Consider the following 61,789-nt stretch of genomic DNA (forward strand, 5'->3'; position numbering starts at 1 on the left):
GTGATTTCTCAATAATAAAAGAGGTATGAATGCATAGACAATCAAAAAATGTGCAAACATTCTTTCCTACTAACCTCAATGGAGTAGGTGAACAAGCACTAATGCTTGTTGTATTCAAATAGGATGTATTATATGTTAAGTGTTAAAATTGATGATTAAAGATAGTGCCTCCTAAGGGTGGAGCACTAAAATTGGGTAATATTAATTATTATTCTAAGAATAATAATTAAGGTATAATAAATGTATATTATTTTGTTATTGTTAGAAATAATGAAATAAATGGATACAACCCATATTTACTTTAGTTATTAGTCACAAAATACTCTTATTAGTTTGATAAAATATTAAAAAATATAATGTATTTATTTTCAACCAACAAAATTATTTTGTAATTCGGATTTTGATGACGACACGTTATTTTTAGGCAAAGTATAATAATTATATTATTTATAATATTCAAATCTCTTATTATTATTTCATTTTTGATTCAATTTTTCTTTCTAAAGTCGGGGACTTGTTCTGTCTAGAGTTGCAAACGTTTTGAAATTTTTTCAATGAATTTTTACTTACAGAAAAAAATATCATATTTTAAAATATTTTACTAATCAATAAAAAAATATTTAGATGCTAAAAATAAAATATATAAAATAATCTTAAGGAGTGCTCTAAAGATGCTCATTAGCAAAACTCTTGTAAATAAAATAATGCACAATAAATACATATTATCTAATAATATCTTTTAAAAAATAAAATATATTTATTATATTAATTGATAATAATTATATCGTATTTTAAATTATGTAGTTAGGGGTGAGTATTTGATTAGTTCAACTATCAAATTGATTGAATTGCTCAAACTAAATAAATTGAATATTTTCTAAAAATTAAACTGAATTAACTGAATAGTTGCTTAAATCGAAAAAAAAAAATAACAAAATGTAATGAGATAGAAATAATTTAAAGAATAAAATAAATAAACTATTTCTTAATTTGGTTAAAAATGACAATTTTTTATATTTCGATCAGTTCGATTATTTTAGTTATTATTAATAAAAAATAAGTAGAAATGAAATAAATAAATAATTTAAATTTAAAAATTGAATCAAACAAAATTAGTTTACGAATCGAATTGAATTGAACTATTAATTCAGCAAGCTGGATTAAATTATTCGATTAGTTGATTAAATATTAAAAATAAAATATAATAAATACATATTTTTTTAAAATAAAATATTTTAGTATTAGTCAACTATTATCAAACAAAGCTTAGCATTTCTTTTTTCTTAATATTCTATTTCTATTTATTGGTCAAAGGACGAAATTTAATAAAATTATCTAAAAAATTATTAAATAGATAGGCTTGATTGCTGCAAATGTAATCACAAGGCACCGTTTTCAACTGTCTTCACCCAGAAGAGAGAGAGAGAGGAGAGAGAGAACTCAGAAGAGAGAGAGAGAGAGCTTACCCTATCTCCAGGAGAGTATTTCTCGGATTTTCTTTCCTTTTCTCGTGGGTAAGTATTGATTGATTGTTGTTTTCTCCGCCAGTTCAATCGTTGCTCATTTTTGTTAATATTTTGCTGAATCGCAGTTGATCGGCCGAGATATAGTCTTTCTTCGTATCCACACGCAAGCATCTGAGCATGTATTTTAATCGTAGGGTTTTCTGTTTCTCTTTCTTGCCCGTATGTTCGATCCTAAAGTCTCTGTTCCATTGTGAACATATTGCCTTCCTCCGTACTTTTGCTTTTTTGTTTTGGATGATTTCTTCTTCTGAGTTTTATTTTATTGTTGATATGAATTTAGTTTTAGCTGGATTCGGTTCCTTGTGATGTATAAAGAGTTATATTTTGACCTAAAGTTATTTCTAGATGTTGTTTCTTGAATATACTAACTGATTCCTTCCTAAATTTTAGTTATTATTTGTTAGAAAACCAATAATTGCATCGCTTAGGAAGCCCAAATTGCCCCAAATTTAATACTGCTTGCAGGAATAAGCAAAGACATGCCAAGTTGTTACTTAACTAAATTATTGGCTGTTGACTGAGCTTACGGGCCATTTGGGATTTACATAGTTGATTAGTTCAGTTAGGACTTTTCAGAATCGGGTTTGCATCTTTTCAAACCATGCTATCTTAAACTTTTTCTTTTAAAGTAATTCTGCCATGTTAAATGGAATTATTATCTAGAACCTGCATTTTTTCTTGAATAGCGAAATTTAGTGTTGCCACTGACTTTTCCTTCTTCTTTATGCAGCGCCTGAAGTAAGGATGGCAAAAAGCTACTTCAAGCAGGAGCATGACTTTGGTATGTGTAGGTCTTATATTGATCATACTTCTCTCGTGTCTTATTTCTTTTACTATGGCAGTCTAGTTCAGTGCTTAATATTTTGTTTCAATTTCCAGCGAAAAGGTGTGCTGAGGCTGCAAGAATTAGGGACAAATACCCGGATAGAATTCCCGTAAGAAATGAATGCATTACTTGATGTTTTTAGGCAGTTTTTCTCACGAGTGATTGTGATTGACTTATTCTTGTTTGGGATTCCCTTTTAACAGTTTCTGGTAGTATTTTCCTTTCTAATAGATTTTATGAGAATTAGTTGCTGTTACTATTTTGAGCTTTTGATTGTTCTTTCTAGTGCAATTCTTGTTCTAGTGGACCCAGGCTTTGTTCCTTAACATGGCTAGAAGGACAAGTACTGTTACTAGTGTAAACCTTTTGTTCTCCTTTTCAGGATCTGATTAGCAGGTTGAACATTGTACAAGTTACTATTTAGAGACATGTAGTGTAGTTAAAACATTTTAGAATCTGAATAGCTAAATATAGAGAATTTATATGATGTTTAGTTAAAGTGATTTAATTAGGAGTCCTGGAATTTGGCTTGTGTTTGAGAAGTTTGGGACGATTGAATTGGCTTGACCAAAATTCATGTGATAAGGAAATTTGGTTATTGAGTAAAATAAGTATTTGGTTATTCAAGTGTTGTAGCAAATTAGCATTGCTGCATTAATTAATATAGGTGGGCAGTAGTGTATGTGGTGTTCTGTGTTGCAGTCTGTTTTTCACAATCTAGCATCTGAATCACTAATCAAAGGTGAAAGCAGCTTTGTGATCAAGGGACGGCATTGAAAACATGAATGCCCCAATTTGAGAGCTGTCATAAGAACAAGTAAACATGGACCCCAGTGAATGTATGGCGCTCTGGACACTGGAATTGAGCTGTTGCTGCTATGTAGGCTGTATGTTTTTTATTAGGTTTCTGGTTTCTACTTTTCTTTTTTAGTTAGAAAGTGATATTCCCCCTTTCAAAATTTTATCCTTCGGAGATCTTGTTGCACTATCTGAAATCTTATTTTGGAGCTTCATTGCCTTATTCAGCCACTATAATCCTTGCACATTTAGCAATCACAAGTGTGTGGAAAAATGAAAATTTTAATTATATTTTAATGTGGCTGTTGTTTCCATGGACCTTTTGACGCAGCGTGTAGCGCGAGTGTGAAAAAAACACACCAAAATAAACACTTGAAAGAGCAAACTTCAATGGCCGAAACTTGGCTTTCAAGAAAACGCAAAAACAAGACTGTTTTGCTAAAAAAACCCAAATAGGTTACTGAAATTTGATTGAGAAAAACTTAATTACAAACTCTAGATCTTAGGTATATTTATAGTGTTTGGCTAATTCAAATCCATCTAATATTTACAAACAAAATCCAACTAGAATTCTAATAGAAATAAATCCTAAATAAAAGTCAACTAGAATCCTAATAAAAATAAAACCCTAATCAAACATGAACTAGAATCCTAAATCAAGTAGAAACATGAAATAAAATCCTAAATCAAGTAAAAATATGATTTAGAATCTTAAATCAAGTAGAATTCTAAAACTTAAGAAGTATTAAAATAACATTATGGCACTACCATTTTGGTGATACTGTTCCGGTTTGGTTGGGTCGGCCTTGGGCCGAGTCTTGATTGGTGACCGCATCATTCACCTTCACTTGAGAAAAAATTCGACTTCGAATTTTGATCTTGTTTGGACAAATCCATATCCGGTAAGTACGAAGAGAGATTAGCCACATTGAATGTTTGGAAATACCCATCTAATTAGGCAAATCCACAACATAAGCATTATCATTGGTCTTATTTGGCTTGAACTTGTTCTGCTTTCCTGCTGAAATTCGTCCCTTCTTCAAAAAGATCATAACTTCATCTCCAATCTCAAATACCTTGTGCTTCCTATGCTTGTCAGTTGTCGCCTTATATTTCTTATTTGTGCAACTTTTGCTTGACATCTTCCTAAACCATTTGAATTTTTCTACTAAGGGAACATGAGCAAAGACATTCCTCCCCTTCTTAGCCATATCTGCATTGGCATAGGTCCAACCATCACCATGTTTGTTGCCCTCTACCTCCATTGTATTATTACTGTTAGATTGAGGATGTTGAACATTCCATCTTGAGCGCTTCTCTAATTTGGTAGATCTTATCATAGGTCATTCTCCTTTCATTAGCTTTCTTGATTTTGACTTCTCAACAGCTTCCGAATTCATCCATAAATTTTTCTTGCCTAGAGAAGCATTCTTTTGCAACTGTTTCGAATAAAAGCTTATTCCATGACTACTAGCAGTTTCTCCATCACTTAAAATATTGATGCTTGAATCCTCCTTTGGTCTAAGCACTTGATCAGCTATAGCAGCAGTTGAGTTAACTAGCCTAGGAGATCCAACATCCCTATTCACAAAAAGACCCATGTGACCATCTTGCTTTTGCAATTGCGAAGGTGAATATGTTCTTATTGCCTTAGATTCAACCATGCCAGAGCTTGAATAAACTGTAGAAGGATTTGCTACCATGACCTCCATCTCCTTTACAGTCGCAAGTCGATCAGAAGAAACGCCACCATCATTGGGTTGCGAAGCAATGCCTGAGCCCTCGGGACTAGAAAATACCTCAGTATGAGTCAATAACCTTGGAGTTTTTATCATGTTAGCAGCATAAATCAGACCTGAGTTTGCAAACGTTGAGGTTGCTGGGACAACATAATCTTCAAAATCAAGCTCCAAACTCATCGAAAAGCCATTCTTTAGTTTATACTTGTCGTTTCTCCCAATGGTTGTGTTGCTGCGCATTCCTTCTAACCACTTTACCACTAGGGTTGGCTATCATATGACCAAGATCATCCTCATCGTCGCTATCATCAATCATTGGTCTTCTAGGATTAATGAGGATAGGATTAATGACTGGTCTTCTCGGTTTAACATAGCCGGCTTGATTCATGCCATTAGTCCGATTCCTATTATTCTTAACTCATTGTAAAATGCCCAATTGGTTCCGGATTCGCTCCAATTGCTGCTCCATTGTACGAGTTATTTCTCGTTGTTCTTCAATTGCTCTCCAAACCACAGGTAGCCCCCTGATCACCGTTATGAGGCTGGTTGCTACCGTTACCTTCAAGATTGACCATTTGATTGGTTGATGAACCGCCCTGATATCACCTGACGCAACGTGTAGCACGTGTGTGAAAAAACACACTAAAATAAACCCTTGAAAGAGCAAACTTTAATAGCCGAAGCTTGGCTTTCAAGAAGACGCAAAAACAAGACTGTTTTGCTAAGAAAACTCAAATAGGTTGCTGAAATTTGATTGAGAAAAACTTGATTACAAACTCTAGATTCTAGGTATATTTATAGTGTTTGGCTAATCCAAATCCATCTAATATTTATAAACAAAATCCAACTAGAATTCTAATAGAAATAAATCCTAAATAAAAGTCAAATAGAATCCTAATAAAAATAAAATCCTAATCAAACATGAAGTAGAATCCTAAATCAAGTAGAAACATGAAATAGAATCCTAAATCAAGTAGAATTCTAAAACTTAAGAAGTATTAAAATAATATTATGGCACTACTATTTTGGTGATACTGTTCCGGTTTGGTTGGGTCTGCCTTGGGCCGAGTCTTGATTGGTGAACGCATCACCTTTTATTATGTTGCCACTGTCATATTTCTTCTATTTGATAAGGAGATGATAAAACTGAACCTACGAGGAGAATAATACCTTTTAAGTTCACATGCTTAGTTATAAAAAGAATTATTTTGAGTATTGTATGTTATATATTGAAGTCAAGCTTCTTCGATGTTTACTTCGTGTGTTAAAGGTGATTGTGGAAAGAGCTGAGCGAAGTGATATTCCCAGCATCGACAAGAAAAAGTAAGTGAATTTTGGTTAACTTGATACTTAACTCCTGCTAAGCTAGCTCATTATTTCTGAAATATTTAGCCATTCTTTTACCATCCTTCATTCAACCATTGCCACTAGACATGCATGGCAATTCATGCGAGTTATGCATGGAAATTTGCACACCTTATTCGCACCATCACCTAGAAATAAATAACAAAAAAGACTAGTAATTCTTGTCTTGAAGATAATATGTTAGAGGAAGCAATTTTTACTTGTCTCAACATGTATCCAACAAATATTGTACATTTGGGATGAGTATGGACATAAAATTTTCTCCATCGGGATTGATATAGATGTAGAGAAAAATTCCCAAGCAGGTGCGGATAGGGTGACAGGTCTAACACTCCTGATCCATATTCATCTGCACATCTTGTATGTTTTTTATTTTATTTCATACTTATCCTGGCTAAAATAGAAGCCCAGTACTATAATTACATAAAAAGGCCAGGCAACCTATTCTCATTACCATAGCCTTAAATTGCTTCATTGGATTCTGGAAATGTTTATCCAACCTACGGTACATGAAATCTTTGTATTTTGTACTCTAATGTAACTTCTAGTATTGTATGCTCTCAATTTTAGGACTTATTTTCTCTATTTTGCAGATAAAGAAAATATTGCAAACAATTTTTTTCATATGAAAAATAAAATTTTATGATGTCAAGGGTGAAGTGATGGGAATGGGGACAGGGAATTCAGTATATTATACAGTCCATTGTCATTCCTAACTCCTATGCCACAAAAATCTTCTAATGGTTCTACATTCATGTTCTTTGGGATGTAAAGGCTGAAGTGAGATGAAATTAAAACTGAAGAAGTGAGATGAAATTAAAACTGAAGATGATTATCAAGTCAAAAAATTTGCGGTCATATATTAGGTCTTAACCAAAGAAACTGTTTTATGTTCTTTTTCTTTTCCCATTTTGCCTTTTTAAAAAATATATATATATATTTTATGCTTCTTATTAACAGCAGCAGCATGCTGTATACCATGCTGTAGACCCACTAAATGGGGTTAGTAACATGAATTCTAACTCGTTAATCATCTCTATCTATGGCTATGTCTTTTGTAAGTGCATTATAACCATGTCATACCTAAGAATTTTCTACCTGGTTTTTCTTTCTTCCTCCACCTTTTTGGCCAACTTCTTCTTCCATTCAATCCACTCTCCTTAGAGGAGCATTTATTGGCCTTCTTCTCACAAGAGTGGAACATTTTAATCACATCCTATGCATCTTATCCTCAATAGAAGCCACCTTGACCTTATTATATCTCTGTCAGTTACTTGCTCAACTTATTGCCCTATAGGAATCCCTCCAAGGTGAGGCAGGTCTGCATGGTGGGACAGTATTTTTTTAACTGTTTATGTGCTTCAAGCCAATGTGGTTCTTTTAATTGATTTTGAATAAGATTCTTGAGGAAACAATATCCAGGCTGACCTGATGAGAGGACATCCTTTATTAACCCAGATGAGGAGGATTGACCAGCATTTGGTTGCTTAAACATTGCAAATTTTTCACTGACTTGAATGAAATAATTGCAGATACCTTGTTCCAGCTGACCTAACAGTGGGACAGTTTGTTTATGTGATCCGGAAGAGAATTAAACTGAGTGCTGAAAAAGCAATCTTCATATTTGTGGACAATGTTCTTCCACCTACAGGTATCTCCATTGCAGGTTCATGTGATCTATAATCCTTTCTTTTTGGTTGCTCAGTTCAGAATCATAATTGCGTTGGTAGCAACAATAAGTTTGTTCCTTCATGATTGGGAGGTCACGGGTTTGAATTGTGGAAATCATCTATTTGCAACAAAATAAGTGAATGTTGCGCATATAAATACAATTCTCTTGATGTTCGCAAAGTGGGGAGCGTTACACCCTTGTGATTCCCTTATAATCTGGACCAAAGAGCAATAAATTCTACTTTAAATGCATTAGAAATTTTCCCATAAAAAGGAAAACGTTGAAACACTATGAGAAAATAATAAATTCTCACCTGTTCTAAATTTGGATGCATGTATGGAAATTTTAAAGTTTTTCCATATTCATATGTTAGCTACTAGGACACTTGATAAGTATCTTTCTTAATTGACTTGCAATTTGATGCCAACAGGAGCAATAATGTCTACTATATATGACGAGAAGAAAGATGAAGATGGATTTCTCTATGTTACTTACAGCGGTGAAAACACATTTGGTTGCCGAATTCCTCACTAGTTTAAGGTTACCGTCGACATGCTCCTTTCTATTTCTCATGCACGTCCCCACGCCATCTTCATTTCCACGGTGCTGCGTAAAATAATTCTCCAACAAGAACTATCTATAGCCTCACAAGTGATCAGTATACATGGTTGCATACTGTGCACATATATATTTCCTCCAAAAATTTCTACAATGGCATGAACAATGAAATTGTTCAGTATCCTCGTTTTTGCATGTTCTGTCTCAGTAGCTTTATTTTATATATGTTTTCTGTACAATTTCTACAACATTTGTCTTCATAGCTTATGAAAGGCCGTTTCTTGCTTTCAGTAGCGTTATCCTTTTATGGGGAAGTACTCAACCTTGAAAGGCCATGGAAAGTAAGTGGATAGTTCTCTCATGGTCAGTTACCTTGTTTTATTGAATGTTGTAGAAGATTTTAAGTCTGTCAAAAGGATGAAAAAATAGTCTCCAATCTTATTCCTTAAGGCTAAAGCAACAACCGATCTATACACATACACGCCTATCATAATAGGCAACATTCCTAAGTCTAACTAGGAATTTTCCTAATTAGATGATATCTAGATTACATTAGGAAATACATACAACAGGAAAAGAATATACAATTGAACAAAGCAATCAAGCAAATAAGGAAAGAGCACTTAAGGAAATCAATCACACTGATCGTGCATAATATCAATGTGCACTAAATTAGGAAAGAAGAATAAATAGGTAAGAAGAACCAATAGGAAAGAAGTAGCTTTCCACCAACATTCCCCCTCAAACTGGTGAGTGTATGTCATACATTCCTAGCTTGCTCAAAAGTTTGTGAAACACTTGGCTTGATAATCCTTTGGTTAAAATGTCTGCCAGTTGTTCTCCTGTAGGGACAAAGGGAGTACATATCATACCACTTTCAAGCTTTTCTTTGATGAAATGTCTGTCTACTTCCACATGTTTGGTCCGGTCATGTTAAATTGGCTTATGGGCTATATTGATTGCAGACTTATTGTCACAATAAAGTCGCATAGGAATTGTCCACTTAACTTATAGATCGTTCAACACAATTTTTAACCACAATAGCTCACAAACACCTAGAGCCATAGCTCTAAACTTAGCCTCAGTGCTTGATCTTGCAGCCACATTTTGTTTTTTACTTCTCCAAGTGATAAGATTCCCCCTTAAGAATGTGTAATAATCGAAAGTGGATCTTCTATCCATAAGAGACCCAGCATAGTTTGCATTAGTGTAGGCTTCCAAAGTTATTTCCTACTTCTTAAACAAAAGTCCTTTACCTGGTGTGCCCTTTAGATAGTGAATGATCCTTTGTACTGCCTTTAGATGACTCTCCCTAGAATCATGCATGAATTGGCTGCCCACACTTACAACATAGGCAATGTCCGGCCTAGTATGTGACAAATAGATAAGCTTCCCAACTACTCTTTGATAAGAGCCCTTGTCAACTATACCCGTGTCAAGATCAACCCCAATCCTATGGTTTTGTTCAATAGGAGTATTAGCAGTCCTTCCTCCAAGTAAGCCGGTTTCTTTCAATAGGTCAAGTACATATTTGTGTTGAGTAATAAAGATCCCCTCCTTAGATCTTGCTACTTTTATACTTAAGAAGTACTTCAATTTTCCCAGCTCCTTGATTTCAAACTCCTTTGCCAAACACACTCGTAATCGATCCATCCCTTCTAGGTTGTTTCCGGTTACAATAATGTCATCAACATATACAAGAAGCATTGTTATCATACATGTAACTGAGTGATGGATAAACAAGGTGTGGTCACCTTGACTTTGTTTGAAGCCTAACCCTAGCATCACCTTGGTAAATCTCCCAAACTCTAGGCCCTAGGTGACTGCTTCAGTCCATAAAGGGCATTTTTCAATCTGCATACGACATTTTTCCCTTCAATTTGCAGCCCAAACCCCGGGAGAACCTCCATATATATATATCTCTTCCTCTAACTCTCCATGTAGGAAGGTATTTTTTACATCAAGTTGATGTAATAACCAGTCATAGTGAGCTGCTAAGGACAATAGTATCTTGACAGTATTCATTTTTGCTACAGGGGCAAAAGTTTCTAAGTAGTCCACCCCATAGGTTTGAGTATATCCCTTAACCACCAACCTAGCCTTATACCTCTCTAAAGACCCATCATATTTGTACTTGACTGTGAATACCTATTTGCATCTTATCAGTAGCTTTCCGTTTGGCAAATCCACCAACTCCCGAAGTCTGATTTTTCTCAAGAGCTATCATCTCCACTTTCATGGCATCCTTCCAATTCTCACTACTTAAAGCTTCAAACAGATTCTTAGGAATAGGTATGGCATCAAGGCTAGTTAAGAAGGCTTTATGTTTAGGAGATAAATAAGAATAGGTCATAAACAAATGGAGAGGATGCTTGGTACAATTCTAGGTTCCTTTTCTAAAGGAAATAGGGATATCTAGGTCATTAAACTCAATTTCAGATTGAGAGTTAATACCTGAGTTAGAATCTGTCATGGCTGCATTAGAAGGTTGCACTTGTTGAGCTGGTTCATCGTTAGAATTCCAAGATTCAGAACTTGGTTCCAGTGATTCAGCATGTGTAGGTTGAGTATTTGGAGTCTTTCTTCTTGAATAAACTTTTAACGGACAAGGAGGAGATTGATGTTGTTCTCCATGTATCTTTTCTAGTGACCTGTGAGGAATATCTCGAGGGGAAGCAGGATAATGATTTGAAGAAGAGGGAAAAATAGGAAGAGACAAATCCCTATTTTCCTCTTCTAAGAAACCAGTCTCCCCCTGAGGATAAGACTCTCCAGAATAGGATTTTTCTTCCATAAAACTGTCACGACCCAGGCGTGGCAAGGGCGTGATTTCCAATCCGATTAGGATCGGAATAGGCGCTGCTCAGAACAGAGCAGTTGCAGGAATGATTTTGAGAAGAAGGAAGATAGAAAAGAGAGAGAGAGAGAAGAACGGTAGGAAGAAGTAGAATTCGGTAGTTTCTCATTTCATGCTATCCATAGCCATATAACTAACTATATATAGGCTGCCCAAGGGCAGATTCCCAGCCCGGCCATTACAACAAACAACTAGCTGGCCCATGCATGGGAATATTCTATTTGTCCACTCCACTAATAAGGAAATACTGAAATAAAAGTTACAGCAGTATAGCTAATGTAAAGAAAATTAAATTGGCAGTAAAATATATGGTATTAGAGCTGGTGACACGTGACAATTCCCCCCTCGTTAGCTCTTTCTTGTCCTCAAGAAAAGCTGAGGAGGCTCGCTGATTTGGGAAACTGCTGCAGTAGCTGTGGTAGGTACTCCCATGTGCTCTTTTCCTCTCCTGCTCCTTGCCATTTAACCAGCACTTGTATGATAGGTGCCCTCTACTTGTAGATGACTCGGCGATCCAATATCACCTCTGGCTCAACTATTCTCCTGACTTCTTTAGGCAGTTGTGGTAGCATAGGACTCACCAGCTGTGATCCAGCTAATTTCTTCAATAGCGAGACATGGAATACAGGGTGGATGCGAGACTCCTCTGGGAGTTTCAGCCGATAAGCCACTCGGCCAACCTTGGCAATTATAGGGAATGGCCCGAAATACTTTGGGCTAAGCTTTGATACAGGCCTGGACGAAATGGACTTAAGATGGGGATATCGTAGCCTTAGGTAAACTTTCTCACCCACATCGAACTCTCGATCACTTTTTCTGTGGTCAGATATTTGTTTCATCCTATTTTGAGCTGATGCTAACTCCTTTTTTAACTGCTGCAATACCCTTTTCCTTTGCTACAAATAATATTTCACTTTAGCCACTGTTGAGTAATTTCCCACAGCCAATATTAAGGAAGGTAGGTAACCAAAAAGAGCCTCAAATGGTGACATTCTGAGTGATGAATGGTGGTTAGAATTGTACCACCATTGCGCCATTGGCAGCCACTTATGCCACTCTTTAGGGTGCAGAAAACTCATGCATCTTAGATAAGATTCCAAGCTTTGATTCACCCTCTTGGTTTGGCCATCTGTTTGAGGGTGATAGGTTGTGGACATGTTCAATCTCGTTCCCAAGGCCTTCATGAGCTCTTGCCATAAAATACTGGTAAAAACTATGTCCCAATCAGAAATAATAGTCTTTGGGACTCCGTGCGCCTTAACCACCTGATCCAAGAATACTCGAGCCACATCTTGGGCTGTAAAAGGATGTGTCAGCCCTATGAAGTATGCGAACTTTGTGAGCCTATCAACAACTCCAAGATGTTGTCCCTTCCCTCAGATTTCGGCAGCCCTTCAATGAAGTCCATAGAAATGTTTTCCCAAGCTTGGTTTGGAATCGGTAAGGGCTGTAGAAGCCCAGGATAGGCTACCGTCTCACTCTTGCACCGCTTGCACACCTCATGGGCCATGACAAATTTCGTCACCTCTGCTTTAAGACCCTGCCAATAAAACAACTATTTTACCCTTAGGTAGGTGTTCTACACTCCGGAATGCCCTCCTAAGGCTAACTCATGAAGGGATCGCAGTATCCTTTCCTTGAGACCCTCATCATCTCCAACCACTATCCTTCCATGATATCTCAGCACTCCTCCACCCAGAGTCGGCCCAATAGAGTTGGGGGCCTTAGGCGAAAAGGTTTGTTAAGGCCTTTCAGTATTAATTTTTTTATAAAAAAATAAATAATATATTTTTTTACATAAATATTTCATCATTTTATTAAATAAAAAAAATTAAAATTCAATCAATTACAAAATATAATAATCTCTTAACAATAATAAATTTTCAACTAAAATATAATGTCTCAGAAAAAAAAAAAAAAAGCCAAACAACTTACAATAATAAACAAAACAAAAAAAACAAAACTAATTTTTTTTAAAGTCTACGAAGATCAGTGTGAGCAAAAAATTATAAATTCATGATTTTCTTATAGAGAGAAACCAAACATAACATTAAACTGATAGTATTAAAGGATAAAATTCACCAACAATAACTTTTCATTCTACAAATATGTGTTGGACTATGTTCATCTTTATATAAAATCAAATTTTCTTGCCTTTTGAAATGCAAAATTATTGATTAAATCTCCATAATCAAGTTTATCTAATAAATCATGAGTTTTATGGAGAACACCACAGCAACGGTTAAAAAAATGAAAAATGGTAAAGGAAGTTAAAAAAAATTAAAATGTTTTATATTTAATTTTTAATAAAATATTAATTATTAAAAAATAAAGAATATATATAAAATATTAAAAAATTTCTAAAATATGGGGCCTTCTAATTTGGGGGGCCTAATGCCATGGCATAAATGGCTTCAAGGTAGGGCTGGCCTTGCCTCCACCTAAACTGTATCCATCCTCCTCCTTGCTGCCCATAGCAACTCTTTCCAGTATCTGCTTAATTTTTGTATTCCCTTCATAGCTGTCAATAATCTCCTTGCACCACCCAGGGACTACCGTAGTTATAAGGGCCACCTCCCCAACCTCATGACACCTGGACAAAGCATCGGTAGCCATATTTTCTTTCCTTTTTCGATACTGGATCACATAGTCCAACCCCATAAGCTTGGACATCCCCTTCTTTTGCAGTTGGGTATGCAATTTCTGTTGTAATAAAAACTTTAAGCTTTCATGGTCGGTTTTAATTATAAACCTCCCTCCCTCAAAATAATGCTGCCATTTATCAACAGCCATTAACACAACCAGGAACTCCTTCTCGTATATGCTTAACCTTACATGCTTTGGTCCTAGTGCACGGCTAAGAAAGGCCAGCGGCCTCCCTTCTTGCATCAACACTGCCCCAATGCTGGTTGCACAAGCATTGGTCTCCAATACAAAAGGTTTGCCGAAATCAGGTAGCCCCAAAGTGGGTACTCTACTCATTGCCTCCTTTACCCTTTCAAAGGCTATGTTAGCTTCCTCACTCCACTTAAACCCTTCCTTCTTCGAGAGTCCAGTTAATGGCTTACTAATAACCCCATATCATTTGAAAAATCTACAGTAGTAACCTGTAAGGCCCAAGAAACCCCTTAAAGCTCGAACTGATTTAGGTTTTGGCCAATTCAGCATTGCCTCTATCTTGCTTTGGTCGGTGCTGACCCCATTTTCCGATATCACATGCCCTAGGTACTCCACCTGGCTTTGATTAAAAGCACATTAAGATCTCTTGATATAGAGCTGATTGGATTTAAGGATCTCAAATGTGGTTTTAAGGTGTTTTAGGTGAGTTTCAAAAGAGGGACTATAGATAAGTATGTCATCGAAGAAAACCAATATAAACTTTCTTAGGTAAGGCTCAAAGATTTGGTTCATTAGTGATTGAAAAGTGGCAGGGGCATTGGTGAGCCCAAATGGCATCACTAAAAACTCGAAATGCCCATGATGGGTTCTAAAGGCTGGTTTAGGAGTGTTTTCGGGTTTCATCCTAATTTGATGATAACTCTAGCGAAGATCAAGTTTAGAAAAGAATTTGACTTGACTTAGTTCATCCAAGAGATCCTCCACCAAAGGTATAGGGAATCTGTCTTTGATAGTTATGGCGTTAAGTTGGCGATAATCCACACATAGCGCCATGAGCCATCCTTTTTCCTCGCCAATAAAACCGGAGAAGCAAAATGGCTATGACTGGGTTTAATGATGGACTGTTGCAACATTTCCCTAACCATGGTTTCTATAACAAATTTTTGAATGGGTGGGTATTTGTAGGATCTCACATTAACAGGCTCTGAGTTGGTTTTAAGATGAATAACATGGTTAAACTCTTGGTTGGGGGGTAGGCCTTTTGGTTCTTGGAATAGATCATTAAATTCAATCAGCAATTTATCAAGGAGGGTAGTGTTTTGTACTTGTCCTGCAGTGGTGTTCAGTGTCTTGATGCTGAAATAGGCCTCTCCTGGCCTAGCATTGCCTGGCGCCTCCTCTATTGACACAATTGAAAACAATTGTGTTAACCGCCCCCACTTGTTCTTAAACACCTTTTGGAGCCTTTTTCCAGTTATCATCTTGTATACTCCTGCTTCCCTTCCTCCAGACAGAGTCAGTCTTCTCCCTCCTTTCTCAAAGGAAACTTCCATCCTATTAAAATCAAAACTAATAGGACTAACTTCTTTCATCCAATCTACGCCCAAAACGACATCACAACCCCCTAAGCCCAACAGTCTCAAGTCTGCCTCGAATGGTTCTCCCGGCATCTCCCAGCAGAATCCTTGGCATGTTGACTTGCTTATTACTCTGCTTTTGTTGGCCACGGTTACACTCAGTGGTAGTGTACTGGCCAACTTGCACTTAAGCTTCCCCGCCATTCCTTCATCAAGGAAGCTGTGAGTGCTTCTACTATCAATCAAGATCATTAGGCTGCAGTCCTTTACCTTCCCTTCCACCTTAATTATTTTGTTGTTAAGGACCCCTTTGAGTGCATGTATGGAGATCTCTCCATCGTGTTCCCCTTCACACTCTTCTTCAGCAGCTTCTTCTTCGCCTTCGTGCACTCCTTCCTCATCGACTTCTAACAACAAAATTTGTGTCTTACATCAGTGTCCAGGGAAATACTTGTCCCCACACCTATAGCACAACCCAGACAGTCTCCTTTGATCCCCCAATCGGCCACCATAGGATGGGAACCCTCCTCCAGCCACATTCTTTGTCCCAACACTCTCCTTGGCTGCCTCCCTATTGGGGTTCCTACCCCCTGGAGGAAACGACCCCAATCCCATGCTCTTCTGTTGCTGCTTTTGCTTCCTCATTAGAGCTTCAACCACCATCTCTTGTAATCACGCGTTTTCTGACGCCTGGTCGACCGTTATGGGCTTCAACACTTTTACCATTGGTCTTAATTCATCATTCAACCCGCTTAAATAACTAGACACAAAATAAGCTTCAGACAAGTGAGGATTATGGTGGATCATAAGTGACTTAAGCTCCTCAAACCGTTTTTGGTAGGATTCTACACTTCCGACCTGCTTACAACTTATTAAACTCTTCGACCATGTCCACCATGCTTATTTCCCCGAAGCGTTCATTCAATTTTTTTGCAAATTCTTCCCAAGTGTGAATCCTTCCCACTCCCACACATCCTTGATACCATGCGTCCACTACCTCGTTAAAGTAGGCCGAAGCCAAAGTTACCCTCTGCCCTTTCAGGTATATTATACCATTCAAACACTCTCTTACACCTCCTAATCCACTATCTGAGACTGACTCCTTCAAAGGTTGGTATCTCCATTCGGGGCATAGGAAATCCAGGTGGTTGGTGATTAACTTGGTCCTCTCCTCTTCTCCTCACGAATCCTTCTATTTCCTCTTCTGGTTTAATCTCATCTTCCCGGTGGCAACTTCTTGGTTTATTATAGTATCCCTTAGAATGGGTTCAGCTCTTTCTCTGGGAGGAAAGTCAGGTGAGAGCCTTACCGCATGTTGCCCGGTGAACATCAACATAAATCGTTGCATCTGAGCTCCTAACTCCTCCCGCACCCTCGCAATAGAACTATCTAGCCTGCGTTCCATTCGTTCCATAGAGCTCTCGACATTGCTGTCCAATGCTACGATTGCTTCGTGCTCCCTCGTTGCTCCCAACTCCAACTGATCGACTCAGTTGTGGAAATCAACCAGTGACAAGCTGACTTGTTGCAGCTGCGTCTCTAATCCTTTCATCCTAGTTCTGTCCGCCATTGGTTCAGTGTTCTCAGCCGAGAATCGGAGCTCTGATACCAAGTTGTCACGACCCAGGCGTGGCAAGGGCATGATTTCCAATCCGATTAGGATCGGAATAGGTGCTGCTCAGTACAGAGCAATCGCAGGAACGATTTTGAGAAGAAGGAAGAGAGAAAAGAGAGAGAGAGAGAGAGAAGAACGATAGGAAGAAGTATAATTCGGTAGTTTCTCATTTCATGCTATCCATAGCCATATAACTAACTATATATAGGCTGCCGAAGGGCAGATTCCCAGCTTGGCCGTTGCAACAAACAACCAGCTGGCCCATGCACGGGAATATTCTATTTGTCCACTCCACTAATAAGGAAATATTGAAATAAAAGTTATAGCAGTATAGCTAATGCAAAGAAAATTAAATTAGCAGTAAAATATATGGTATTAGAGCTGGTGACGCGTGACAAAAACTTACATCCGCTGAGATAAAAATATTTAGATGGAGGATGAAAACATTTATAGCCCTTTTGAGTAGAGGAATATCTAATAAAAATGCACTTAAAGGCTCTAGGATCTAATTTTCCTCGAGTAGGTGAGTGATTGTGAACAAAACTCGATAAAGACCATTAGAAGTCATGAAATCTGGAAAAACTTTAGAAAGAAGCTGAATTGGGCTATTTGATTCAAGATTTCTAGATGGTAGCCTATTAATTAGATATGTTGCTATTAAGGTTGTTTCTCCCCAATATTGTTTAGGAACATTATTGTGGAATAGCAATGCCCTTATGACAGCAAGAATATGCCCATTTTTCCTCTCAGCAATCCCATTTTGATGAGGAGTATATACACACACAGAGATTTATGAATTATTCCCTTTTGAAAAAAGAAATGAGAAAGGGTATGACTAAAGAACTCCTTAGCATTATCAGTTCTAACCCTCTTAATTTCAACCCCAAATTGAGTTTTAGTCATGTTGCAAAAATTGGGGAAAATGAAACATATTTCAGATTTAGCTTTTAGAAGATAGAGCCAAACTACTCTTGTACAATCATCTACAAATAACACAAACCATCTGGCCTCGAATAGATTAGGGATTGGAGATGGGCCCCATATATCACAGTGAACAAGGTCAAAAGGAAGAGAACTTCTTTTATTAATAAGAGGGAATGAAGCCCTTTTATGTAGCAAGTTCACATACATCACATCTCAAATTTCTAACATCAAATCCCTTGAACAAAGAGGGAAACATACACTGAAGTATTTTAAAAGAAGGATGCCCTAACCGAAGATGATGAGGCCAAATTAGGTCTTTATTAGGTTTAACTAAAAAAGATGCAGGAGAGAACTTTCCTTTTCCAAGTTGTCCACTATAGTCTTCAAGATGATAGAGACCATCCTCAACCCTAGCACGCCCAACCATCTTTCTTTAGTCCTTTTCCTAAAATTCACAAAACAAGGGATAGAAGACAACCCGACAATTAGTATCCTTGGTTAGCTTTTGGATGGAAATTAAATTGGTGAACAACTTAGGAACATGTAAGACATCTCTCAAGATTAGGTAGGGATTGATTAATATATCCCCTTGTCCAGTCACTGTTGTTAAAGATCCATCAACAAGAACAATTTTTCTGGTACTAGGACAGGATGTGTAGGACAAAAAATTGGTTAGTGAGGGTGTCATGTGGTGCGTAGCACCAGAATCAAGAATCTAAGTTTTCCTAAGAAATAAATCTGAAGTATGAAAGTTAGATGAGTTGGAAGTAATACCTGTGAAAGCCAAATTTGAACTACCTATCCCTGGGATTTTTTCAAGAGATCCCAACAAGTTTCTTAATTTTTCAATTTCCTCTTGATTCAGCCCCATTGAATTAGGCTGTTTAGATGCTTTCTCTTCCTCACTCTGATGGCTAATGGCCGTAAAAACTTGGCCGTTGGATTGTCCTCCAGGCTGTCCTCCTTTAGTTGGCTTGCCGTGAAACTTCCAACACTTGTCCACCATGTGCCTGGGCTTCTTGCAAAAGGAGCACCATAAGTTGTCTCTGGTAGATGGTTTCATTGGATCCAAGGGCCTCTTTTCTTCTCGAACCCCTCTCTCCTTACCAAGCCCCTTCAAAGTCAACGGTGTTGAACTTTCCGTAGAGTTTGGTTCCAGCATCACTCCTCTTCTACCTTCTTATGCTCGAACTATTGAAATGGTTTCATTTAATGATGGCAACTCAATTTTGCCAAGTATTTGAACCCTAACAGCATCATATTCTACATTGAGGCCTACAAGGAAATCATAGGTCCTCTCATTTTCTACAAATTTCTTTTGGATAGCAACATCCTCACTACACTTCATTTGGATACACTGATAGTGATTCAATTCTTGCCACAAGGTTTGCAAAATACTTGCATACTCGGTTATAGATCAAATTCCTTGTTTAGTGGCTGCTACCTTAGTCCTAATTTAATAGATTTTAACAGTATCATTTACCTTAGAATATGTCATCTTCATAGCATCCCAGATATTCTTGATCGTGAAAAGGAATATAACTGTATCACTAATTTCTGGAATCATTGAGTTCCAGAGTCAGGACATCACAAGGGAGTCTTCATCGTCCCAAGAAGCGTATGAAGGGTCTCATTTTTTTGGTCCCGTTCCAAGCAAGTGGATGATCTTCCCCTTTCCTTTCAGAAAAGTCTTGATTAGCTGTGACCACTTGAGATAATTCTTCCCATTTAACCCATAGGCAACTTGAACATTTTGCAACTCGCCACTGGATATAGTCTCTCCATTGGTACTGCTTGTAGCAAAAGCCTCGCTAGAACTTCCAGACTCTAGGGTTTCAGACATGACTCAAGTTGAATGTAGGAGATTGGATCAATAGAAGACAAGTTAAGGCATGGGTTTTGGTTTCAAACGCTAGGAGATCGAACCTAGCTCTGATATCATGTCAAAAGGATGAAAAAATAATCTCCAATCTTATTCCTTAAAGCTAAAGCAACAACCGATATATATACACACACGCCTATCATAATAGGCAACATTCCTAAGTCTAACTAGGAATTTTTCTAATTAGATGATATCTAGATTACATTAGGAAATATATACAAAAGGAAAATAATATACAATTGAACAAAGCAATCAAGCAAATAAGGAAAGAGCACCTAAGGAAATCAATCACACTGATCGTGCATAATATCAGTGTGCACTAAATTAGGAAAGAAGAATAAATAGGTAAGAAGAACCAATAAGAAAGAAGTAGCTGTCCGCTCATAAGGTCTAAATAAAAGATTCAGTGGCTGGTATTATTAGAGGTCTTGTCATGCAAGGAACAAGAGTGGGACTGCCCAATGAGGGTCTCTTTTGCATTGTATTGATGATTATAGGAAGATGACAACTGTTGTTTGATCAGATAAGTTTTATACTACCTAGCAGCTATATAATACAACTCTCCTTTATCTGGGTTTAAGACCAACTGTAAATAGGAATCTATGGGTCGAGTTTGAACTATAGGAAGGATAATGCCTTACGGAAGTAGATTTTTAACAAGAAATAATGTGTGAGACAAAAATTGTAGAAATGCCATTTTTTTAGCTGGAAATGAGCAGGAATGACCTATTAGAATAGGGTTTCAGCAAGGCAGTGCATTTTCACTGCCCTTCTTGAGTGTTGAGAATGGTAAGAGAATTGGAAGTTCTGGTTGCTGTTTCTTTCTTCTTCCCCCTCCTGAAATACAACTTTGGACTGGTTCAAATCAATGGATGGGGTTCATAATTTCCCGGACCTTCCACTGGGTTGTGTGATGGAAGTGATGAAACTCTAGTAGTGATCAAGGGTTCAGATCATTTTGAACCATACCCATGGCAAGCAAAAATTGGGCCTTTTTAGCTAGTCATCCATCCTACTAGCCAAGAAGCACATCACCAATGTGGTAGTCAAGGTGGTTGCTGCCAATTTCATTATTTTTTGTGGTTTTGTGCTGCTCTAGTCATACAGTTAAATCTAAACCCTAAAGACCTATAATGCTATTAAAGATGTCTTAGCAGGGGTTTTCCTTGAAAGCAATGGACGATGAGGTGCCCGAACTGAAGTCCTATATGACTAGACATGTGTGCACCTTAGCTCATAGACAGACAGCTGATGAACTGACTCTCTGGACAATAACCAAAATGTCTTAACAAGTTAACTATATTTACTAGCAGAGAAACATCAATATATGTTTGTCACTTTGCATAAAGTTTGATGCCTTGGGCTGATCTTTGCAACAGAGCTACTGAAAATATCATCTCATTACCTTTTTTTATTTTTTTTCTATTTCAGTTAGTAAGTGCAATTAGGGGTGAGCAAAAATAACCGAACCGAACTGGCTCTGTTGATTTAGTCTGATTTGTATTTTGGTTTGGCTCGATTTTTAAATTTGAGTGTTTCGATTATTTTGGTTTGGTTCAATCTCTGTATTAAAAAAAATTCAAATAACTTAATTGACTAAAATATCAAAAACGATATTTTTTTTTTTGGTCAAATTTTTTTTTTTTTTTCATTTTTTTGATTTTTTCGGTTGATTCAATTTTTTCTATTTCTTTTTAGTTTTTTAATTTATTCGATTTTTGGGTATCTATTTCATCACTTTAATTTTTTAAAAAAGTTAGGCCTATTCAATTTAAACAATTCATTGGGGAACCCACTAAATGCTCACTGTGCAATGAGTGTTTGATTGGAGAAGAGATAATATAGGCTTCTTGTTTGCATTGCCAATGAATCTTGTCAGTACTAAGAAGATTGATAGATGTTGCTGTGTAGAGTTGATAAAAAAGGAATGTTTATCATTATTATGAGATCGATTATTTTCAGTTTGGATTGCATTTATTTTTTGCATTTTTTGCAGTTTAGACTATGAAACATTTTAGAGACCTTTAAGGACTCTTTATTCTTAAATATTTTATTAAAAAATATTTAAAATATTTTATAACTCGAACATAAAAAATAAATACAATCTAATCTGAATTGAGTTTTATTCTTAAACCACATTGTGGTCTATAGAGAATAATGTTATTTGTATAGATAGGGTTTTTACATATAGGTTTACAAAAATTTAAATAACTATTTTGCCCTTTCTTCTTTTCTTTACTCCTTCCTCTCTTTTCTCTCTATTTCTTCCTCTAGCACCACCTCTCATGGTCTTCCTCTTGTCACCCGTCTCGCCGTCGCCCTTGCCCACTGTTGTCGCTCGCTACATCCTCACCTAGTCGTTTACTGCATCGCCGACTATTGCAACAAGAGGTAAGGATGCAGCAAACGACGAGCTGTGAGGGCGAGGCAGACAATAGTAATCAGTCAGACGAGTAGGACAGCAACAGTCGATCAGGCAAGGATGTAACGGAAAGGGCAAGGCAGCGGTGGGCAACGGAAGCGACAATGAGAGGAAGATTGTGAGAAACAGTGGCAACGGAAGCGACAATGAGAGGAAGATTGTGAGAAACAGTGTTGGAGGGAAAATATGAGAGAGAGGAGCGGGTGTTGGAGGGGCAAGGGGGGAGAGAAAAGTTAATGTTGGAGAGGCAAGGGGGAGAGAGAGGAGAGGAAAGAATATCCATATATAAACCCTTTTGTGAAACCCTTCTTGTACAAATAGAGTGACTCCGTCTATAGATAGTTTATTTCATTCAATGAAATAAATTAAGGTTTAAGCCTTTTTTTTGGGGGGGGGGGGGGGGGAAATGGATATGATACAAAAAAGAAGAGAGTAAATAATATTTTTGAAAAAAAGTAAGAAATAAAAATGTAAGAAAATACATAAATAAAAAAAAACATAAGGATTTTTTTGTAAATATAATATTTAATATAAAAAATTATAAAAAAAATAATCAATCAAACATCAATATAAATTCCATAATCCATTAAACCAAATATAAACACAAGTTATGTTTTGTTCCTAACGTGGTCGTTGGGATATAAGAAAATTGCTTCCTCTCTAATGTGGAGGTGGAATAAATTTAATATTTTTTTAATATTATGAAATAATTTTAAAATATTTTTAAAATTATTAAAATGGCTCAAAAACTTTTTTTTTTTTTTAAGTTTCTTAATGTTTGGAGGTAGTAAATGTTTGGGAAACTTTAAAAGGACACCATTTCAATATTTTTGTCCATCATAGATTCATAGACTAAGAGTAATAAGTTCAAAATAGTTCAAAATTTTCCAAGTACACATATTCTTTAGAGGTAACGCACTATATAGGTAAATAAAATTTACTGAATGAATAATGCTATTGGTATATTTTTGTGTACACCTTGAACTATACAAAGGTGTACCAATAACAAAAATATCCTTCATGAGACGTATAAAGGTGCGTGAGGTGAGGCGTATGGAGACGAGGGGTATTTTGATCATAATATCTTTTTGTGTAACTCAAGTAACTCAAGATGTATAAAAATGATGTACATCTAACATGATTCTAAATGAATACTGACATGGATGATTTAACGTAGTTCGTAAAATTTTTTAAAAAATATAATATTATAGTAAATAACTTAAAATTTTATAATAATATTTTAAAAAGTTCATCCAATAAAAAAGGCCAAAAGGGTGGGGTTGACATCCTCCCATGGGGATTCCAACCAAGTTATAGAAGTAGCAGCCGTTTCTTTCATGTGGTGGAGACAACGTTGCGGAGCCGACCAAGAATGCTCGGCTTTTAATATTGACTCGCGCGGAGGACACTCTACTGTCCTGTAACCATCATCTTAATTAAATTACTTTTCGATTTTTTGGTTTAGGTTTTTTTTTTATTTTTATAAATAAGAATTTTATTAAAAATAATTATAAAAAAATGTCTATAACTTTAAGTTAGAGCATATTCTGAACCTCGTGATGAAAGATGATCACACTTGAAGATCTAAACAATTAATAAAAATGTATAATTATCCTGACATTAAGAGAAAAATATATATAATTGTCTGAGAAAATATTCATTATTGTCACTTTCTGAAAATACTGAGAAATGACGGCTTAAATGTGCTAATTCACGTAGGGTTAAAATGAAATTTAACCCCCAAAAATAACAAGTTAAATGGGTTAATCCTATGTATGTTTTACACGATAACTATATGTCAATTATCCATTTACACCACTAACAAAATCTTGAACCCCTTAGGATGGCGTAGTTGGTCGTCACACATGTTCGGGAGATTGAGATATTGCAAGATCACGAATTTGATTATGTTTTCGTATGGATTTGCACATCTAGTTGTGTCTCTCCGCAAGGCTAGACTCTTGGGTTTTGACCTGCGACTTATCTATCGATATACACCTTTTGAATTGAGGTGAAATGGATTGTAAATTTTAGAGAAAGTAAGATAATTCGAGCCAAAGATTGACTATAATTCAAAAACCCTAGAATTTCTCAAAAAAAAAAAAACACAAATTCTTTGAATCTACCATTATATTTTGTCCACATTAATTTCAACTATTTTATTCCATTACTTAATTCTAAGATTAAAGTGCAATTAGAAGGGACAAGGTTGCCATTTTGAGGACATCTAGGTCTTCCCATTCCCATTGTTTTGAGCAATCCTAGTAAGTAGCAACCTTTTAAAAATGATAATTAAAGGGGGCACATGGGGCAAGAAACAAGAGGCCTCAAGCCATGGGATGCCCCTACCTAGCTAGATGGTCTCCATACAAAGACAAGGACTGGATTTCCTAGATGGTAACAAATGGACATGCTCTTGCTTTCTTGTTTTTTTTCTCTCTCTCTCTCTCACTACCCTCAAATTATTATATAAAAATTCTATATCACGATTACATTTTTATAACTTGAACTCATAATTTTAGTAAAAAATTAATGAATCATCATATATTTAAGTTACAAAAATAATTTGTTACAATTAAAGTACAGATAAAAGGTACCATAATTTTAAATTTTTACAACTTAAAAGTCATGCATTTAAGTTATGAAAACGGTCTCTTTCTAAGATACGATCAGGTACACAAGATCGTGACTTTAATTGAGGAAAAATTTCTTAATTTTCAAAATATTAATATGATTATATACAAAAATGACTAATATATATATATATATTTATATTTACACGCAGAGAAATATCTAGCTAGGGCTAATTAATTTTCTTCTCTTCTTTGTTGGGTCTTTGTCCTTTGGTCCCAACTGATGATAGATATGTGAGGGGAAAGGGACAGAGGGGATAGGGCCACCCATATCTTCATACTACTCCATGTTCTCCAAAAGACCATGTTATTAGCTAGCTCCCCTTCAAAATCTACATTAAATGCTTCCTTTCTAGGGTTTTATATACCACCAAGAAACCATAGAGTTTCTGTTTGTTCCCATCTCTTATTAATTCCCTTTTAGTCTTTAAGAGTCTTAGATCGACCTTCTAGCCTATGTCAACCATATCTCATCATCATCTTCTTCTTCTTCTTCTGTTTCTTCTCTCTATTTCTTCTTTCCATGCATGCACTGATGCAAGGTTTCTTGGTGCAATTGCTCAGCAGCCTGAGAAAAAATTCATCCCTCCAAACAAGGTATAATTTGTGCATCGTACACACACACACACATGCACACTTGGTTAATTATGTCCATTTCTTTAATTATTATGGACTGTTAAGAAGGTGATTTTATTGATCAGTAGGGTTTTCTAACTAATGTGCAGAATACCACCAAGATGTCAGTTACACAAAGCAAAGTTGGATATGGGCACAGCCTGGTCAAGCAAACTAGGGTTAGGGAAGATGATCGCCGGCCGCCAGTGAGCACCTCGTCGAAGGCCAAAGATCAGCTTGGTTTGCAAGTTTCAGGTGCCCTACGCCCCCTCTCAGTTGACTTCTCACACTGTGTGGCTCACTGCAGGAAACGCGGCGAACAGAAACTAGGGTTTAATGCAGACTATTCAGTGCCGAGGACACATCCTCCTGTCCACAATTGAGCCTTCTTTTGACAGAAAATAGTACCACTTATGTCTCGGTTCATGCTTATCTCAAAAATTCTCAGACTCATCGGTTTAGGATTTAAGGTCTTAGAGAGAGAGGGATCATAGCAATTAAACCATTGCCCGAATTACTAAGTATACATAACAGTGGCTATAACTATATATATATATATATATGTGTGTGTGTGTGTGTGTGTGAGACAAATATTGATATGTAGAGGATAATTAATTCTATATATCATAGTTAATATTCCTCAAGAAATTAACTAAATGCTCATCTTTAACTGTTGCATAAAGGATTCTATAATTGATCAATATCTTCAACAATTAATTTCTCTACAGAATCCATGATAACAATAATGATGCTACACAGTGACAATTAATTAGCCATTGATCATTCTCTAAAATGGATATATTTCCATTTTAGATCTCTCTATCTAATTTTGTCAACCCCCCCACAAAGAGTAGATCATGATCCTAATTAATTAATTAAGCCAATCTTTTTAAGTAGCTGATAAACTGTGTACTGGAAGAAGAAGAGATGTATATATAGCTGCAACAAAGAAGTTGTATTTATGTGGATGGGTAGGCATACTTGTCAAATGTGGTGGTTGCAGCCTCCATAAATGTTTATGCTGTTCATCTGCACTTTCAGTTCTTCAACAACACTGCCACATGGTGTTTGAATTTTGGTCCCAAGCAATTACTTTTTATATGTATATATATATATATATATGAAATCTCTATTTTTTTTTTTGTTAGAACAATAATTTTTTCATTGTAAAAATCAAAAAGCATCTACACGGCTTTAAACTAAAACATATCTCGAGCCTCACAACGAAAACCAAATTAAAAAGGATAAGGCGAAACTAACAAATCAAGAACATTCCTATAACTGAAATTAAGAAATAACTTATAAACAATTGGCAAAGGAAGTCTGCAAAAGATGTTCATCAAAGTGCGAACTCCAAAATTTCTAAGGACAAACTTCCTTAAGCATTTGAAGGCTTTTGGTGCGAATGCTCACATTTGTGGTACCAATATCCAGTTACTCACCTAAAAAAACTTAACCAGAGTTCAAGCAAAGCATAAACTGTCAATTAATGAAACATTTCTATGCATTGGATTGGTACATTCGTGCTAATATATGGCAATGTTTGTGTGAAACAAAAATAATAAGATCGTAGACAATAAAAGAGATACAACACAGACCAATTAAGCAGCCGAGGCTAGCCATGCCACCAAGAAGTCAAGAACTTTTGGTTGAAGCTGGGAAGGAGCTGCTAGCTTCTTACGGTGGACTGGGGAAGGCATCAAGTCATTCAAAGCTGGTTAAAGGGCTAAACAAAGTTTATTTTTGCTTTAGAAATGAGGGTGAGAAGGTGACCTTTTGGAGGGCCTCAGCCGACTTGTAGGCAAGCACAAGGCAACCGACCAATCATAACAACGTTAAAGAAGAACACCTAATTGCTTGTTCCTACATGAATAGAAATACAAGCTCGAACAAACAATAAACTTATTCATTAGGCACATTGTCTTCAAATCACTTGAAATTTACAAAAAAAAAAACTATCAGAGGGTACAAGATGGTCATCGTGTGAATGTTTAGATATTTAAGTCAAACACTTCAATTCTCTAAAAACTTTGATAAATATAGTATTGAAATTAGTATTAAAGATGTACATTTTTTTAAATGAGGATTTATCTATTTATATAGAGGTTTGAAAGTTTTTGATAAGTGTTCTTACTATTCTAAGGTCAATAGGATTAGGACTCTTATAGATTATGTTTATTATTTTTTGATTTTTTTAAAGAAATTTTAATATCGAAATTATCATGTTTGCGCTTCATTTGAGATCTTCACAAGAAGGATTTATTGGGTTATTTCTAAAGATAATCCAGTCTCTCGAAGTTGATTACAGTTTTTGAAAAACTCTTATCTCTTCGTTGGAACTATTTCAGTCTTTGGGAGACTTGGTCTCTTAAAATTATTTTGTGTTTTTAGGCTATGGTCCAATCTCAAATCATATAATATGAATATGTAATGAATTACAATTTACAAAAAAAAAATAAAATTAACTCATCAAATCCTAATTTATTAAAGCAACAATTCAAAAGGAAAAGGAAACATCCAAAATGAAATCTATATACAATTAAATTATTTAACTAGTAAAAAATTATATTTACAATTTACCTGTCCCTTTGATTTTAGCAAATAAAAAAATTTCCTTTTAGAAGTGTTTTCTTCCTTTAATTTAATTTTAAAGTACAATTAGAGCTGACAATAAAAAGAGATTAATAAATAGTAAATTAAAAGATTAGTCGTTACCGTACCTTATTTTTTTGTTATAATTAAATCAATCTTTTTATTTTTTTATCAAATTCTGTTAACAAAAATTGATGCCATATACATTAATATAAGTAGAAAAATCACTTAATGTTAAAAAAATTAATGTAAACTTTACAATTAAGTGATTTCGAGATTTGTATTAATTTTTTAACAAAATTTAATAAAAAAATTAAGAAATAGACCAAATTATAACAAAAATTAATATTTAATGGATACGATAATAAAAATTAAAGTACACAAATACTTTATTATAAAGTACAAAGTTAAAAATAATAATTTCATGGGCATGGTGAAATGATAAAATACCTTAAGTTTCATATAAAGTATCAAGGTTTGAATCAGTGTGACAATTTGTTGAAAGGTTTAAAATCTCACATGGACTATACCGAATATTCAACTTCTAAGTGTGTATAGATTATGTTCGCATTCGGATTTACTCGGAAGGTGCATCAGAGGGGAAGATCACCCGTCCTTGAGAATTAGTTAGACGAAACTCGAATGCCCAAAATGAATTAAAAAAAGATTAAAAATAATATAATTTATCCAATTAATAAACTTTTCTCGATGATCTATGAATTCCAAAGATGTCCCCAACTTTCAAGATAATTTCTTTCTTGCAAGATCTCGTGAACCTGTAATCGACCATTATGTTCAAATCTCAACAAAGTGTACTAATCAATGGAATTACATATATATATATATATGTATGTATATAATAATATGTTGGCCAAATTTATATTTTTACATTTTTTTATTTGATTACTTAAATTTTTTATTATTTTAATTATACTGTTAAACTTGTATTTTTGATTCAATTTAATTTATATACTTTGATTTTTTTTTTCGTGCGATAACCTAAATTTTTCAATATTTCAATTATACTCCTTAACTTATATTTTCGAATCTATTTAATCCTTGTAGTATGACATTTTTTTCGTGTGGCAAATCGAACTTTTCATTGTTTTGATTATATCTTGTATTTGTATTTTTTAGTTAATTTAACCGTTATAATTTGACATGAACAAAGTATAATATATATTTTGTTATATCAATTTGTTATTTCTTTTACACATGAAAGTATAAAGTTAAATCGACTCGAACATGTAGATTCAGGGGTGTAATTAAAATAATAAAAAAATTGAGTTGTCAAAAAAAAAATCAAAGTATAAAAATTAAATTAATTCAAAAATCAAGTTCAAGAGTATAATCGAAATAATAAAAAAATTAAATTATTTAAAAAATATATAAATATAAATTTGATCAAACATGTATAATTATCACCCATGAACGTGTTTGGAAGAAAAATATTAATATCCTATGAATTAAATCACACAACCATATGGCTAAGACCAAGAGAAGTATCAAGAAACGATACAAAATCGGAAGCCAAAATAGAAACGAAAAATCACAACACAATGCATTCAAGAACAAGAGATATACGTGTTCAGATTCAAAAGAATCCTATCCACGGCAAAGGCTTCCAATCCCTAGTAAATCCACTAATATATACAATGGGTTTAGAGAAATTACAAGCAATCAACAACAATCAGAAAAACCATTTACAGTATTGACAAATCGGTGAAAAACTGAGTACAAAAGTTTCAAAGAACAAGTTATTCACAGCACTCACAACACTCGCCTACCTCTCTTACACAACCTATGATTTCTCAAAGAAAGTGACAACACAAAAAACTAGGGTTTCTGATAATGGAGCTTTCGTAAATGCTTTCTGCACATTCTTGAAGATGATGATTGTTCAACTACCCCTATTTGCCTTATATACACGGGCCAACTCAAGATAAATGACAGACTTGGGCTTGGGCTCAGTTTGCTATAAAACACCAACAACTCATGGCCTATTTTATATATATATATATATAACCCAAATTATAGCATATTATAGAACATCTAAATGTAGCCCACATTCATAATGAAATAAACTCATATGCAAGTGTGATGCAACCCAAATGTAAAAGTACATCAATTTATTTATCAAAATATAACACTATATGCCATATGACAATTACATGAATTGATTTATTAAACATATAACATATCAATATATTTTGAATCACAAATATTAACAAAAAAGAATGTTTCTTGTACTTTCATTGATATTTTAACCCGTTGCTCTCTACAAACAAGTATAAAAACTATACTTTATATCTTGGTCTTCGTCACTTTAAGTACCTTTTATATGCTTGTAATGAGTGTATAATTCATGCTTTAATAGAGATTAACGCCAATGATTTAAGATGACGAAAAAAATAGTTGAATGAGAGAAAATTTTAGTTGAGGGTGCTAAAGGCCATATTTTTTAATAGTCCAAAGACTCATTATATATTAATTAAGTCAATTTTAGATAATATGAATTGAAAATTAAAAAAAAAAAAAATCTAAACTCTCCAACTCGTGACTCTATCTATCTTGCCATCACCATTTTTCCAAACTTGTCACTGAATTCTACCCTCGCTTGCCTCGATTGACCATTTCTAATTGTTGTTGCCATCACAAATTCACAATTGAAACTCTAAATTCCACTAAGAAGTCAACAACTTCTTAACCTTCATTTTTCGCTCTCATCTTCTCTCTCTAATATTCATACACCAAAACTCATCGCAATTATAGTCTTTCATCCTAGATCGACCACCGCAACCACCACCACCACTGCAAATACTAATAATGTGGGGAATTGTTTTTTTTTTTCTCATGATTATTATATGAGATGATGTGTAAATGTTTAATTTGATATGTATAAATTAATCTAACATGCTAAAGAGGTTTAGCTTTGTTGTAACAGTTAATTACGTCGTTAGCTTTTGGCTAATAGATTAACTTAAGGCAATGACAAGTAATGATTGAATGAGTAAATATGCCAAAATGTTAATTAAGAGGTTAAATGTTACATTTCTTAATTATTTAGGGACCCTTTATGTATTAACCTTTGAAATGTAGTTACCTTTCCATTCTTCGTCCTCTTCATCACATGCTTGTAAGGTGCGTATAGTTCACGTTTTAATATAGACTAATTTTAAAGATTTAAGGTGATGAAAAAAAATAATTAAAAAAAATATATCAAAATTTTTAATTGAGAGACTAAATACCACATTTCTTAGTAATTCAAAAACTCCTTTATCTATTAAGCCTATATTGTCAACAGTATAATAATATATTTCTGTATGTATATATATATATATAATAATAATATGTATTGCTGAGCAATATCACACACACAAGCACATGGAGTAATTTATTTGCTCATTTGTTAAAGGCAATCTTATATTTATGTCTTCCACTTTTACGTTTTTTTATGTGATTATTTAAATTTTTTATTATTTAAATTATAATTATAAATTTATATTTTTAAATCAATTTAATTCATGTAATTTTCAATTTTTATGTGTATTAATTTAAATTTTTTATTATTTTAATTATACTTCTAAACTTAAAATATATGAATTAAATTGATTAAAAAATATAGATCAAAATTTTAATTGTTTTATGAAGAATAGGTTAAAATATAAGAATTAAATTTAAAAGTATAATTAAAATAATAAAAAAATTAAATAATTACATGAAAAAAAAAGTGAAACTAGAGGGGAAAATATGAATTTGGCCGGACCTAAATAAAGCAATGCGATTAATGCGACGTCGTTTTATGCCCATTTTCCATTATCCGCTTTCGTTACTATTCCCGCCATTACGACGGTCGTGGGGTTCAAAATTTCGCATCCCGATTGCAATTCCATTTCCATATCCTCTGAAACCCTAGAATTAGAAACAGAGAGGATTCTAGAGAGAGAGAGAGAGAGAGATGGATGTCAAAGAGGCAGGCTCGGCCCTTGATTCTCTGATATCTTCATTCAACACTCGGATAGCAGAGCTTCAAGAACTCGTCATAGCTCGCAACAGTTAATTCTCCAATTCCTTACTTAGAACCTCACATTCCCCGATTCATCTTTGAAAATTATATTCAAAATTGTATTCACCATCTCCAAAATCTTTTTCTCTGTTTTTCGCAGTGTACCCAGCAAGTAGCGTCACTGATTTGTCGGCGGTGGACGCCGCGCTGAAGGCCATGGAGCTGCAGGTCCAGCAAATCAAAGAACGGTTGCGGGAAGAGACCGAAGCCATCCCTAAAGCCAAGGTAACTCTTCTCACAACTATATAAAAATTTTGGGATCGTTTTGGGGTGTTAATATTGCTTGATCGTGTCTTTGTGATTCTTCCGTTTAAGTTACACTAGGGGTTCTGCACACGCATGGGCGTGTGCCATATGTATCTACGAGTATCGCTCATGATCATAACGGTGTCGGCGGTGGCGGTTTTGCTGGTTCCGACTACTTGTAGCTGGCTGGAGTGGATTCCCTCATCCATTTACGCTTGGGGCAGGGGATTCTTCTTCGTGCTGACCTCCTGCATCAACTCGGCCTTAGAAGGCTGGAGCCGAAGATCCTCTCCTTCTGTAAAATCTTTGTGGGCATATTTGTCCACCCATGCCCCTCTGTGTAATAGTATTGGAAATTGTCAACGATTGGAGATTTGCAGTTACTGAAGTACTGATCCGGTGAGGATTTTGCTACGTGGTTGATAACTAGTTAAGGCTTTTTCAGGTCTCGAATGATCACGAACCATGAGAATGTATAGAGAAGTACAGAGCCCTATATTTCAAATTTGCTCTTTATTCTGGGAATCTGCTTAACACCTCCGGAGTCCAAGTATTTTGTAGGTTGGGGCAAAATGCAAAATGTTACATGCTGATTTTGGTCATAATTATCTGATAGCAAATGTGTTATATACATGTGACATCAGGAAAAAAGTTTGTTGGAACTGTTAATGCACAGTAAAAAGAAATAAAAAGTTTTGGGTTGTTATTAGTGATTGTAATATTTTTTTTGGTAAGCAAAGTGATCCTAATAGTGTTTGGTTGCACAAGGTTGTGAACAGGCCAAAGACTATTCTCTGCATGATGTTTAAATCATGACTAAGATTGAGTTTGGTAATCTTTGTTCTTACTGCAGAAGCTCATTGAAGCATCACTACGTCAGCAAAAGAAGTTGCAGAACATGTCTGTCCTTGTTCCTTCTCATTTGCCAGAGAGAGTAGCTGCTATAAATCCTGAACCTAGTAAATGGTAATCGTATTATTTTTTACTATAATAGTGTCTTTTCTGTCATGTTGTTGATGTCTGGTTTGTCCTCTTTTGATCTCTATTTTATTGGCGTCAGTCTGCTGCTGGAGACATCTAAAGCAGAAATTGGTTTAGAGTCTTCGAATCTGAAAGAGGAGCCTGCAGTGTTGCCTAAAGTAAGGGTCTCTCCCTGTAAGACGTATACAAATGTTAGAATAAAATGGATGTGGACAGATTATAGGGTGAGCATTAAAAGATTTTCATTGTTGAGGTGAATAGAGGTCTGCAACTTGGTATGCAACTCCTAAGTGGTATCCATTAAATTGGACCAGCAATCATACTTTGACAATCTTAGTTCTGGAGAATTTGTACCAATAACAAAATTTGTATTGACATATGAACATCATGTGTATATTCTATGAATATTACATAGATCATATGAGTATTTTGTGAATAATGTGTAATATTCTGTAAATTTTGCAGATCATATGAGTATTTGGTTTTGTTTTTCCTAATAAGGCCCAAGACGGTAATGATTTTTCGAGTGGATCTAATCTTCATAGGCCTTGACCCATGATTGAAGTAGAACTCAAGTCCATATCACCACTTATTGGCAGCCCAAAATAGAAGTCGGGCCATAAGCCCATTAACCCTTTGGAGGAGAAATGGGCCTAAGACCATTTGCTCAAGTAATGGGAAGCCCAACCCACCATCTATTTGTCCTAGTTGTCCACATATATATACATATGTCTTGGAGGCTCTCTCTCTCTCCCTCCCTCCCTCATATCGACGCCGAATCCACCATGCCCCCTTGCTGTCTTCAGCGCCTTTTTTTCCCGTTGTGGGCGCCATCTCTTATTGGCTGTTGTGTTATTGCGTCTCTTGGATTTCCTTTGTCATTCTGGCTGATTCGATGGAAGCTTCGTGCTTCGCCTATATAAATCGGTTCTTGGCTCCCTCTTTCGATAGCTCTATCGGTTTTGTCTTCTTCGACTCATTATCTTTGTGATACTTGTTTCCTTTATGGACTTTACTTCGTGTAGAGCATTTCAGTTCATGGAGAGGGGGGGTTAGATTTGGTTGAGAAAGAGGGGCGTTTTGGGGTTAGGCCTTGTTGAGACTTGGTGGTTCTATTATCGGTGTTGCCTAAGTGGTGATTCGGTTGTCTAGATTTGAGCCTTGAACGCCTCTATCTTGACTGCCATTGGTGGCCAAACATGGAGTTTCTATACTTTGTGTATTTTTGGTTTTCTAATTTCGATTAATATTTGCACTAACCATAAGTTTAAGACATATCATGTGTCTAATCTAATGGCGATGTCTCGAATCCTAATGACTTTATATGCAATATTGCTGAAAACTATAGTATGACCACCTTCTGATTAATGCATGTTTTCAAACCAATGTCTTTGAGATGTGACATGGAATGATGCATCTAAGTCAAGAATCCATTCTTGCACATGTGACCTAAACGCAACATTTATTTCAGTAGAGTCAGAATCTAGGAGCATATATACCTCACTATGGTCATAAGAGGTCACTACATTGCCCTATTCTTGTTCTTTCACTGTTTCCTTTTGTTTGCCTTTCTCGACATAACAATCTTTAATGAAGTGTCCAATTTTTTCACAATTGTAACACTTCATGCCTTTCCTTCAGGCTTTGGATTTAGACCTACTTCTCCCTTTCTTCTTGACTCCTAAATTGAGATCTACCCCTCATCATGTGGACCTTACCATGCCTTCTCTCGCTTCTTAATTCCATTTCCTTACTCCTAAGGGAATCTATGACAATCTCAGGTGTTAAAGTGTTCCTACCATATTTAATGACATTTTTTTACCTCCTTATAGGCTTCATGAATGGCATTTAAAAGAATTATGGCCTTATATTCCTTGGTCACTTTTTCACCACAATTTTTGATATCTTGAACAAGTTTGTTAAAAATATGTAGATTGTCATCTAGGTCCTTACATGGGTCAATTTTAAAACTGAATTTTTTTTTGAGTAAAACAAGTTTATTTGGAGTAGATTTCTTAACATATAAATCCTCTAATTTTTTTCAAAGTTCTTGAGTGGTATCAAGTTTATCAATTTTCCTTAAAATTGAGTCAAAAAAGGGAAAAATTATTGAAGTGTATGCAAGTTCATCAGCTTTTGTATTTTGTTTTGCAGTGGTAGTTGCAGGAAACTTACCATCAATGGTTTTTGACACTTTTTGTTGAACAAGAATACCTTTCATCTTTTGTTGCCATATAGAAAAATCACCCTTCCCGTTGAAAACCCCCATTTCAAAATGGAGTGTGGTTATGTTCACAGATAATATGCATAACACAAAAATAAGATATGCAACCATAGGATTTAAGAAACACACAATTTCCCCCAAAATTTCTAAGGTAGTAGATATGCACAATAAATTCACTCTGGAATTGATATTCTAGCAATAGCAACAAAGGGAGATATCATAGATTTACTAATCAGTATTTAAAAGAACATACCAAAGATTTACTACGCAGTATTTAAAAGCACTGAGCAATTAAATAGGCACAAGTAAATCATAAAAAATATCTAAATCAAATCACTGTTACCCCACAAAGATTAGAAACAGATTCTGATACTGAAAAGAAGGTCGGATCAAAAACAAAACGAAGCAGCCGTCGGTCGCCATCACATGCGCCGTCGCCTATAACACACGCGCCATCGTTGGCCGGTGGGTTCGATGACACGCGCTGGTTAGAACGAGTGCCCAAGCCTAGTCGATCTTGGGTATGGGGTCCGTTCACCCAAAGCCAAAGCTTGCACAGAGAAATTGAAAGTATTTAGAATCGGTCACGGAGCAAGAATAACTACGAAATCGGACAAAAAACTCGAGGATTTTTCTGATTTGATTCCGATTTTGCACAACCCAGAAGCCTAACAAGTCTCTGATACCATTTGTGAGTGGAAGATCTACAAAAATTGATGGTTAGTGCAAGTATTAATCGAAATTAAAAAATAAAAAATACACAAAGTATAGAAAACTCCCTGTTTGGTCACTAATGGCAGTCACGATAGAGGCATTCAAGGCTTAGATCTAGGCAACCGAATCATCACTTAGGCAACACTGAAAATAGAACCACCAAGCCTCAACAAAGCCTAACCCCAAAACGCCCCTCTCTTTCTCGGCTAAATCTAACCCTTATCGCCAAGAATTGAAATGCTTTACAAGGAGTAGAGTCCACAAAGGAAACAACAAGTATCACAAAGATAATGGGTTGAAGAAGACAAAACCGAGAGAACTATCAAAAGAAGGAGCTGGGAATTGGTTTTTATAGGTGAAGCTTCCATCAAATCGGCCAGAGCGACAAAGGAAATTCAAGAGATACGACAACACAATAGCCGAGAAAAGACAATGGTAGAAAAAGGTGTCGAAGATAGCAAGGGGGCATGATGGATTCGACGCCGATATGAGGTAGGGAAGAGAGAGAGAGAGAGAGAGCCTCCAAGACATATATATATATATATATGTGGATAGCTGGGCTTCTTGTTACTTTAGCAAAAGGGCTTAGGCCCATTTCTCCTCCAAAGTAAGGGTTAATGGGCTTATGGCCTGATTTCTATTTTGGGCTTCCAATAAGTGGTGATATGGACTTGAGTTATACTTCAATCATGGACCGAGACCTATGAAGATTAGACCCACCCGAAAAATCGTCACCGCCTTGGGTCTTTTTAGGAAACACAAAACTAACAAACTTCTTGAACAAACTTTTTGTATATATATATACATAGCCCTGTACAATTCACATAATCAATGACATAACATCGTAACAAAATTTTAAATGGTATCAAATCAAGACTAGTGACGCAATATTTAGATCGTTACACGAGTTTGGATTAGTTATGTAGTGAAGCCTAGCCACACATGAGAGGTGTGTTGAGAGTAAAAATAATAATATAAAAGTTAAGTTAACTCTATATCTACTAGCTTGACATATTAATATTTGATGTATATTCTATGAATATTGCACAGATCATATGGATATTTTGTTAATATTGTGTAATATTCTCTTGAATTGTTAACCACCTTCAACAGATACACTATATTACCAAAATATTCATATGATCTTTTGATGTAGTGCCAAGGCCTCATTCACAAAAAAATTGGTACTGTATGTTGGAGATCAAGAATTTTGCGAATTAGTTTGTCTAGGCCGTTATTAGAAGGATCTCAGTACCAAAGAGAGATTATGGGAAACTTGTTGTATAGCTTGGGAAATTGTTGACACTTGAAAGATTAAGAGACAACTGTGTGATCCAGTGACTTTCTTTCTAGGGGGGCGTTTGTTAATCAAGATATGAGGCGAAAAAGTCAAGATATGGGATGCATTCTGGACTTCTATCATTTCCAACATGTTTGTTAAGCTTATCTGACAATTCTTGAAAAAATCATTAATGACCTCTTATCTTGATCTTTTAAGATATGCTTATCTCTCTTCTCCTTCAAGATAAGCATATCTTGGTCTTTATAGATAAGAAAAAAATGACATTTGTGTCCTCTAGTGCATTTTAAAAAATTTAACAAATAGCTTGATAAAAATCTTGGAATGCTTCCCAACTTTATCTTGACCATTCCATATCTTGGTCCGAAAACCATTTTGGACTTATCTTGATACTCCCTTATCTTGCTTATTTTAACAAACGCTATCTAGGGAAGTTTTGGAATATGTCCAACCGGCATAATTGAAGGAATTTGTCTTATGTTTCCTTTTCTGGTAAGTAATCTGTTTGCTTCCTTCTTTCTATCGACTGATACTAATTCCAGGAGAAGAAAGGTCGTGGCTCTCCACCATTATGGTATATTACTTCTGAAGAACTGGATTCCTTGTCATCGTGAGTGCATTCTATTCTTTGAAGTGTCTCAGTTTTATTTTTGTAACAGCATCTTTTAGTGACTAGCTGCCAGTCACAACATGTGTTTTCAGTCAAATTTTCTCTTTTATTTATTTATTTATCCGATGCCTGTAATGTGCAGATACATGAGAGGGAGGCTTACTCTGGATAAGGTCAATGCTGCTATCAACGACATGTCAACTTATGCCGAAGCAACTACTCATCTTATCACTGCCCCAAGAAAGAAGGTTTCTATCCATTTCCCTTCTCCCTTTTTCCTTTTTGGTTCAGCTGTAAGTTATATTTCAGTTGTTCTGACCATAACATATTTCTTTTTGAAGTTGGCAGAAAATGTCTTGGATAAAGCTCTGGTAAGTTAGCTCAATCCACTTCACATTATTTGGGACTTCTTTAGCTACGTGTTCCACTTGAAGATCTATACTTCAGGCGGTGGTGATTGTGTGGGCTCCATCAACATGGTGGAGCCTAATAAAAGTATCTGAAAATTGCTGAAACTATGACATGTCTAGCACAAAGATCTAAGATTCTAGTTTCTCTAATCCTTTTGGGTTATTAATGCTTCTCACGTTCTTGATTATTTTAATCCACTTGTTAATTTCATTCACTTATTTTAAATTATGACAAAATTGCAGGAACTAAGGGAGATTGCCTCAACAGAAACGGTGAAGGGCAAACATTTCTTTCTAGAAACGGACATAAAAGGGCCTTCATTGAAGCTGGACAACACTGGAAAGGCAATACTTACAGTGAGTATTCTCTTTTGCCAAACCAGTCTGAATCAGAAAACCAGAAATATTGTTTAGTTTGTTGTTTGATGTACTTTTAAGTATTTGACACATTAGTCAAGCAAATGGAATATTCATTTTGTGGATTGGTGTTTCTTGTTATTAGGGAATGAATAGATCTGTTCATCTTCACCCTAGTGATGTAATAGATTTTGAAAGAAGTGCATACTTTCTTTTTTGGCAAAAAGACTCCAATGTATTTCTGGATAAAGATTACTTAAAATACAGTCATACATAAACCTTTATACCCGCTGGGGTAGGGCCTAACGAAATGGGATAGCTGATCACTCTAAAAAAAATAGAGAAAACATTCTTAGCACACTTAGGTGGTGAGTGGAAGATCAATGCTGTGTACTGGCCAACTGCATCAATTAACCTTGACTCAGTTTATCCATGAATTATATGTTCGTTGTACCTGTTGACACTTGGTCCTCACCCCTGTTATATATATTTTAATATTTTCCAGGTCCTTCGGCATCTTGGTAGGATAAGTGAGATGCGGATTGGGCATCACCGCGTGTTCATTCTCTCTAAACCTCAGCAAATGGGCATGCTTCATTAGATATTATTCAACAGTGTAATTCCTTTACATTTTTCTCCTCCATTTATTTTTTTTAAATTGCAAGCTGCAGAAAAGCAATGCAAGTTGAGTTTCTCTCTGAAGCTGGACATGGTAAAGTTAAACCAATGTTTGGATATTTAAGAGAAATGTATTATGTTATTAAGACCTCTTTCTTCAAACTAAAGACTTGCAGTTGCCCTTGCTGCGGACATTAGATCGGCTCGTTACTTGACCAAAGAAAAAACATAAAGACGTTACACTTGTAGAATTGCCTTCATTGCAGGTAAAGATCCAAGTTAAAGCATCGGTGCCTACAAGAGATGCTATCTTTATGGTATGTAACTTTGCCAGTATTTTCTCTCCCCAAGACCCCCTCTTATACTATTTATATTTCTAAGGCTGTGAATTACCTGGTAAAGCGTTAGTAGAGTGTCACTGAGTATTTATGATTTTTTGATAATTTAATTGAAGAACTAATCGTTTGAGATCATGAATCCCAGTCATGAATAAAGATAACTATTGGTATTTTTTTATCTTGTCTTCTTGCTCACTATTTTTGTTTCCTCAATCTCTCTACACCATCTTTATATTTTCAACATCTCTATTTATAGGAAGGGTATGAAACCAAAATCAAATCCAAACAAATTTTCTGCTTGGAATTTATTTAAAAATTAGACAAATCTTAAAGCCTGAAGAGTACTAAATGTGAACAATACGCGTGAAGCAAAGATATTATGGGAGTGCCGAAGTGCTAATACGCAAATTTTGTAGACAAGGAATGAATGTGAGGACATGGGGTGGGGTGCTTAAGAGGGATTAGGATGGCAAATTATGTTCTAGTGTTGGGTTAAGGCGAATGATCAGTGTGTTTTCCTTGGGGTAGAAGCCCTTAGTATAGAGTCTAATAACCCAATTCTTCTAAGACATGGTCTACTGCCATAAATACGGATTATTACCAACTCGAATTTGTTTGGATTTTCTGTCCTCTGTCGATGTGCCTTGTCCCCTCCAAGGCATGCTTCATAGGGTAAAAAAAAAATCACTTTTCAAGTCAAGTTAGTGTCCAATCATTGAGCTATTTATTTGGATAACGTGCCATGGCAGACTTGTTTTCCAAGTGTTTAAGCCACGTAATCCTAGAACTTCTGATTTATTTATCCCGATGTCTTCCATATCATGTACTACCTTGCCTCCAAAAGTACTTCTTCTCACCCTCATTCCCTGATGAGATGTTCAACTTCCAAATGAACTAGGACACTGAGTGTCTTGGTTGCCTGAAACCGGGTTTGGACAATCCCCAACTTTGCCAGTGCACAAGTTGGTGCTGATGCTTTTGGTGTTTGCGGGTTCACTCTGGCTCTCTGGCTCTTTTGCTTCTAGGCAAACTACTGCCTGCAAATATTATACTTTCAAGCTTAAAAACTTTGAATCAACAAAATATTATTAATAATAATGATGCTTTATCTTATGGGGGTTGTCACCCCTACCAATCATCTCTCTACGTCATGTGGGTGGAATCATAATGTACTTCATTGTTTTTTTTTTTTTTTTAATTATTATTAGAAAAAAGGATAAGCTTGAATTTTTAAGAAACATCTATGTGTTAGAGAGAGCAAGTTTATTCCTTTGTCCTGCCTGCCCAATAGATTAAGTAGCTTTACTTGGGTGTCACTTATAAGATTTACGTATCACTTGTGAGACTTAAATAGCAGCTTTATTAATCTTTTTACTCTTTTAACTCAATAATAGTCTTAAGCTCAATATTAGTCTTAAGGGAGTGAAAAAACACTCAATAGAGAAGACCTTTTCCAAATACATTTTATTGCTACGTATGAGACATTTTCCAATAACTTCGAACTCTTTTACCACTCGTCCTTACTACCCATATAGCTTCACTTGACTATTTGCATTATTTCGTCAAACTACGTTTGGTTCTCATGTCAAACACTAATTTATCTGCTCCTGCAAACCAAGGTGATAAGATTACTAATAACGCTAATCCACTCAGATCCAAACACAGTATATTCTAAGGCTAAAACCTGTGGCTGGCACATCTAAACTTAAATGGACTTGTAAGTCTTGTTGCTATATATGAGATTAAAAGGCATTTAAAAGCTTAAACTACCTTCAGCCAAAAAAAAAAAAAAAAAGCTTAACCAACCAAAATTGCCTGCCGAGCTACGAACCTGAGACGTTAATTTGACTACCACATGTTAGGTAACTGGACCTCCCATATCTTCACATTTGGTATGATATTATCCATTTTGGGCTTAAGTTTTCATAGATTTGCTTTTGAATTTTACTCAAAAGGTCTCGTACCAAATGGAGATATTATTCACTCTTTATATGCCCATGACGCTCCTCATGTCTAGCCAATGTGGGACTTAATTTGCACACCCAACACCACAATCATATCTAACGACTTTGTCACACTTTTATGAGATGTCACCACCTCATTAAATATATATCGACTAAGGTTGGCAGAAGCGACACTGAACCTCAAGAGTTTGCTACACTAATTCCTGGAAGATTACTTGATTTGAATGGCGTTACCTCGTCGAACTTGAGAATGTTATTGGTCGGGAAGATCTTGTGAGAAGAAAATATCTTTGAATGAAATATATAATCATCTTGTGGTTTCTACATTTGCAATTTATACACAGACACGGAAGGGTAACAAGGGAAACTGTGTCGAGGCAGATGATGGGTGTAAACAAAATGTAAAGTGGTTGTACTTTCGCTTTTAAGACTAAACCTTAAATTGAATTGCGCTGAAGTAGGCGACAATTAACTTGTTATCTTTGAGGGTAATGGTATTTAAGGCAATTAGGAATAATAATTTTTACTTAATTACGGGTATTCAATAAATCTCGTTAACCTGGGGCCAATGGGGGCCTATTTTCCCCTTCTCCCAATGGAGAGATGAGAAAAAAAATACTAGCAATGGGTAATGGACGAGGACAAATGCCCCTGACCATATTTGATTTGTATGTAATGTCAGGGAAGTGGGGTAAACTAGCAATTTTTTAGTAGACTTCAATCTATCAACTAATTCACTTTCCTTAAGGTGTGATTTGCCACTGCTAAATTGCTACTAGCTTGAATATGGTCAGGAGTCTTAAAGTCTTAGAAATCTGCTGTAATATTGAAGATTTTTATAAGAAAAATTTCAAAATCGTATATAGAATGGAAAGGATTGAAGGGAATATATTCATCCATTGATCCATTAGATTCCTATTTGTAATCTTGGACCTATTATGTTTGAATAGTGCCTTTTGATAAAAGAAAACAACCATCCAATGGAATGTCTAATTTATTCTTAATTGTTGTAAATTAGGAATTAATAATTGATTCTAGATAGATGTAAATTAGGGATTGATTTTTGATTGTTGTAAATTAAAAATTGTTGATTGATTGCAAATCATGGATCGCATGATTGAAAATTGTTGTAAATTAAAAGTTGATTAATTAGAGATTGCTGTAAATTAGGGGAGATTTTTTTCTTTGGTCTTCTATCCAATCCTGTGAATAAATTGTGTTAGTAATAGAATGATTTTTTTTGCCAAACTTTTACTAAAAAAAAATCACAAGAAGATTCAACAAAATAAAAACTTAAAAAAGAAGTCTTAGCATATTGAGATTCTTTAAATTGAAAATTTAGACTAGTTTGTCTTTTGATCAAGACTAACTCACTACGTTGTATCCTTTTATATTTTTATATGTCTTGTTGTGTCAACTTATAAATTAGTATAAAATATAAATAAAAAATAGTATATCATATTTTGTTAAATTTGTGACTCATTCTTATTTAATTTTTTAATTATTATTTTTAATAATTTATATTTTTATGCTTATGAAATTTTATAATTTTATTTTATTTATATACATTTCACTTTGCTTAAGCATGTGTTTTACTTTATATTTTATGCTTAAGTTCCGTGGGTCTTTTGCAGTTAACTGGGCTTAGTGCTTTTCAAAACACTATACTAAACAGAATATATATATATATATATATAATGGGCTTGACTACAACTATATGTATACTACATATTTATATTTCTCTCTATTATGTTATTTATTATATATAATTTTTATTCTTTTATGTATAGATGAAGTTGAGTCAAGTCCCATATATTCAATTTGAGGCAATGTTTTGCATCTATGATTGAATTGACCTATTAAAAGAAATCAAGTCAAATGGAATCAATCCCAACAGTTCAATTTGGTTATTAAGTTTACCTAGATTTGTGAACACTTCTAGTGTATTATACTTACAAGGTTAGACCCAAGCATAAGTTAAAGGTTAGTTGCTCGTTAATGATTAATTTAATGCTTTTGTTGAGTAATTAAAATCTAGAATCTAATATAGTAAAAAAAATCATAAGAACCCTAACTTAAAAATATAGGAACGTGATGAATATCTATTACTTGATGTTGACAAAAATAGAGATAAAAGACTAAGTATATTATTTGATAGATATGGGTATAAATATTATTGAGATATGAGTATGGAAAAAAAAATCTAATTGATACTTGATTCCTTTCCATTTTTAAGGACAATAATTCTTTTTCCATAAATAATAAGCATAATGGTAGCTGTTTGTGCTATTAAATTTGAGTTCCCGAGTTAGACCTTTGTTAGCATTGATTACTCTTTCATAATAATACCTGAGTGATACAATTCTATTCACTAAAAAAGTTTGGGCAATAGTCTTTATAGGAAAGATACCAGTACCAGCACTTGTGGGACCCGCGTTGTGTTATATGTGTACAATCAATTTTTAGCGTTGGTCTCAATCATGTAGACGTACAAGTGCCCTAGAAATTGAATTACTTGGGGAGGAGGGCACGCAGTTGACCCTTGGAGGAGGAGTAGCAGTCCTTTGTCCGCTTCTGCTAAGCATTAACCAAAATGGCTTGGAAAATAGGAAATCCACCTTCAACTCCAATGCCACACCAATCCTTTATAAGCTCCCCTCTATTCTTCGCCTGGAACTCCAAACGACCCAACATCTGAGGATTCAATCTCCAAGTCTATCTGTAAATCAATTCTGTGCCATCCAAGTCCAATCCTTATGGGTATAATTAGAAGCAGCTTTGCATTTATGATGGGCACATTGGTTGGGGTTTATATTGCCCAGAATTACGACGTACCCAGCATTGGAAAGCTGGCAAACACTGGCCTTTTCATGGCCAAGCACGTAGAAGAGAGCTACCGCAAACCCAAGAACAGCGAAGACGATAGCCTCAGGGATTGATTGATCTCCTTCCATATGCATGTAAGTATAGAGAACTTGGCACTGAGAAATACCCATTTAAGTTCGTTATTCGTAAAGTGGATTTTTTTTTGTTAGGAAAGTCCCTATACGAAACCTTTCTTTTTGTGTTGGGATTGACTTTGTCGCTCTGCATTCGTGCTTAGTGGCTATTAGATGCAACTATAATTTGGGGTGAGTCTTGGACTAAATGGGTCCTTTTATTTCTGCTATTTGGTGCTTATTTTCGTTGCATGACTGCGGACCCACATTTGATGTTGAGTTTTACAGGTCTATTTTCTTTTCATCTTGCATCTGTATATATAAAGCCTAAATGTTTCATACTCAACCCTACAGCTATATGATCTAGCCTATGGAGAGACGGCTAAGAGCTGAACTAGGTGAGTGATTGGAGTGTTCCTTCAAAACCTTACAACCGCAATGGAGTGTTGACCTGAGGGGTTTCAGATGGCCTAATGATCAAGTTAGGAGAGGTTGCGGAGTTGGAATGAAGCTTAGGATTGGAAAGAAAATGTGCCCAGAGATAGAGGAAAAAAAAGTAAATCTCCCTTGGAAATTTTAGGCTTCGCCTTTTCTTTTTGCCATCTCGATCATGCCTTGTCCTCTCGGGATACCATGGTTGGTGAACCTAATTCTTGATTATTTGCGTTTGCTGAGACTCTATTGAGATAATTGGTGATCTTGGCGGGTTATAGGTGGGTGAGGGCTTAAGTTTATCTATATATTTCTATGAACAACCCTGCAAGATTGGAAATATGAAGAGCCTTGTGCAGTTATAGGAACTTCTCATGTCTAATTGCGTGGTGGGTTTACTGCACCATGTGTCAGCTTTCGTCCACTCATTCGCATTAGATGCTCTCCACTTCCCACTATCCAAATTTATATCAAATTCTCGACACGCATTACTCACCCTTAAATCAAGAATTTGTGTTGGAGAGAAACGATTTCAAATAAGATGCAAATCAAGTGAATTACATTTATAAGGAGTTAACTCCTTCTCCAGAGAGACCCTTTTTTACGATTAAATTGTGTAATCATGTATGCTTCTAAGTCAATACCAATAACATTTGCAACCAATTTCTGAACCACATCAATCTCTTTCACTGGTGTATGACATTTAGAACTTGTAGCAGGCACCATGACAAGCTGCTACCCAAGATAATTAATCAGTCTAGAAATCTTGTGAGGCACTGCAAGATGATAATAAAAGAATATTTAAGTTCTCAAACAATAGGTTCAATTTTTTTTTTTCCCTAATAAAAATCAGAACTAAAAGAAGCTCTGCTGTATGATCCATAACATGTTCATGTTACATAACCAAGGAACTTGGTCAGTTACGTGGTTGAGACTATCTTTTTAAGTGTGGGATTTAGGGAAAGCCCCAATACAGTAATACTTGGTTTGAGAAGACAAGATTATATTTAGCGGATAAATTCACTGTTCATTGAGTTGATTGATTATAGCTATGTTCTCTTAGCCTTAAAATCTCTTAGCATGGCCTTAACTTTCTCTCGTGGTTTCCATTTATTTATTTGTTATGACCATTATTTCCCTGATTTTCTTAGATTCTGTTCTACAGTCTAGTAGTTTCATTGCAGCACAACCATTTTTTATCTAAATGTTGGGCTTTAAGGTTCACAAAAACATCCTTGTGAGAATCATCGCCCCTTTCCCTGCTGGCTTTTAAATTGTCTTTTATATTCCATGTATACAGCTCCGTCTGGCTTCAAAAGAAACTTGCATTGGTATAAATTGTAAACCAGATTTTGTAGCACCCTTGATGCAGTATAATAGTATGTTGCCTTGAGATATGATGAAAAGACTAGAGTTTCTGAAATAAAGAAAAAAGTGTCCCTATACACTCAAGTGGGTATTGCTTTGCTTGCAGTTGCAGTACCAAGAAGCCAAATGAGGATGGAGGTTAGGTCACGCAAGGGCGGATCCCAATATTCATTCAAGCAATATGACAAACTAGAAATAGAAAGCTACCATGTCACTTATATTGAGCGATATACTATTTGTATATAGAACATATGACCAGACTAGCTTCATTTATTTTCATTTTGCTCATTTTTTGATTGTGCATTGGCATTTGCCTATACCTTTCTGTTTTTCAGTTGCCATAACTCACACTTCTAATGTCAAAATAACAGCCCTTGCAATACCCCGAGAGCCCATCGAGATTAGTATATATCGAGGATAGTGTAAGAAAGAAAATAATACCAGCTGGATATCTTTTGGGCTGAATGTTGGTAAAGAACTCTCAAGTTAAGCGTGTTTGATCTAGGGTAATCTAGGGATGGGTGACCCATCTGGAAAGTTCGCGTAAGTCTATCAGGATAAGTTGTTCCGGTCTTTTCTATCGTTCGAACGGGATGTTACAGGCGGTATCAGAGCTGACCTGGGCCATGTGTTGGGACTGTGTACTAGCCAAAGGCTGGGGGTACTGGATCGGGGAGAACTGAGACCAGTTGTAAGGTCGCATGACGAGGACGTCATGTGCTTAAAGGGGGGAGAATGTAATATCTGAGAGCCTATCGAGATTAGTATATATCGAGGATAGTGTAAGAAAAAAAATAACATCAGCTGAATATTTTTTAGGTTGAATGTTAGTAAAGAACTCCCAAGTTAAGCGTGTTTGACCTGGGATAATTTAGGGATGAATGACTTCCTGGGAAATTCGCGTAGACCCATCAGGATAAGTTATTTCGATCCTTCTTATCGCTTGAACGGGATGTTATAGTCATAAACTTTAACTTTAATATCACTAGAATAATGTTAATCAAAATATAAATAAAAAAAGGTGAAATATGAAAAATACTATAGATAAAAGTATTTTTTATTGTATTTGTTAAATTTATTTAATGACTTTTAAAAAAAAATTATATAACTTTTTATATGATATTTTTTAGATATACTTATCTCTTTTTTTTTTTTAAATAAACATATTTTAAATTTTATAAATAAAAAAAATTATACATATCTTCTAATATATTTTAAGAAATTTAACAAATAATTTAATAAAAATTTTAAAATACTTTTCACCTTTATCTTAACTATTTTATATTTTAAAAATATTTTAATCTTATTTTAATATAATTTTATCTTATTTATTTTAACAAACACTACCATTATTTACATTTTAAATTTTTTAACCATCTTTATCATTTACTTTGACAGATCATTAAATAATTATTATTATTACTATTATATGCTATATTTAATGTTCCTTTTACTAAGTTTCCTTTTCAATTTCATTTACTTGCTTTATGGCTGTGTTTATTGTTTACGAAAATTAATTTTGTTTGTTGATCTTCTTTCCCCTCCCTTTCTTTTATTTCTTGCTTCCTTGTGGAAAAAACATTATAAAATCAACAGGCGTTTCTAAAAAGGCACTTGACGAATCCAAAAAAATAAAAGGGGGGAAAAGTTAAAATGATATAAAGAAAATGAAAATGATAGGAGACAACAAATAAACTTGCAGAGGGAACTTACGAATAGAAGAAAAGATACAAACTTCTTCTATAGTCCAAATTCCATAGTATCAGTCGATGGGGCAGAGTGACCCCCGTCCAAACGCAGCAGGCAAATCAAATAAAATGAGTTGTTGGAAAGGGAACGTTACATAATCACTCACCTACATCTCTTACACTTGCAAGGGCATGTCTACACAAGTTGCTAAATACTTGGGATACCAACAAAGGTTGACATTGGCACCCAAACAATGAATTTACTAAACCAATCTCCTTCACTGCATCTCCTATGTTTTCTTAACGAAGTATCCGAATAGAATGCCTAGGAGACCAACCAGCACCACAAACAACATGGAGAAGCCACTCCCGCGGCTTTTACTTATTTCTTTTCTCACCAGCTCCTGTTTGATAACCATAATATGATTTGATTAACTCAGCTGAGCAGGATCCGCAAACAGAATTACACATAATTATTTATTCAGAGCAGAATGGGAGATGAAAATCAAAACCATGTTTGAAAGAAATGGATGCCAAAAATCTATTTACAGAAAAAGGCCTACAAGAAAATGCATCTTATCAGATCTGTGAAGTGCTATGTTTTCCAAAAGAAACAATGAGATACAAGTACTTGTGGCTATCATTGGGGCATACAATAAATTATCTGGCAAAAGTACAGTTCACGTTTTGTAAGCAGAAGATGGGCCATTTTTACCAATTTTTCTGGTCATTTGTGTTTAATGCACATTTTCTATTTTATGTAATTTTTTTCTTTTCTAGAGTGTCAGTGCTGTGTTCTTTCTAGTGGATCCAAGATAAATTTACCAGGATGATATCTAGTCCCACTGCTACATCAAAAACTCAAAGGAATCAGATACAAAGTTTGCCTCCTTTCTTGTGTTTGCCTTTTCTCAACCACAAATAAGATATTCCTAGTGAATGTGAAGATCCTATGAGAACCAAGTACCGATGCTTACATAAAACTCCCCATCTCCATCACGCATGGCACCAAACAACAACAATGAAAAGCCTTAATTCCACTAAGTGGGGTTGCCCATATGAATTTTAGACCCCCAACTATCTATTAAGGGCAATTTTATTTTGCCATATGTAAAATTTTCCCACCAATTTTTTTTGGTCTTCCTCTACCTCTTTTGCAAAACCTTCTCCATTTCATCCACTTGCCTCGCAAATGTGTCTATCAATCTTCTTCTCACATGCCCAAATCATCTTAATCACATGTTGCACGTCTTATCTTCAATAGGTGCCCCATCAACCTTACCATTGCATGTAGCACCACTTCCCATATATTTATTCTTATTAACAATGGTTAAGATACTCGCCAAGTGTTTTTTGCACAAATAAAGAAGGCACCTTTGAAGGAGCCGCTGTAAACCACTTTCAGTGGAAAGAAAATCATCCAGCACTGCCAAGGATTTGTCAAAGGACTGTACCTCAAACCTGCAAGAGACTGTTCTACTACATTTCACAAGGTCCTCAACCTGAGGAGAACAAAGCAGCTTGAAGTGAAAATCTAACAATCATAAGTACTGCACTGCTTGATCACTCAATTTGACAGGACAAAAAGGCAAATTACAAAAAAGTTGTCCATCCCCTGTTAAAATACTTGCTCACGATAGCTCGAGTGTCATTCAAGCAAAATTACAAAAATGCTCTTTGCTAGAATACACAATTCCCTTGCACCATAAATGACTCCAGAAGGCAAAGTCTTCGACCACAACCTATGAACATGTTTAACTTCAAAAACACATTGGTAGAAACCTTGACCATGGATGAGCCCAGTGCTCAAGCACCTTATGCTCCAGAGGGAGACAGATCATGAGATCAAGCTAGTGCCAAGGGAGAAGAGACCAGCATGTGCTCTCTATAGGATAGCCATTTTAGAATTGTAAGAGCTGAGGAAGCAATTCATTTTAGTAGATCGGATGAAGTTTATCAAGCCATCCAAAGCACCATACTCAGTGCCCACACTATTTTAAGGGAAAGGTGATGGTAGCCAACAACTATGCATATACTATAAAGCTTTGAACAAGATCACCAGCAATAACAAGTATCCCATGCCTCTCATTGTTGATTCATTTGACCACCTCAGTAAGGCAGGATATTTCTCAAAATAAAACTTGCAGGTAAGATACTACTAGGTCAGGATCAAGAAAGGAAATGAACCAAATACATGTCAAGAGGTATGGGTTTTTCAACTTCACCATAGTTCCATTTGGCCTATCAACGTGCCAGAGGCTTTTTGCACTCTCATGAATGAGGCATTCAGAGAATATTTTGCCAAATTTGTGGTGATTTACTTGGGTGTTGTGTTTCTATGTTGTACAAGTTGGTCTCACAATATTAACCATGTGATGAAACACAACCACATCAATTATCTTCATTCACCACCATCTCATTAAATTTCTCCAAAATGAAAATGGTGTTGGAACTTTATCTCACAATTCCCTCAGTAGAGGATTGTGTTAGGAGGGGCATCCAGCATAAAATTTTGCCACATTACTCTTTTACATGGATTTGTATTGTTAATGTGATTTAGAAGTCAATAGATATTATGAATGTTGTGCTATGTTACACAGACTCTGCAGTTTCAGGCATTGTATCAGTGTCAACACAACACGACACTATTACTAGTAGATATGTGTTGGACTCTGCATTTTCAGGTTTTTTGACAAGTTCGGCCTCTAGGTACATACTCATATTCAACACCCATACCCAAGTCCATGTAACATAGATGTTGTGCCAATGACCCTAACTTTGTTAGGATAAGGTGTAGTTAATGATGATGACGATGAATGTTGATGTGGTGATTTACTTGGATGATATTATTGTGTATAAATCCAAGTTGGAGGAACAAAACAAGCCGAACATATAAGGTAGGTTTTACAAAAGCAGTGAGAAAACCAACCACATGTGAAGTTGGATAAGTGTTCATTTGCCTAGGAACACACCATATTCTTGAGGTACATTGGATAAGTGGAAACCACGAATCAATATCTGATAATTGAGATTATTTTTAGGCTTACCCAACTACCGATGATTCATAGAAAGATATTTGAGGATTACTAGCCCATTAGTAGAGTTATTTAAAAAAAAGTTAAGGCACAGCCTTAGGCAAAGCAATGCCAAGAAACCTTTAAAAACTTGAATACAACAATAGTGAGTGGTCTTGTGTTAGCTCTTCTGAATATCACCAAGCCTTTTGAAATGCAAAAGAACACTTCAAAGTTTGCACAAAATGGAGTTTTATTTCAAAATGGCCATCTTGTGGTATATGCAAGTCAATAGCTCAGCAACAATAAACAAAAATAGATGGAAAATGAGAAAGAGCTCCTTCTTGTTGAACATTTTCTTTGATTGTGGGAAGGCATTACTTGTTGGACTAGCAATATCTGGTGAAGAAATAAAATACTACAATTAAATTGAATATTCCCTTACATAACTAAAGCTCAAAGTGAGAAAGCTAGATGGTAACAGAAGTTAGTAGAGTTCAACCTTAGAATATATAAGGTTAGTGACATGCCACAAACCATGTTGAAATTGCTATAAGCCAAAAAAACTACTTTGCCCATGCCAACAAATTGTGTTGCAAGTTCTACACCTTACACCAAAATGCAATAGTGGATCCATGCAACGATACTATTGTGATTAACCTTATGGACCTTGTCAAGGACAGCAAGACACACCAATTTTGGGTGCAAGATAAGCAACTTACCTCTAAGGATAATTGCATACTCTATGCCTGACACCTTGCACTTGCCAACGGGAATTATTTCACAACACACCATATGGGAAAGACATCCAAGATAGGAAAGGATGCCAGCCTTTTTGGAGGAAGGATATTATTAGACCCACGTGATAACGTTCAGGAGGATGTATGCACTTTTCTCACGTAGGCAACAAGATAAAATGAAGACCTATAACATAGGGAGTTTGGAAAAGATGTCATTCAATTCATCACAAACCTACCCAAGGTGGGAAATAGGGGTGTCCATGGGTGGTCCAGGTAGACAGAGTATCTAATTGAACCAACGTGATTAGTTTGGTTTTTTCTGTAGATCAGTACAATGGAGATCTATTTCATTATGGGTCTAGGCCTTCAAGTGGACCCAACCCTACTTGATCAATATATATAACTAAATTAAAAAATATATAATATAAGTACCTAAAGATTCAATGTTCGGTTTTTGTATAGGGATTGATTCAGTTCTGGGTCCAATTTTATGGAACCAATGGACATCACTTTTTTTTTGGGTTAGTGTCAATTGTCAAACATAAACCAACTCAACCCATGGATAACACTAGTGGGAAAAATCAATACAATATTAACAATTGTCAATCGCTTCATTGGACATGCTGCCTTTGTACCTACACCCATGTATATCTTGAACAAAGAGGTAGCCAAACTCTTCTTCAAGCACTTGGTAAAAAAAATATTAAAGTGTTCAAGGTTCTTAGTTCGCAATTAAATTTTATCAAGTCAAGTTTAACTGCATGGACATTATAGTAAAGGTCAATTATCAAGCCTGAACAGTGCATGAGTGAATCAATCATAGGACATTATATTAAGCATACCAATTCCTGACGGAGTTTCTGATTTTGTTGAATAATAGAAGCTCTCTCCTCTGTCAACTTGGACACCAAAGACCATGTCTGGAGCATAAAAATGATTCCATAAAGAGTCCCATCAAATGAACTTAAAAACAAACAAAAAAAGAAAATATCTTTCATATCATGAATAGACAGCTATGTGTATAGACTAGCAAAAATACAAGCCAAATGAGCTAGCTAGACATGTTAAGCATCAATTGGAGTTCCGAGTATGTCATGTTCAAATAATAAGCTGCAACTCTATTCCATATATGAACTGGATTCACATACTCATATGATGGATAACATACTCAACTTCTATTCCATATATGAAGTGTAATGAGCTGTCATTGTTTTTGGGGAGTAATTAAATGTACACTTACAAATGATCACAAGATGGGTACAAAATTCTAACACAACCAAGTGAGAGGAGATGAATCCATATAGCAACCACAGCAGTTAAGAAAAAAGCTTGTCCAGATGAGTGTAGCCGAGTTTTTAACAATATTATTGTGACATAAAGGCGAGACGATATACCAAACAGCAAGAAAGAGAATAGTGAAATAGAGAAGTACAATGGATTAAAGGCAGAACGTTCATTACTGGTGTTTGTTACTACCATTAAATACTTAACCTAAGATCAGAAAAGGAAAATAGTGGCCATGTACAATATGTGTCTAACAGATACTACTGTGAAATACATACCATAGTTCGTTGACAAATAAAGCTGGAAAGAAAATTCTTGATTCTTCCACCTTTCCATCAGGTACATTCCAAACTCACTAACCTATTCTGAGGATATTTCAAATTGGCACATGGAATATGTGCTTTGAAGGAAGAAAGCATTACATATTTCAGATAATTTACTAATGCTGTCTTTCCCAATGATTTTAGTAATAAGTGAATCTGGTGAAGCCTTACACTTGTGTATAGATGGCATGCAAATTGACACAACGATGAGTTTAACTTCCAGCACGAAACAAAATCTATTTAACCATAGATACATTGGAATTTTTGAAGAACTTCATGAGTTCATCTTATTGACAGGCTACATAATATTTTCATGCTTCTAATTTTGATGACTTGACCTTCTCAGTTCTCACAGTCACGGAGTGACTATTGTATGATTGGCTTTAGTGCTTTTGCAAGCATAATTTATCCATATTGTAAATATTTTACACTCAATGCTGTGGTGGTCCAGCAACATGGTTTGGCAAACTTAGTGAAATGAAGTCAATCTATGAAATCCACACAAGAAGTCATCATACAATATAAACAGTTAATAGAGAAGGAAAAACATAATTGTCATATAACATCCCTCAAGTATACTAACGCACAACAGCTTGATTTCAGATTAAACATCAGGAAGTGATATTGCACAAACATTTCATTTTCATCCCTTGTTGATGACTAATATTTGTGTGTGTATGATGTTCAGGTGAGTGTCTGTGTTCATTCATGTTGAGACAAAGTGTTCACCTCTGCAGAGGAAGATTTATCTTTTGTGTCTACCTGAGATCTTGTCACCTGATATAGCAGATTTAAACAGAAAATCAAAGTAAGTTCCAACACCAAGGGTTGCATATAGACAAATGCACAAAACACATACAGCATCAGTTGATGAAGCATTTTTCCCATCCTCAACCACAGATGTCCTGGGAGATCCTTCCTCAGATTCTTCAGGAACTGGTGAGGGAGGGTTAGCTTGAACATACACAACCTTCAATCTGAACTCTTCCACAACCTTCCCATCCTCCTTGTTAAACTACAAAGCAAAACCCAGAGTAAATCAGACGTGGAGAAATATAACTCAAATCACAAGAAAAAACAATTTTTCATGGTCAAACCATCTCACCGTTTCTGGGGTAATATCGTTAGTGATTGCTCCGTTAGGTGCCACGGCACTTTGAATGAGAAATTTGTCTTTGCACTGCATATCAGGCGGTGCCTCTTTCTGCGCTTGCATTGTAACTGCCAAATACATAAACCAAAGCCAAATGAAACTAAAACCAATCAATTAACTGCTAATTTTATATACATATCTACCAGCTATATACGCAATGTACTCAAATTATACCTGTTATGCTGCAAGCGGCCCCAGGCAAAACAATACCATTGTTGGGACGAACACAGTACTTCTTGGGGTTGGTTGTCTTAACCTTTTCAGTTAAGTGTTCCATTAATCTAACAATCCACAAAGCGGTAGCACTAATGGGAAACCACAAGAATATGCAACAATATATAAACAACTACTACCTTGAACGCCACATGTTTGTCAGTCTTGTTGGTCAACTGCATAGAACACGAACTCTGCTTCCTCAGCTCGACTATCCACAGCACATGCCAAACAAACACGGAGAAAAATCAATATCCTCATGAAAATTCCACCAAACGGAGCCACTAAACTAGTTCTCAATAGGCGCGTTACTTGTTCCACGAGATTAAAAAAATATTCTTCCCTCTCCGCATCTCTCGCCTCGATTTTCTCGGTAACTAAACAGAAAACTGAAAACTGAAAACGGATTCAGGAAAACGGGACTTACACGGGAATCTCAGCTCCGACGGCTGAAGATCGAGGAGATCGCCGCCAGTACTCATCTCTCCGAATCGAACAGCTTGCACTTGCTGGCAGCAACACTCGAGAATTTGGGGAATTTGGAAGGATTTCAGGGAATAAATCAAGATTTCGAGATTAGGGTTTGCGAATGCTCTGATCACAGAGAAAGTCCGAAAACGGAGGTTTCCTTTAATGAGTTTTATTTAATTTTTTAGGTTCTGGTTTTGGCAAGCTCAGCATGCCATTGTTGCAGGTGTATAATGACTCAATTGCCCTTCTAAGTTTCATTTCCTACGCCTCGAAGGCATGAGTGCATGAAGGGTAAAATGGGAAATACAACAACAGCCCCTGTTGGGCGGGGGAAGCATATTTGTTACCATCCTTCTACTAATGCGCCAATTTTGGTATATTTGAATTAATATGGCATATATTATAATATATTAATATACGAGTTAAGTGTTACTTTTAAATGTCAAAGTTAAATGTACAACTAACATTTTCGTTTTACTCAAGGTCGAGATTTGTATAAATAATTTTTGTGTTTTTAAAAATATTATTAACTTTTTTTGTTGTTAAAAATCATATCAACTCGATAATTTTATCCTATATTTAAACTATTGCTTTCTCTTTTCTCTACTATCCCTTTCTCTCTCCTTGCTACTATTCTCAATCATATTGGTCAGACCCTTCATCGTCGACCTCTTCTCTCATCACACCTTTCATTACTTGCCTACCACCTCTTTCCACTGCCATAGATTGGGTTTTGAATAGAACCCCAAGTTCAAGATTCAAATGAGATTGAGAGAGAAATGGAAAGTTGCTTTCATCTTCATGACTGTTGTTGACATCCATGGTCATCACCGTCGTCCATGTTGAAAGACTTTCTTTTTCTCTCCCTTTATCTAAGACTCAAAATAATGAAGGTTGTATTATCTCAATCAAATCACATCTAGGGTATGTGCAAGGAGTAAGCTTATTGAACATTGAGAGAGTTGAAAACCTTTCCCATTACCTTGTTTATTCTAATCATGTTATCATTCTAATCTTGACTATCAGTTGACTCTAGCCACTTTTCAAACGATCCTCTAGTTGTCTAGACTTTGGGGACTATGATACCTGTTGTTGCCACTCTAGTAACTTATCCATTTGAATTTTCTCAAAAATTCCTTAACTTCTTACCAAGTCTCTTGTCGTCACATTCTCAACACATTCTCTTATAGTCCCTCAGGTCAATCCTATACTTCATCGTAGGTTTGTGCCATAACCTCAATCATTTAGTCCTTTATCGAGCCAAACACTACAATTTTACTCTAATACACCTAGTCCTTTAACATCTTGGTTCGTGGTGAATTTTATTATTCGCAATCTTGTTTTACCATTTCATAATTCACAAGTCTCATATTTTCGTATAATCAACAAGACATATCGACCAATGCCTCATTTTCATATATCTCCAGTCACATGATACCATATAGCTTTATTTTTCTTGTTACAAGGTTTTTTAAACGTCGCATGACCTATTAACCTCACCCTCTTAGTGAGTACTTGTACCTGTTCTTAGTACACTTCCCTAAGCTTAGTTCCACCATGTACTGAGGGTAAACTTCTTATATCGATAATGGTCTAAACTTTTTTTTACCTTTATAGGCTTTGTGTTACCTTGCACTATCTATGCATCTCATTAACTTCCAATGAGTATTTTCTTAAGGCAATTTTCATTAATATGTGACCCAACTTTGTAGGTTTTACTCTCTTAGCTACCAACCTATCTTTAAAATCACATCCTATACAAATACATAGCTTAACTATGTTTTATCATCACCTAACACAATTTTATGCATATATATCATTGTACTCGCAATCATATAAGGCATTTCAATAAATCTTCTAAACATCACAATGCCAAACACCGTACATGCACCTTTGGTTATCATAAAAAAATAATTTGGGTCCCATGTGGTTGTACAGGGTGTAACCTATCGTCATATATCTATTCTTACATACAGACTCTTCGTGTCTTATTGTTACCTCTTGAGGTATCACTCACCATTACTAGATCATTTCGGCTTTCGTAGCAAGTTAGTAGTCCTACCAAGTTACTCCAATCCTTGGAACCTAAACCCTAACCCAGAAACAACTCTACAAGGCTATTATAGATATTCAGTATCTGACTGTATCTTTAACAATACATTTTATTAATCCGATTTATGGGTTTCCTACCCCTATCGAGAGTCACCCCAAAAGTCATTTGTCGTTTGGTCTTTAGCATTAGATCTATCATTATGAGTATTACACATGCCATGTTGTCCTTGAACTAGTTTTTCATTCCTTCTCCATGAGCAACGATGGTTACATTACCATCACTTTTATAATTCATGTTTCGACCATCTTTTTTCACCCTTCAACATCCCAAGTCATTCGAGATCATTTGATCATTGATTAATCTTCAAATTTTTCCTTGAACCAATCATTATGCATGTCCTTGACTTATAAAGCAACCTCGAATTCCCTATCGTTCGAGTTCCTTTATTTCAAATTATACAAATTGTCTCTTATTTACATTCTCATTCTCACTCTTTAATAAGTAAATTTCAAATTATAAAGAGTGACTTTTAATCGAGTTGTTTTAGTAAATCCTTTAACCCATTTTGATTAAGTAAATTCACCCTGTGTAGATTAGGGAGCTTTACCTTTAATACATTTGAAAATGTAACAATTTATTCTAAAATTATGATTAAGGTAATAATAAGATATTTAACACATCTAAACATATTTAGATCGAATCTGAATCCTATTACAATTTTATACTTTATTGAGTCCTCTTTAGCTCACTCTTAGGCATAAGAGACTTTGGGTATTGTCTTTAATTCTGTTGCTACTCAATTTCTCATCCAAATCAAAATTTTAAAATACTCTAACAACTATCAAAATTTATGAAAGTTTCAAAATTATTAGAACACTCATAAAAAGATCTTGTGTAAAAATATCAACTTTAAACTACATCATTTGATCCTTTGAAAAATTATATAAAGCTAATTATTACAATTTTGCTTCTACTGTGATACACTTTCGTCTTTCAAATTTTTGACTAATTAAATCTCTACATTTTTATGTGATATATATATAGTTGGAAAGCTCGCTCAATGGGATATAACATATCCAAAACTCATTTTATTGTATTAGGTAGGGGTGTGCGCGGTATGATTTGACCGGTCTGAACCATTTTCAGCATGCCCAACCGCTGGTGCGATTTTCCAACCAAACCAGATCGTGGTCTAGTTTGGGTGTAGCCAAACCGCACCGCACTGCATTTGCTATTTGATTTGATATAATTTACCGCGGTTTCAAAATCTAGTACAAGTGAGCCTTAAGACCACTAAAAATACTACTTAAAAATGGTAAATAAAGACACAAATATTGATAAATAAAAAGAATCAAAGGTAAATAAATAGGAGTAGAAAATAAAGACAAAACAGTGTAATTTAACATTTAATATTTCAACATTGAAAGTAAAAAATAACTTGTTTAACAATGAATTGTGCAATTAACCTTTTTAGAAAATAAACAAATTATCAAATTAACATGTTTAGTGATAAATTATGAATTATGCAATCAAATTAACCTGTTTGGGTGACTTTTATAATAATATTCTTTTTATAATTATTTTTTATATTTTCTTGGGCGGTTCGATTTAAAATTGAACCGCCAACTGTACAAACCATGAACTGCGCGGTTTGTACAACGTTCAAATATATATTGCTATATTCAATACTAATTTAATTTTACATTTACTCACTGAATTAAATAAATCCTCAATTGTCACTATTTTGTAATGTGCATTATTATTCAAATTAACTTTAATCAAATTTGCCTTGAACCCAGTTTTTACAATCTTTACTTAAAAAAGAAAAATTATTCTCAAAATCAATTATCACCAAATTTACTTTCCCAAACTACTCAAATATCAAAATTTTGAATAATCATTTTAATATTTTGAAATTTTTGAATAATTATCAATCGGATCCATTTAAAGATTTTTTTTCCTTGAAAATTAAATCGAGAAAAATTTCACAAAATTTGATAATTATACTAACACCCAAATTTTCAAATAAATTGTCAGATTATTCATTTTATGAGTTCTCTCCCAAAAATTGAAACTCTAAAATCCTAAAAGATTTTGACAATCTCACTAGTATTAAATTTTTTAATTTATTCATTAATTAGACTTATTTCGATGATTTTTTTTTCATAATTTAACAATTCAAAATTCTATAAAATTTGGGATGTTACACTTGCACCTCATTTTAGTGTGATAAAACTTGTCAGTAAAATTTACATAAGCAATATTTGAACTTATGATCTCTAACATAAAGTTAATTTAAAAAATAAAATTATCCCTAGAGCATAGGTCAAGTGATTAGATTACTATAAACTAGGATTCACATCAGTATGTCGTGGAGTTCGATTCTTTGCTTTGTGTAAGACAAAGTTTCTACCTATTATTTATCTTCTGTGCTAAAATCGAGAGCACGAGCGACAAGAGATCGCGCTAGGTCGGTAATCCCAAATTAATTTAAAATCAAATTTTCCACTACATCCAAATTTATTTATTTTTTTCTTAAGCTTTGCCTACAAAAATTAAAAAATCAAATTCCAACTATTAAACATATATATTTTTTCATTCACACATGCATAACACCAACTAATGTTATGTTAAATGCAATTTTTTTTTTCTTAACCCTTCCTTCCCCATCTCTTTCTTTCTCATCACTATTACACCATTGTGTTAACTCTTTCTTTATCCTTTCTCTCCTCTATCTCTCTCTATCTTTATCACAATCTCAAATCCATGTTTTTTGGTGGCATGGCTTAGTGCATGTAAATTTTTGCTTTCTATCTCTCTATTTTCAACATTTTCTCGAGAAATTAAAGTGAAAATGGAGTAGTTTGATTTAATCAATTCTAAAGTCTTTTTCCTTAAAATTTTAAATTCGAGCTGGGTAATATAAAATCTAGATTGCTTGTTTCTTGAAATTATATATAAAGGAAAGCAGAAATTTGGTTTAACCAAACTTACTGAATTGAACAAACTGAACTTATCGGTTCAGTTCGATTCTTTTCATGCAATGGCTCGGTTCAGTTATATTTCTTAAGAAGTTTAGGTAGTGTTCTTTTTGTGTTTGAGTTTTGAATTCATTTTCAGTTTTGTGTTTTGAGTGTCTGTTTTGAAATTTTTAAAAACGCTTTCTTTTTGTCATTCTGAAAAATTGTTTCTTAAAATGAAAAACTGGAAAACACGTTTACTTTAAGATTTTGAAAAAATGTATTTTATAATATTTTGTTAAATAACTTTGATTTAAAATAAATTATAAATATTTATTAATAAATTATAAATTTAATTCAAAGCCATTAAACTATAATTCAAGAGATAATTGATAATTTAATTTTAGAAATGAAAGAAAGTAATTATAAATTACAAAATAACATAACATTATCAAGGTATAATCCAAAAATTTAAAAATATTTTTAAAAAAATTAATACAAAAGAATTATATTACATATTTAATTTAATATTTAAATAAAATAAAACAAAAAAATCAAATCGCATAGAGAGGAGCCATAACAAGTAGGAAGAAATGAAGAGAGGAGGAAGGAGACCGGGGGGGAGGGATCAACGACGGTGGGCGGTGGCGGGCGCAGTGCTAGGGTTTTGGTCAACGGCGGTAGGCAGTGGCAGGCCAGAAGAGAAGAGAGGAGGAATGAGATGGGGGGCGATCAACGGTGGTGGGCGGTGGCGTCAGTCGCAATCCGAGGGTTTGTGATGGGGGCGGTCGACAACGGTGGTCGTTGTGGTGGTGGCGGAAGCGATTGGCGGCGGTGATGGTGTGGTGGAAGCTTAGAGAGGAGAAAGGAGATGGTGGGCCAGAAGCTCAGCTCAGCGATGGCGGTCGACGGCCAGAAGAAAAGAGAAGCAAAAATGGAAAAGAGATGAGAGAGAGAGGAGAGGTCTGGGTCTCTACAGCGGGTGGGTGGGGGGGTTGATTGCGTTTTCCGTGTTTTGATATTTTCAGTGTGTTTTCACTGAAAACACGCAAAACGACTTTGTTGTTTTGGATTTCCTTTACAATTTTTTTTCTTGTTTTCAA

The 61,789-nt window shown here is 35.2% G+C and overlaps 5 protein-coding genes across 13 annotated transcripts; 4 read left to right on the forward strand and 1 right to left on the reverse strand.

Moving 5' to 3' along the window:
• Window positions 1-1,373: 1,373 nt before the first annotated feature.
• LOC127786747 (autophagy-related protein 8f) lies at window positions 1,374-8,679 on the forward strand. 2 transcript variants are annotated; one of them, XM_052314389.1, is made up of 7 exons: window positions 1,384-1,514; window positions 1,592-1,656; window positions 2,257-2,307; window positions 2,406-2,461; window positions 6,160-6,212; window positions 7,787-7,905; window positions 8,357-8,679. In XM_052314389.1, the coding sequence occupies exons 2-7, from the start codon at window positions 1,644-1,646 to the stop codon at window positions 8,458-8,460; spliced, it is 396 nt and encodes a 131-aa protein (XP_052170349.1). In that variant the 5' UTR covers window positions 1,384-1,514; window positions 1,592-1,643; the 3' UTR covers window positions 8,461-8,679. The 2 variants fall into 2 exon arrangements, with proteins under 2 accessions (XP_052170350.1, XP_052170349.1); XM_052314390.1 differs by lacking the exon at window positions 1,592-1,656 and having other exon boundaries at window positions 1,374-1,514.
• Window positions 8,680-8,750: 71 nt separating this feature from the next.
• On the forward strand, window positions 8,751-26,293 carry LOC127786746 (uncharacterized). 3 transcript variants are annotated; one of them, XM_052314386.1, is made up of 3 exons: window positions 8,751-8,825; window positions 25,578-25,610; window positions 25,739-26,284. In XM_052314386.1, the coding sequence occupies exons 1-3, from the start codon at window positions 8,751-8,753 to the stop codon at window positions 26,009-26,011; spliced, it is 381 nt and encodes a 126-aa protein (XP_052170346.1). In that variant the 3' UTR covers window positions 26,012-26,284. The 3 variants fall into 3 exon arrangements, with proteins under 3 accessions (XP_052170346.1, XP_052170348.1, XP_052170345.1); XM_052314388.1 differs by lacking the exon at window positions 25,578-25,610; XM_052314385.1 differs by lacking the exon at window positions 8,751-8,825 and having other exon boundaries at window positions 25,110-25,610; window positions 25,739-26,293.
• A 5,819-nt stretch (window positions 26,294-32,112) lies between these two features.
• On the forward strand, window positions 32,113-47,090 carry LOC127786851 (spindle and kinetochore-associated protein 1 homolog). Of its 4 annotated transcripts, none has more exons than XM_052314551.1 (11): window positions 32,113-32,275; window positions 32,387-32,511; window positions 33,386-33,498; window positions 33,593-33,671; window positions 38,294-38,361; window positions 38,504-38,609; window positions 38,703-38,732; window positions 39,015-39,128; window positions 39,634-39,744; window positions 39,915-40,063; window positions 46,894-47,090. In XM_052314551.1, exons 1-9 carry the CDS (start codon window positions 32,179-32,181, stop codon window positions 39,727-39,729), a joined length of 828 nt encoding a protein of 275 aa, XP_052170511.1. In that variant the 5' UTR covers window positions 32,113-32,178; the 3' UTR covers window positions 39,730-39,744; window positions 39,915-40,063; window positions 46,894-47,090. The 4 variants fall into 4 exon arrangements, with proteins under 4 accessions (XP_052170511.1, XP_052170513.1, XP_052170512.1 ...); XM_052314553.1 differs by having other exon boundaries at window positions 39,923-40,063; XM_052314552.1 differs by having other exon boundaries at window positions 40,013-40,063.
• LOC127786853 (uncharacterized) lies at window positions 44,594-54,700 on the forward strand. 2 transcript variants are annotated; one of them, XM_052314558.1, is made up of 2 exons: window positions 44,594-45,008; window positions 46,720-46,874. In XM_052314558.1, the coding sequence occupies exon 1, from the start codon at window positions 44,805-44,807 to the stop codon at window positions 44,985-44,987; it is 183 nt and encodes a 60-aa protein (XP_052170518.1). In that variant the 5' UTR covers window positions 44,594-44,804; the 3' UTR covers window positions 44,988-45,008; window positions 46,720-46,874. The 2 variants fall into 2 exon arrangements, with proteins under 2 accessions (XP_052170518.1, XP_052170516.1); XM_052314556.1 differs by lacking the exon at window positions 46,720-46,874 and adding an exon at window positions 54,525-54,700 and having other exon boundaries at window positions 44,595-45,008.
• LOC127786852 (vesicle-associated protein 1-3) lies at window positions 48,504-55,772 on the reverse strand. Of its 2 annotated transcripts, XM_052314554.1 has the most exons (9): window positions 55,630-55,772; window positions 55,343-55,413; window positions 55,164-55,245; window positions 54,942-55,057; window positions 54,696-54,851; window positions 54,566-54,613; window positions 53,072-53,149; window positions 49,850-49,977; window positions 48,504-48,879 (listed from the first exon to the last, which is right to left on the reverse strand). In XM_052314554.1, the coding sequence occupies exons 1-9, from the start codon at window positions 55,682-55,684 to the stop codon at window positions 48,870-48,872; spliced, it is 744 nt and encodes a 247-aa protein (XP_052170514.1). In that variant the 5' UTR covers window positions 55,685-55,772; the 3' UTR covers window positions 48,504-48,869. The 2 variants fall into 2 exon arrangements, with proteins under 2 accessions (XP_052170514.1, XP_052170515.1); XM_052314555.1 differs by lacking the exon at window positions 49,850-49,977.
• Window positions 55,773-61,789: the final 6,017 nt, after the last annotated feature.

Source organism: Diospyros lotus, chromosome 12, assembly GCF_014633365.1.
Source record: "Diospyros lotus cultivar Yz01 chromosome 12, ASM1463336v1, whole genome shotgun sequence".
NCBI lineage: Eukaryota > Viridiplantae > Streptophyta > Magnoliopsida > Ericales > Ebenaceae > Diospyros > Diospyros lotus.

Bases quoted from the DNA above. Each gene is read 5' to 3' on its own strand.
- LOC127786747 (XM_052314389.1), top strand. The intron at 2,308-2,405 runs GTATGTGTAGGT...TTCAATTTCCAG, and splicing joins CAAGCAGGAGCATGACTTTG to CGAAAAGGTGTGCTGAGGCT. The intron at 7,906-8,356 runs GTATCTCCATTG...TGATGCCAACAG, and splicing joins CAATGTTCTTCCACCTACAG to GAGCAATAATGTCTACTATA.
- LOC127786746 (XM_052314385.1), top strand. From the start codon at position 25,470: ATGTCAACCATATCTCATCATCATCTTCTTCTTCTTCTTCTGTTTCTT. The intron at 25,611-25,738 runs GTATAATTTGTG...ACTAATGTGCAG, and splicing joins AATTCATCCCTCCAAACAAG to AATACCACCAAGATGTCAGT.
- LOC127786851 (XM_052314550.1), top strand. From the start codon at position 32,179: ATGGATGTCAAAGAGGCAGGCTCGGCCCTTGATTCTCTGATATCTTCA. The intron at 33,499-33,592 runs GTAATCGTATTA...TATTGGCGTCAG, and splicing joins AATCCTGAACCTAGTAAATG to TCTGCTGCTGGAGACATCTA. The intron at 33,672-38,293 runs GTAAGGGTCTCT...TACTAATTCCAG, and splicing joins AGCCTGCAGTGTTGCCTAAA to GAGAAGAAAGGTCGTGGCTC.
- LOC127786853 (XM_052314558.1), top strand. From the start codon at position 44,805: ATGGGTATAATTAGAAGCAGCTTTGCATTTATGATGGGCACATTGGTT.
- LOC127786852 (XM_052314554.1), bottom strand. From the start codon at position 55,684: ATGAGTACTGGCGGCGATCTCCTCGATCTTCAGCCGTCGGAGCTGAGA. The intron at 55,414-55,629 runs GTAAGTCCCGTT...TGCTGTGGATAG, and splicing joins GTCGGAGCTGAGATTCCCGT to TCGAGCTGAGGAAGCAGAGT. The intron at 53,150-54,565 runs GTGAACACTTTG...TTTATGCTCCAG, and splicing joins ATAAATCTTCCTCTGCAGAG to ACATGGTCTTTGGTGTCCAA.